Source organism: Sminthopsis crassicaudata, chromosome 3 (genome assembly GCF_048593235.1).
Source record: "Sminthopsis crassicaudata isolate SCR6 chromosome 3, ASM4859323v1, whole genome shotgun sequence".
Lineage (NCBI taxonomy): Eukaryota > Metazoa > Chordata > Mammalia > Dasyuromorphia > Dasyuridae > Sminthopsis > Sminthopsis crassicaudata.
Genome location: NC_133619.1, coordinates 108,681,128 through 108,753,216, shown reverse-complemented (window position 1 = coordinate 108,753,216; position 72,089 = coordinate 108,681,128).

The following is a 72,089-nucleotide window of genomic DNA, read 5'->3' as shown; positions in this document are numbered from 1 at the left end:
TGGAAGAATTGATGAAGATGATCTATAGATTCTTTCAATGAGTATTTACCCCTCTGTTTCTAGAGTATCGGATTAGTTTGAAGTAGTTTGAGTAGTTTGAAAATCTCTTGAAGAATACTATGCAAATAGACCAAAAATTTTTAAATTGTCTCTTCTGAATCTATTTTTCAGGTCTGCTATTTTTCTAATGAATTATTTCTCATTTTCTTCCATTTTTTTCACTCTTTTTACTTTTCTGACCCTTAATGCATTTTTTTTTTTGCATTTGATCAATTGTTTTATTTTTTTTTTAAGAATTTTCCTTCCTTTTCTAAGCTGTTGACTCTTTCATACCTCTCATTTATTTTATCATTTTTTTCTTCTACCACTTTTATTTGTCCTTTAAAGTAGCACTTCCAAAAAGCCTCTTTGGGCTTGAGATCAATTCATATCATTTTTTGTGATTTCCTCTGGGGATTTTTTTTGTTGACTGAATTGGTATTTTGGTCTTCCCTGTCACCATAGTAGCTTTCTATGTTCAAGATACATTTTTTGTCTTGCTAATATTCTTTCCTCTTCTTTTGGTATTTCTTTTTCTTTCTTTCTTCTTTTTTTTTTTTTTTTTTTTTTTTTTTTTAATGTTCAAGCTCTGCCCCTGGGATAAATGGAGCTCTTTTCCACACTTCTTGTGCAACCCTGGACCTTGGCTTTGAGCACAGAGGCCCCTTGTGTTTGCAGGAGTAGCTTTGCCTGCTCTTTTTAGGAAACAGCCTGTTTTCCCCGAGTTTTCCTTCTGAGCTGAGACTGGAGACTGCCCCATTGATCTGCTCCTCTACTGAGTCAGGGCTAAGTTTCTCAGTTACTGATTTGCTGCTATTAAAACCCTTTCACTGGCTTTCTTAGAGTCTGTCTGAGCTGGATGACACCTTTTTACCCAAATGAGAATTACCTTTCTTGAAGTTTTTCCAATCCATCTTGACCTGGAGAATTGTTTCTTTCTGTCAGACTCTATTCAGAAGCTTGGTTTCAAGTACTATTTAATGGAAACAGCTTGAAAACCTTCCTGGCTTTACTCTGCCATCTTAGTTCATCCCTGGAACCCTGGAATTCATTCTTTTATCAAGAAAAGACATCACAAAAACCATATATATTTCATTCATTCAGAGTTATGTTACCCTGAATAAATGGATTTTCTGAGATAACTGAAATCTCAACTCTTTTAAACACCTAAACTTCATTTTCAAAGTATGTTGTGTGGAATTTATTCAAAAATGCCTAAAATAATTCATACTTTCTTAAACAGGATAAATAATTTAAACTTTTTTATTGTGATTCAGGATCCTCCAGATCACAGTTTATGACTGACAGTATTAAATTATTTCTAATGTGTTTAACATTAAAACTTTTTTTTTTTTTTACCTGACATTATTTTCAAGTTTCGGACAAAAATAGGATCCCATCATATATACATAGACAATTTTCTTCAAAAGACAGAGATATGCAATGTCAACCTGAATTTCTAAGGAATTTCTAGCATAGCACAAACATTTTGGTGGATTTGTAAGATAAGAAATAAAATCTTTTTTTTTTTTTTTTTTTTTTTTTTTTTTATTATATATATATATATATATTTTATAATATTATCCCTTGTATTCATTTTTCCAATTTACCCCCCCTCCCTCTATTCCCTCCCCCCGACGACAGGCAATACCATACATTTTACATGTGTTACAATATAGTCTAGGTACAATACATGTGTGCGAATATCACTTTCTTGTTGCACAATAAACATTAGAATCCGAAGGTACATGCAACCTGGGCAGACAGATATTAGTGCTAACAATTTTCATTCCCCTCCCAGTGTTTCTTCTCTGGGTGCAGCTACCTCTGTCCATCATTGATCAACTGGAAGTGAGTTGGATCTTCTTTATGTTGAAGATTTCCACTTCCATCAGAATACATCCTCATACAGCATTGTTGTTGAAGTGTACAGTGATCTTCTGGTTCTGCTCATTTCACTCAGCATCAGTTGATTTAAGTCTCTCCAGGCCTCTCTATATTCCTCCTGCTGGTCATTTCTTACCGAGCAATAATATTCCATAACCTTCATGTACCACAATTTACCCAACCATTCTCCAACTGATGGACATCCATTCATCCTCCAGTTTCTAGCTACAACAAAAAGAGCTGCCACAAACATTTTGGCACATATATGTCTCTTTCCGCTCTTTAGTATTTCTTTGGGATATAATCCCAGTAGTAGCGCTGCTGGGTCAAAGGGTATGCACAGTTTGATAACTTTTTGGGCATAATTCCAGATTGCTCTCCAGAATGGCTGGATTCTTTCACAACTCCACCAGCAATGTATTAGTGTCCCAGTTTCCCCACATCCCCTCCAACATTCATCATTATTTGTTCCTGTCATCTTAGCCAATCTGACAGGTGTGTAGTGGTATCTCAGAGTGGTCTTAATTTGCATTTCTCTGATCAGTAGTGATTTGGAACACTCTTTCATGTGAGTGGATATAGTTTCAATTTCTTCCTCTGAGAATTGTCTGTTCATATCCTTTGACCATTTATCAATTGGAGAATGGTTCGGTTTCTTATAAATTTGGGTCAGTTCTCTATATATTTTGGAAATGAGACCTTTGTCAGAACCTTTGTTTTTAAAAATATTTTCCCAATTTGTTATTTCCCTTCTAATCTTGTTTGCATTAGTATTATTTGTACAGAAACTTTTTAGTTTGATGTAATCAAAATCTTCTATTTTGTGATCAATAATGATCTCTAGTTCTCCTCTGGTCATAAATTCCTTCCTCCTCCACAAGTCTGAGAGGTAGATTATCCTCTGTTCCTCTAATCTATTTATTATCTCCCTCTTTATGCCTAAATCATGGACCCATTTTGATCTTATCTTGGTATATGGTGTTAAGTGTGGATCCATATCTAATTTCTGCCATACTAATTTCCAGTTTTCCCAACAGTTTTTTCCGAATAATGAATTTTTATCCCTAATGTTGGAATCTTTGGGTTTGTCAAAGATTAGATTGCTATAGATGTACCCTTTTTTGTCCTTTGTATCTAATCTGTTCCACTGATCTACTGGTCTATTTTGTAGCCAATACCAAATGGTTTTGGTGACTGCTGCTATATAATATAGCTTTAGATCAGGTACACTTAGACCACCTTCCTCTGAGTTTTTTTTCATTAGTTCCCTTGCAATTCTTGACCTTTTATTCTTCCATATGAATTTTGTTGTTATTTTTTCTAGGTCATTAAAATAGTTTCTTGGGAGTCTGATTGGTATAGCACTAAATAAATAGATTAGTTTGGGGAGTATTGTCATCTTTATTATATTCGCTCGGCCTATCCAAGAGCACTGAATGTCTTTCCAATTATTTAAATCTGATTTTATTTTTGTGGCAAGTGTTTTGTAATTTTTCTCATATAATTCCTGACTTTTCTTTGGTAGATGGATTCCCAAATATTTTATACTCTCAACATTTGTTTGGAATGGAATTTCTCTTTGTATCTCTTGCTGTTGCATTTTGTTAGTGATATATAAAAATGCCGAGGATTTATGTGGATTTATTTTGTATCCTGCCACTTTGCTGAAATTTTGAATTATTTCTAGTAGCTTTTTAGCAGAGTCTTTGGGGTTCTCTAAGTATACCATCATGTCATCTGCAAAAAGTGATAGTTTGATTTCCTCATTTCCTACTCTAATTCCTTGAATCTCTTTCTCGGCTCTTATTGCCAAGGCTAGCGTTTCTAGTACTATATTGAATAGTAATGGTGATAGTGGGCAACCTTGTTTCACTCCTGATCTTACTGGGAAAGGTTGCAGTTTATTTCTATTGCATATTATGCTTACTGACGGTCTTAAATATATACTCCTGATTATTCTAAGGAATAATCCATTTATTCCTATACTCTCAAGAGTTTTTAGTAGGAATGGATGTTGGATTTTGTCAAATGCTTTTTCTGCATCTATTGAGATGATCATATGGTTCTTATTAATTTGATTATTAATATGGTCAATTATATTAATAGTTTTCCTAATATTAAACCAGCCCTGCATTCCTGGAATAAATCCTACTTGATCATAGTGTATTATCTTGGAGATGATTTTCTGAAGTCTTTTTGCTAATATCTTATTTAAGATTTTAGCATCAATATTCATTAAGGAGATTGGTCTATAATTTTCTTTCTCAGTTTTCGATCTACCAGGTTTAGGTATCAGTACCATGTCTGTGTCATAAAAGGAGTTTGGTAGGACTCCTTCATCCCCTATTTTTTCAAATAATTTATATAACATTGGGGCTAATTGTTCTTTAAATGTTTGGTAGAATTCACATGTGAATCCATCTGGCCCTGGGGATTTTTTCCTGGGGAGTTGATTAATAGCTTGTTCTATTTCTTTTTCTGAAATGGGACTATTTAAGCAATTTATCTCCTCCTCTGTTAATCTAGGGAGCCTATATTTTTGGAGAAAGTCATCCATTTCACTTAAGTTATCAAATTTATTGGCATAAAGTTGGGCAAAGTAACTCCTTATTATTTCTCTAATTTCCTCTTCATTGGTGGAAAGATCCCCCTTTTCATTTGTAAGACTATCAATTTGATTTTCCTCTTTCTTTTTTTTGATCAAATTTACCAAAGGTTTATCTATTTTATTGGCTTTTTCATAAAACCAACTCTTGGTTTTATTTATTAATTCAATAGTTTTTTTACTTTCAATTTTATTGATTTCTCCTTTTAATTTTTGTATTTCGAGTTTAATTTTTGGTTGGGGGTTTATAATTTGGTCTTTTTCTAGCCTTTTAAGTTGTAAGCCCAATTCGTTAATCTTCTCTTTCTCAATTTTCTTCAAATAAGCCTCTAAAGATATAAAATTTCCCCTTATTACTGCTTTAGCTGCATCCCAAAGATTTTGATATGATGTCTCATCATTATCATTATCTTGGGTGAAATTGTTAATTGTTTCTATAATTTGCTCTTTCACCCAGTCATTCTTTAAGATGAGATTATTCAATTTCCAATTACTTTTTGGTCTATTTACCCCTAACTTTTTACTGAATGTAGCTTTTATTGCATTGTGATCTGAGAAGAAGGCATTTATTATTTCTGCCTTCCTACATTTAATTTTGAGATCTTTATGTCCTAATATATGGTCAATTTTTGTATAGGATCCATGAACTGCTGAGAAGAAAGTATATTCCTTCCTATTGCCATTCAGTTTTCTCCAAAGGTCTATCATACCTAGTTTTTCTAATGTTCTATTTACTTTTTTAATTTCTTTCTTGTTTGTTTTGTGGTTTGATTTGTCTAAATCTGAGAGTGCAAGGTTGAGATCTCCCACTATTATAGTTTTACTGTCTATTTCTTCTTGCAGTTCTCTTAACTTTTCCTTTAGAAAGTTAGATGCTATACCACTTGGTGCATATATGTTTAGTATTGATATGGCTTCATTATTTATGCTACCTTTCAGCAGGATATAGTTTCCTTCCTTATCTTTTTTAACGAGATCTACTTCTGCTTTTGCTTGATCTGAGATAAGGATAGCTACCCCTGCTTTTTTGGCTTTACCTGAAGCATAATAAGCTCTGTTCCAACCTTTTACCTTTACTCTGTATGTATCTCCCTGCTTTAAGTGTGTTTCCTGTAGACAACATATTGTAGGGTTCTGCTTTTTGATCCAATCTGCTATCCGTCTCCGTTTGATGGGATCGTTCATCCCATTTACATTTACAGTTAAAATTACTAATTCTGTATTTCCTGCCATCGTATTATCCCCAGATTATACTTTTTTCCCTTGACCCCCCTGATCCCCCTCCCCGATATTTAATTTACAGACCCCCCTTGTGACGCGCAACCCTCCCTCTTTTTTTTTTTTTTTTTTTAGGTTCCCTCCCCCCTCCCTCCAAGTCCCTTCACTTATTCTCCTTTTCCTTTCCCCTTTTCCTCTCCCCCCTTTTAATGAGGTGAGAGAAAATTCTCTGAAAAACAAATATGTTAATTATTTACTCTTTGAGCCTCTTCTGATGAGAGTAAGATTCACACAATGATTCTCCCCCTCACTAAGTTCCCTCAGATATGGTGTATTTTCTATGTCTCTTCCTGGGATGTAGTTTCCCTCTTTTTATCACTCCTTCCCCTTTTTCTGAACCGACCTCCTTCCCTTTACCACACCCCCCTTTTTTTCTTTTATATCAGTAAAATCAAATTATCCTTGAGTATTTTTTATATACCCACAACAAAGTTACAGTTCTCAAGGGTTCTGTGTACCTTTTTCTGTTTCTCTTCAGTCTTGTGGATGTAGATCAAATTTTTTGTTTAAGTCTGGTTTTTTTCTTAGAAACATATAGAATTCCTCTGTTTCATTGAATGACCATCTTCTTCCATGGAAAAAGATGCTAAACTTAGCTGGGTAGTTCATTCTTGGTTGCAGTCCTTGATCTTTTGCCTTTCGGAATATCAGGTTCCAGGCCCTTCTATCTTTTAATGTGGAGGCAGCCAGATCTTGGGTGACCCTTATTGTGGCACCTTGGTATTTAAATTGTTTTTTTCTAGCTGCTTGCAGGATTTTCTCCTTTGTGTGGTAATTCTGCAGCTTAGCCACAATATTCCGTGGTGTTCTTTTTTTAGGGTCTATTTCAGAAGGAGTTCGATGAATTCTTTCCACATCTACTTTCCCTTCTGTTTCTATTATCTCTGGACAGTTTTCTTTGATAATTTCCTGTAAAATAGAATCTAGGCTCTTTTTTTGGTCATAGTTTTCTGGAAGTCCAATAATCCGCAGATTATCTCTCCTAGATCTATTTTCCAGGTCTATAGATTTTCCCAGTAAGTATTTGACGTTGTTCTCCAGCTTCTCATTTTTTTTGTTTTGTTTGACTGATTCTTGGGTTCTCTGTGAATCATTCATTTCTATTTGTTCCATCCTGACTTTTAAGGAGTTATTTTCTTCTTTCACAGTTTTTAGTTCTTTTTGTAAATGCCCAATTTCGTTTTTAAATGAATTATTTTGCTCTATTGAGTTTTTTTCCATTTCCCTAATTTTTTTTTTTTGAGAATTATTTTCTTTTTCCAATTCAGAAATTCTATTTTCTTGAGACTTTTTTATCTTTTCCAATTCAGAAATCCTACTTTCCTGTGTTTTTTTAACCTTTTCTAATTCACTAATTTTGTTTCCCTGCATCTCCTGTGAATTCTTTATTTTTTCCAACTCCAATTTCAGGACATTGTTGTTCTCTATCATAACTTCCCTTTCTTTTCCCCATTTTTCTTCGATCTCCCTCAATTTCTTAAGAGCTTCTTCTAGGAGAGAGTTATGTGATGGGGGGCAGGAATCGTTCCCCTTTAGGTTGTTATCTACTGATTCTCTGCTGTCAACTTCCTCGGGGTTGGACACCCGCTCTTTCTCTGTATAGAAGGAATCTATGGTTTTTCTAGCTTTTTTGCTCATACTTAAAAAAAATCTTTTGGGGTCTGTCTCTGGGGTAGGAAATTATTTACTTCTTTACCAGCTTCCTCCCAGACGGGATGGATGCAGCGGCTCCTGAGCCTGAGCTAAGAGAGAGCTCTGGGAGAGAGTTCCCCACCCTCTCCCTGGGAGTGTCTCAGAGGTGATTAGCACTGCTGTGCTTCGAGGGCGTAGAATAGTGAAGACTGCAGGAAGCTCAGCCTATGTGTCCGGGTGGGGAGTGGGTGTCTGCAGCAGGTGACGTAAGAAGCCCCTGCGCTCAAACTGGAAGTGTCTGCCAGAAACCGCGGTCCCTAGTTCAAAGGTTCCGCTTCTCTGGGACTTCCTGGAGCTGAGTTCCACTCCCTCCAGCTAAGCTAGGCAGTGTGTGTTGCCTTGGGCCGTATCCACCCACTTGTCAGTCTCTTAACTATTCTCAGGAGGTAGCCGAGGCCACACCCCCTGGTGCCGAGTCACCCCCAGGGTCCGGGGAAAATCTAATCTGAGCTCCAAAATACTTTGGCTTTCTCTTCTGAACTGCCAAATAATCAGCAGAGAAGAGCTAACAGCCTGTGCCAGATTCCTTTACCTCAGTGGCTTCTCTGATCCCAGAGCCCCTCCCAGCGCAATGGGCGCAGTGTGCCCCTACCCCACCGTCTGTGCTGGTCTTTCTTATTCCTCCCCTGAGAACTGACCTTTCCTGTTGAAACTCCATATTCTCTTCAGCTGGTAAGTCGTGCTTCCAGTCCTTGTGGTATCTATCAGTCCTGAGCTAATTTTGAGACTTAATTTATCTAATTGGTTGTGAGGGAGTGAGGACGTTCACTGAGTCGTGTGTTTCCTCTCCGCCATCTTGGCTCCGCCCCCAGAAATAAAATCTTTAATAGTAACCCTAAAGATATGACAGAAACATTCCTGAAATGGATATGATAATAGGTAAAAAGATCAATGCTTGCACTGTTGCATAATGTTTATACTAGGCATGTAACCATCACAGCAAAGAGTTAATTGTACATTTGTAAGGAGTAGGGAGAGGGAAAAAATAAAACAAAAAATCATAAGAATAATAGTCATCTCACAGAGTTCTTTCCCTGGGTGTAGCTGGTTCAATTCATTACTGTTCTATTGGAACTGATTTGGTTCATCTTATTGTTGAAGAGGGCCACGTCCATCAGAATTGATCATCATATAGTATTGTTGTCGAAGTATATAATGATCTCCTGGTCCTGCTCATTTCACTTAGCATCAGTTCATATAAGTCTCTGCAGGCCTTTTTAAAATCATCCTGATGGTCATTTCTTACAGAACAATAATATTCCATAACATTCATATACCACAATTTATTCATCCATCCTCCAATTGATGGGCATCTACTCTGTTTCCAGTTTCTGGCCACTAGAAAGAGGGCTGCCACAAACATTCTTGCACATATAGGTCCCTTTCCCTTCTTTAAAATTTCTTTGGGATATAAGCCCAGTAGTAACACTGCTGGATCAAAGGGTATATACAGTTTGATAACTTTTTGAGCATAGTTCCAAATTGCTCTCCACAATGCCTTGATGTATTCACAATTCCACCATCAATGTATCAGTGTCCCTGTTTTTCACATCCCCTCCAACATTGTGCATTATCTTTCCCTGTCATTCTAGCCAATCTGACAGGTGTGTAATGGTATCTGAAAGTTGTCTTAATTTGCATTTCTCTAATTAATAATGACTTGGAGTATCTTTTCATACAGCTAGAAATAATTTTAATTTCTTTGTCTAAGAATTGTCTGTTTATATCCTTTGACCATTTATCAACTGGAGAATGGCTTGTCTTCTTATAAATTAGAGTCACTTTTCTATATATTTTGAAAATAAGACCTTTTTCAGAACCTTTGATTGTAAAAATGTTTTTCCAATTTATTGCTTCCCTGAAAGAAGGTATTCTTAATCAAACAGGGAAGAGATGATTTCTGAAACTAATCAGAAAATTTAGATTATATAAAATTGAAAAAGCTTTGTTTGTATATATTTTTTTCAGATAAAGTCAATGGGACTAAGAAATATTTGAAGTAGGAAAAATGATTGCATAAAATCACTAAAATTGTTACAAAAGATATGAAGAAAACTAATGCAAATATCACTGAGTCATTCTTCAGCTGTTGGAGAGATTATGACTTAGTCCCAATATTATGAAAAATAATTTGGAATTATATTTTTAAATGACAAAAGTACCCACATTTAACCACTTTTAGGCATTTACCAAAAAATGTCAAAGATAGAAGAAAAGACAGTATACAGGTGAAAATATCTGCATGGTATGTTTTGTAGTAGCTAATAACTGAAAACAAAGCAATTGCCCATTAACTAGAGAATAGCTAAATAAATTTTATTTACACACAATATTGTTGTAATATAAAGAATTATGAATATAGAAAATGCAGAAAAGCATAGGAATACTTATATCATGAATACTAAATTGTCTGTGTAGAATCTGGACGCTAAAAGATTGACTAAGCCATATAAGTGATTGAGGGAATTATATAGTCATGGAGAGACACAAATGCTGGCATTCCATATAAAGGCATTATTCATTAGCTATCTCTCTAATTGTACTAAAGCTATTTGGTGATATGGTGAATTTTATATAGGTCAGGGCATACAGGGCCTACATTATTGAATATAATAGTCTTCTCACTCGATGGTGGCCATCAACCCAATTCTATCCAGTCAAATGAAGGGAGGTAGAGCATAGCTTTGTTAGGAATAGTGAGGAAATGGCTGGTTTAGAGCAATTTTTATGGATTGGTTAATAAAACAAATACAGAAAAATATAGGATGAGATATTAACTAATTCAAACTAAAACAAGCAGAATCAAGAACACAGTAAATATAATGATTACCATAATGTACATGGAAATTACTGTTTTCAGTTGTTTCATTTATTTCTGAGTCTTTGCAACCCCATTTGAGGTTTCTTTTGGCAGAAATACTGAAGTAGTTTGCCATTTCCTTCTCCAGATTTTACAGATGAAAAACTAAGGCAAACAGGATTAAATGACTTGCTCAGGATCATAGAGCTAGTGCTATGAGGCTAGATTTGAACCCAGGAAGATAGATTTTCCTGACACCATGTCCAGTGTGAGCCATCATGATTCCCTTTATATAAAAATATAACAAACTGCAGACAAGTCTCTGGACACTGTTATCATAATGATGACAGGACTTTAAGAAAGAAGTGAAATAATAAACCTTCTTCTTTGCTTTGCAGAGGTCAGTTTAATCCAGGTGAGAATTACTTTTTCTGAACTGTTCATTTTTTCCTCTTAAAAAAAAAAAAAAAAAAAAAAAAAAAAAAACTCTTTGTTACAAAGGATGACTTGCTGGGTAAGGAAAGATAAATATATTGGGGAATGGATGTAATAAAAAATGAAAAAAAAATCAATAATTCAAATGTGCTCTGGTTCAGGGCAACAAATAAACAAACTCATTACACTTTTATGCAAAATAGAATTCAATAGGGCTATTAAGGCACTTTCAAAAGTAAAGAATATAAACTTAGGGACTCTGATTTTTCTACTTCAAGGTGTTTTTGCTCATTTGGGAATTTGAAGCTATACTCTGAATAGCTCTGGCTCCCAGATAAGTGAGCTTTGAAACAATTTGGTTATTCTATAAATATGCATTAATACATAATATAAGATATTTATATGCGCATGCAGTGCCTTGAGATATATATCTAGCTATGTATATGAACACAGGTTCACTATGAAATGACTAATTTACAGTGTGAAGTAGAACATAGCTATACTTCCTTGAATATCAGAAAAAAAACAGGACTCCTAAAATATTTTCCTAACATAGAATTCTTTTTGATAGTGTTTTTTTCTAATCTTATGTAAAGACAATTTTAACATTCATTTTACAAAATTTTGAGTTCCTAATTTTTCTCTCTCCTTCCTTTCCCCATTCTTAAAACGGTAAACAATTTGATATATGTTGTGTATATATATATATATATATGTGTGTGTGTGTGTGTGTGTATATGTATATATATACGTACATATATATAATCATTTACATATATTTCCATATTAATGAAAATTGTGAAAGAAAAAAGAAAAAAATAAAGTGAAAAAAAAAAAAAAAAGCATGCTTCAATCTGCATTCAGAGTCCATCATTTCTTCCTATGGATGGGGATAGCATTTTTCAAGGAGAGTTTTCTAGACATTGTGGATAGACAGTAAAAATCATAGGAATCATGAGATCAAATATCTCTCTGTGAAATATGAAGAAAACTGGTGTCACTTGATTGTAGAAAAATATGGGGCTTTGAGGAGAGTGACTAAAGTCAAAGAATCCTAATAAGGTGGGAAGGGTAGGGTATGAAGGATCTTGAATGAGACAGAGGATTTTTGTATCTACCATTAACCTCCTATGTAACCTTTCACAAGTGATTTTACTTTTTTATTCCTTGATTTTTTTAATCTTTGAAATGAAATGTAGCACAATACCTTACATAATTTTTAAAGGCTCTTTTAGCTATAAAGATTATGGTCTGTTAAAAAAGGGAAAAGTTTCTGCATATGCAAAAAAAGTGTTTATAGAAGTCTTTTTTGTAGTGGCAAGGAACTGGAATCTGAGTGGATGCTCATCAATTGAAGAATGTTTAAATAAATCATGGTATATGAATGTTATAGAATATTATTTTTCTATAAAAATGATCACCAGGATGATTTCATAAAGGCGTGGAGAGACTTGCATGAACTTATTCTAAGTGAAATGAGCAGAACCAGATCATTGCACACAGCAACAACACATTTATACAATGATCAATTTGATGGACATGGTTCTTTTTAACACCGAGATGATTCAGGCCGGTTCCAATGGTCTTGTAATGGAGAGAACCATCTATGCCCATAGAGAGGACTGTGGAAACTGAGTGTGGATCACAACATAGTATTTTCAATTTTTGTTGTTGTTGTTTGCTTGCATTTTGTTTTTTCTCATTTTTTTTCCTTTTTGATCTGATTTTTCTTGTGCAGCATAATAATTATAGAAATATGTATAGAAGAATTGCACATGTTCAACCTATATTGGATTACTTGTCATCCAGGGAAAGGAGAAAAGAAAAAAAAATTGGAACACAAGGTTTTGCAAGGATGAATGTGGAAAACTATCTATGTGTATGTTTTGAAAAGAAAAGACTGTATATTAAAAAATAGTATTCCATATTATTGCTCTGTAAGAAATGACCAGCAGGATGAATACAGAGAGGTTTGGAGAGACTTACATGAACTGATGTTGAGTGAAATAAGCAGAACCAGGAGATCATTAAAACTTCAACAACAATACTGTATGAGGATGTATTCTGATGGAAATGGATATTTTCAACAAAGAGAAGATCTAACTCAGTTCCATTTGATCAATGATGGACAGAATCAGCTACACCCAGAAAAGGAACACTGGGAAATGAGTGCAAACTGTTTGCATTTTTGTTTTCCTTCCCAGGTTATATTTACCTTCTGAATCCAATTTTTCCTATGCAACAAGAGAACTGTTTGGTTCTGCACAAATTGTATCTAGGTTATACTATAACATATTTAACATGTATGAGACTGCCTGCCATCTAGGAGAGGGAGTGGAGGGAGGAAGGGAAAAGTTGGAACAGAAGTGAGTGCAAGGGATAATGTTGTAAAAAATTACCCATGCATATGTAATGTCAATAAAAAGTTATAATAATAAAAATTGTATTCCATTTCATTCATACACGATAACTTGTTCAGCCATTCCTCAATTAATGAGAATCCTCTCAGTTTTTTTTTTTTTAGTATTTTGTCACCAAAGAGCTACAATAAATGTTTTTGCACAGAGCTAGTAGTGGTATTCTTGAATCATAAGATATATATGCGCAGTTTGTTTGTCTTTTGAGCATAGTTCCAAAACAATTCTTCAGAATCAGTTCACAGTTCCAACTAGAATGCATTGATGTCCCAATTTTCAACCTCTCAAACACTTTTTATTTCCTCTTCTGTCATATTAGTCAATCTGATGGTGCAAGATGGTATTTCAGAGTTGTCTTTATTTAGATTTTGCTAATAAAAATTGTTTCAAAGCATTCTTCAGATGACTATAAATAGCTTCACTTGAAAACTGCTTGTTCATATTCTTGACCAACAAGAATTGGGTTATTCTTTTAAATTTCACTCAGTTCTGAACATATTTGAGGGAGAAAAAAAAAACCTTTACCAATTATTTACTGTACAGTTTCCCAGTTTTCTGGTTTCCTTCCAATTTTGGTTGCATTGATTTTGTTTGCTGTAAAATAGATTTCAAGACAGCATTTATGTATGCATAAATATGTATCATTTGATCATAGATTTAGAGGTGAAAGAGACCTTGGAGAACACCTTCATTTTACAGGGGATAAAACTGAAACACCGACAAATTGTGACTTGCCTAAGCCATGGAGTTAGTATGTGACACATTTAGAATTTAAATCCAGGTCCTCAGACTCCCAATCAAATAGGAATCATTTCCTATTGTACCATTTTTATACAAATATTTAGCCAGGATTTGTGCATGTGTACACATGATACTGACCAGACTAGACAGCAATGAATGTTCCACATCTTATTAAATATCGTCCCATGCCACTCTGGAGAACAAAACTACCATGATCGAGGTTTCCAGTTAATTGTGTAGAAAGCTAACCACAAAAAGAGGCAGTTATAAATCCTATACAACATGCTATTCTGTTTAGTGATATCTAATCCCATAATCTTACTTCAAGTTAAGTTCTTGAAATGACATTTCAAAAACCCATTTTTAGTCCTTCTGTATATTTGTTACCATCAAAATATTCCTTTTTTTTTTCTTCAGCTGTTTAGAGCTTTTAGATTATGGATGCAGAAAGGGGTTCTCTTTGCTCAGCTTTACAGACACATTATTTATGGGCAAATAAAAACTACCGTGTGGATCTGAAATTATTAGCAAGCTTTTTCCTAAAGTATGCAACAAAGCAAAAATATTTTTTTTTTCTTCAGCAGCAACCAAAAATGTTTTTTTAAAAATTGTCTAGTTGGTTTTTCATGATGTAACTAAAGGAATTTTAAAAGAAATTTACAATATGTACCACACAGTTGACCTTCAACACTATCTATGTGTTTTGGAGCATAGATCTTCAGTGCATACTGATTATTTCTTAGCTTATGGGCATATCAATGTCAGTTTTTTCCATGCATCTACACAAGTGATAGTAATGGAACATCACTTAAGAATTTTTATAGGGACTATATCCTGGGTCAAGAAAACAAAAAGGTGCTTAGAGTGAGCAGAAGAGAAAACACACTAGATCATCCTCTAATTTCCCTTAGTATTCAGGGAACAAGAGTACAAATGTATGTGAGATGGGCAATGTATAATTAATCTGACACTTTAATAATGGAGACAATTTGTGCTAATGGATTTTGAGAACTTTTTTTATTCTAATGACATGCTTCCCAAGACTCCATTTACATACAAACCTAAAAGTAAAATTAACTTCTGTTTATCTTTTGTAAATTTAAGTTTTGTTCTTTGTAGAATTGAAAGTGAGCATATCGCACTCTCATTTTCTGATGAAGATTGACCTAAAATAGTAATCTCCTCCAAAGAAAATATGATTATTTCTATATATAATGGTTGCTGCTTTGTAGGGCAATTACAGTCTTGGGTTAGAGTTTGCTATGCCAATTTGTAGAATTTTCTGCAGACCCTCTGTTTGCAAAAATTACTGTGACTTTTAACTATTTTTAAAGGTTTGCTTAAGCAACAGCCACATATATATTCTGGACATTCCCTGGGAGGTATCATAGACAGGTATTTAGAGCCCCATTTTTTAAAAATTAAAGCTGTTTATTTTCAAAACATGTGCACAGATAATTTTTAACACTCACCTTTGCAAAACCCATGTTGTAATTTCTTTTTTTTTCCTTCCCCTAGATGGCAAGTAATCCAATATATTAAACAAGTGCTATTCTTCTAATGTATATTTTCACAATTATCATGATGCACAAGAAAAATCTTATCAAAAAAGGAAAAAATGAGAAAGAAAGCAAAATGCAAGCAAATAATTAAAAAATGTGAAAATATTATGTTGTGAACCACATTCAGTTTCCACAATCTTCTCTCTGGGTACAGATGGCTCTCTTTATCACAAGACCATTGGAACTGGCCTGAATGATCTCATTGTTGAAAGGAGCCACATCCATCAGAATTGATCCTCATATAATCTTACTGCTGCTGTGTACAATGATCTCCTGGTTGAATTCAGTTAGCATCAGTTTATGTAAAGTCTCTAGGCCTCTCTGAAATCATCCCATTGGTCATTTCTTACAGAACAATAATATTCCCTAGCATTTATCTGCCATAGCTTATTCAGCCATTCTCCAACTGATAGGCAGCCACTCAGTTTCCAGTTTCTTGACACTACAAAGAGAGCTGCCATAAACATTTTTGCACATATGGGTGCTTTTCTCTTTTTTATGATCTCATTGGGATACAGGCCCAGTACAGACACTGCTAGATCAAAGGATATGCACAATTTGATAGCCCTTTGGGCATAGTTCTAAATTACTCTCCAGAATGGTTAAATCAGTTTACAGATCCATGAACAATGTTTATATCCCAGTTTTCCCAAATTCCTTCCAACATTCGTCATTGTTTCTTCCTGTCATTTTAGCCAATCTGAAATGTGTGTAGTGGTACCTCAGAGTTGTCTTAATTTGCATTTCTCTGATCAATAGTGTGATTTAGAGCACCTTTTCATGTGACTAGAAATGGTTTTAGTTTCTTCATCTGAAAATTTTCTCTTCATATGCTTTGACTATTTATCAATTGGAGAATAACTTGAATTCTTATAAATTTCAGTCAATTCTCTATGTATTTTTAGAAATGAGGTTAAGTATATAATTCTTACCTTGGTCAAGTTGGTCTTAAATGCAGATCTCATTCTCCAGTTTTAAATACACCATCACCTCTTTGACAAGAAGTGGATAGTATGATTCATCTTCACTCCTCTGTCCTCGTGTTATATCGTTGCATTAAGGTGTATCAATTTTCTATTTATCTGTAAGAAAGAGCCAAAAAAAAAAAAAAAAAAAGGTAAAGCTGACAGCTGATCACTGGATATAGGTCAGTAGTTTTCCCCTAGAGACAAACATAGATTTGGCTCTGGGACTGAAATTGAGACAAGACTCTAGGAAATAATTCTCTCCTTCATCCTTGGGGTATAATTATTAATATTAATTGATAAATTCATCAGGTCGTATAAATATTTCAATCTTGCAAAATACAGAGTAAATTAAGAGAACTCAATCTGCAACAAAATTAATTAAAAGAAATGTTAATTCACTAAGAAAATATTATACACTGAAAGTGTAAAAGAGGGGACATAAAAATCTTTAAAGTATACATACACACACATATACACACACATATATAAACTAGTAGATATACCACCAGCAGCAAAGATTTATTAAGAACTATGCTAACATTAAAGGAAATACAAAGTTTAGATAAAATTCCTTGGACTCTGCCCCTCTGGAGCTTACAGTGTTTTCAGAGATATGACACCAGCACAGATAGCCATAATGCACAAATATTACATGATAAGTGCATTAGAGAGTTACAAAACAAAGTGCTTTATCTAATGCACATATAAACCAGTGCATTATGATCGCACAGATGAAGCTGAATCTGGAAGGATTATCTTCATATCTAAAATATCAACAGAGGAAACTATTTTATATGATCCCTTTTCCAATACATTTATTCTTTCTTGTGGAGCCAAGCATGCCAGGAGATATCTTCTCATTGAATTTTGATACTTTCATTTTTGATCCTGGCTAAAATCAGAGATTGCTGAGGTGTATAAAAATGAAAATAAACAAAACAATGCCTTTTTTGCAGTATTATATAAGATGAATCTTATTTTAACTGTGCTACTTAGGATGCACCCTGAATATCATCCTGTCACTTAAATCTTCATACAGTAAGAGAATTTTAGCATCTGTTTCTTTTTATTTCTATTAAATAACACAAGGGTGTATATCCCTTCCCCTTCAATATTAAGAAAGATCCTGGCAAATGCTCCATAGATTTAAAGCTGAAAGAAATCTAAGAGGTCTGCTACTCCAACTTATTTTACACATCAGTATATTTTGACCTATATAAAACTTAAAAGACCTCTCTAGGGTCACCAGGTATTAAGTATCAAAGGTGATATTTGAACTTAAAGTCTCTTGATGTGGGTGATGTAAACACCAAATGATAGTAGGCACCAAATGTTAGAGTCCCAGAATGTAAAGAATTCACAATGGCCATTCTCTTTGGTAACAGGGTTACAGATAAAATGAAGGGATACAATAGATACCAGAAATGGTAAATATGAGATAGAGTGGGGGAGCATATGAAAGACAATTTCCTTAAAGGAACTCAGTAGAAAGGGAGCATCCCATGAGGGGGGGCATGTCATTAACTGGAAGGCTAAACCCTGAAAAGGACTTAGCACCCTAAAGAAAATTGGTTAGCTATAAGAAGAAATGAGGTTTAGAAGCAAAATGGAGTTAGGGGTGATATATGGCATGTGGGAGAGGTAAAGAGAAAGATACCATTAGACAGAGTGCCATTGGGAGGATTAACCCAAAGGAGGCTGCAATGAAAACATGGTCCATAAGCTATTTTATAGGGAAAATTTAGCAGGGATTTGATATAACTTGGATTTCTGACTGGATTGGCTACAGAGGATGGGAGCATAGAATTAAATTGATCTCTGTTATCAGAGCCTTCTTCTCACTTGCCCCAGGGAATAATTTGTTTTTATCAATTCTTCAGTTTCTCTCCACAAACCACACCCAAAATTTAAGATGTCATCATCTCTGACTCCTGCTCTTTTTCAGCATGTTCTAAACAGAGCTTATCTTCATAATGAATGACTTAATTCTCTCAGAATGCTTTTTCATGCCTAGGATTGTGTTATTTATTTAATGATTCACTACTGGTGTTCATTCATCTTCCTTCAAGGAAAGCAATTAATTCATAGAGAATATTTCCACACAAGATTATGAAATAACTTCCAAAGGAATTTATTGGTACTCCCTGCATTTATAATCTTCCCATCTAGAATGGAAATTTTAGATTTTTGATGCTTTAACATTTTTCATACTTCTTTATTCCTAGAAGCATTGTCTGGTTTATATCACTACAGTCTAAGCTTCAAGTATTGCTGAGAGAAATGCCCCAACTGTATTCCAAGTTTCTCTTCCCAATGAGATAATGTTCATTTAATCTTTGCTCTCTCTATTAAAGATGAGATCACTAATTGAGTCATGTTTTGTAGATGTGTGCCTGTGTGTGTTTGAGGATTGAACTGGGACTATCAATTCATTTCACTTAGTCCATTGGAAAAGCTATTGGATGTTAATGATGTTCAGTCACCAGTGGCTTGGTTTGAATTTAATGCAGCAGTGAGCTACAAGTTAACATCTTTTGTATCCTATTGCTAATCTCCTGAGAAAGTCAGTCCAATTCATTTTCTAGTTTTAGATTGAAAAGGGGTCATTTGTTCCTGATTAAAGACAAACATTGATCTTAAAAGTTTTTAAATGTTTGGAACCATTTTACCTTCTGTGACTTTTTAAGCATGAAAATACAATTTAACCAAATAAGAAGCTTTATCCAAGTCCACCCTCCTGCCCTGGGCTTCAACCTCCAATTCAATTCACTACAGTCTAAGAACTATTTATTATATTATTGTGTTTTTGATAAAGAGTACTTTGCTAGGTGACAGTGATGTGGAATAAAATGAAGGTGGAGGAAATAAGTACTATTTCATTCTATAAGGAATTTATGTTATACTGAGAGAGAGGAAGAAATTGTGTGTGTGCATATGTGCGCATGCACACATGTGCACGTATGCACCCCCATGTACACATTTCTATATGTAGTTGTACACATATAGAGAGATATTTATATGTGACTATATAATATATATATATGGAGAGATATTTGTTTTTGTGTGAATATTTAATATGTATATATGTGTGGAGAGAGAGAGAGTGAGAAAGAGACAGAGAGAGACAGAGACAGAGAACAAGAAAGAGAGAATACTCAGAGACTACTCTTAAAGTCAGGCTATATCTCTTCAGGATTCTAGGATATCTTGAATGATCTATTGGATGTTCCTCTTCTTTGGTACAACCTTAAGTTCCCACCAGCTATGTTTGTCTTTGTCTCTCTCTCTCTCCCCCTTCCTCCCTCCCTCATATTCTCTCTCTCTCTCTCTCTCTCTCTCTCTCTCTCTCTCTCTCTCTCTCTCTCTCTCTCTGTCTGTCTCTCTTTGTATTTCTCTCTCTCTCTTCCCTTTCCTCCCTCTATATCTCTCAGTTTCTGTCTCTATCTCTCTGTCTCTTTATCTCTGTCTCTGTGTTTTTTTCTATCTCTCTGTCTCTGTCTATCTGTCTCTCTCTGCATCTCTCTTTTGTCTCTGTCTCTCTCTGTCTTTCTCTTTCTCCTCCCTTTCCTCCCTCTATCTCTCTCTGTTTCTGTCTCTATCTCTCTGTCCCTGTATGTCTTTATCTCTGTCTCTGTGTTTTTTTCTGTCTCTCTGTCTCTGTCTGTCTCTCTCTCTCTCTCTGCATCTCTCTTTTTGTCTTTGTCTCTGTCTTCTCTCTCTGTATTTCTCTCTCTCCTCCCTTTTCTCCCTCTATCTCTCTCTGTTTCTGTCTCTATATCTCTGTTTCTGTATCTCTTTATCTCTGTCTTTTTTTTCTATCTCTCTGTCTCTGTCTCTGACTCTCTCTCTCTCTCTCTCTCTCTCTCTCTCTCTCTCTCTCTCTCTCTCTCTCTCTCTCTGACACAACAACACACAAACACACATGCAAACACACACATCTTCAACTCCAAACTTGGCTCAGTTCCTATGTAACAATGATCCCATCAAATTAACATACAAAGGTGGGTTCATTATCTGATGAATCATTGGCCTACATGCCCTGAGTCCAGAAATCTTTTCCAGATCATGCCTTGCTTCTTAGAGCATTGATGCTAGCCTGATTGCAAGAGATGGCCTGGGAAAGCCCATCCATTCTGGAATACCATAATGCTGGAGCACCCTTCTGACAATCTTTCCAACACTTTAAATCTTGAGGTTTCATTCCCCTTATTTAAAATAGGGGAAAAAACAAAAAACAAAACAAAACAAAAAAAAAAAAAAAAAAGCCAAGGATCAAGGTCTGTTTCTTGGGAGAATGGGGGGAGAAGGTCCTAAATCTTCTTCTCTTATATTATCATCTGTCACCAGCTGCCATAAGTAATAGTCACCAAAGTTTCTCACTTAGAAATGGAAAAAAAAGGCATATCTGAGTGTAACTTAGGAGTTTCAGTTTTAGATATAATGGTGGTCTCTCTGGAACATGATTAGCAGACTCGCCAAAGCATTTCCTTTATATATAATTATGATTCTCCAGGAAGAAATTCAATGTCCTCCATATATAGGGGCTACATAAGCCAAACAAGCTAATGAGGCCTGCATAAGTGCCAGACCCTGTCTACATGCCCAAGTATAAAATAAGCCAAGTATAGGGAGGATAAAGAACAACAAGGGACATCAATAAGGCTTTGCAGAGGATATGGGTTGTTCATTGAGCTTTGGAAAAAACACAAAGACTCCTAAATGGAGATTTAAGGGAGGCCATTGCAGACACAGTATATAGCTCGTGCAACAATGTGGAAGCTGGAGATAACAGATAGTGCAGAAAACATAAGTCAAATAAAATTGGAATCTATAGAGAGTAAAATTCTGGGGAATCAATAAATAGAAATTCCAATAGTATGAAAAAGAGGCTCTATCTGGAGAATCAAATGTGGTTGCACAGGGAACTCCTCTACCAAGCTAGATTTTTTTTTTTAAGTCATATTCAGTTATGTCAACTTTAAAAAGATGAATACAACTGACTAATTTTCTAGGATAATAATAGAGGCAGTGAAATGAAAAATGAAATGAAATTAACAATTAGTACTAAGGACAAGAAAAATATTTGGTCAGGATATCTTGTGAAAAAGAGAAAGATAAAAGAAGGGATAGAACTGCAACTCAGGGTGAATAGGACAATGATAACAAATTATGTAGGAAAAAAATGGAACTAATCCAACTCTTATTTTGTTTCTGTTCTCTCTGGCAAAGATAATAATCACTGACTGGGAAGCACAGAATAAAATGGCTAATACAAAGTTGATAAACAAAGATAAACCGAGGGATAGCAAAAGCTACTGTCACTGATCTTTGAAAGACTGTGGTAAATGAGAGAGGTAACTTGGGAGTAAAGAAGGGCAAATGTCCTAATTTTTTAAAAAAATGAAATAAAAATTAAAAAAGAAAGTGATGGAAGTATGCAAAATAAAGGCCATTAAACTTTTATTTGATTCTTAGTAATGTTCTAGTTCCACCCTTCATCACTAAAATTACTTAGGCTTATACTGACACTGAGATTTTTATTCCTTCTCATTTTTGATTCTTTGAAGAGGAGTTCAAAAATTGTTGACTTTTTCTTTTTTTTTTTTTTTCCTGCAGTCTTTGAAATGCTTAATCACCAATGTTATTTCCTTTTACACATTAAGAATGGATTTCTGCTGATGTCAGTAATCACAGCATTTGAAAAATACTTTAAAGACTGTTGCTATTCTGTACCATGTCACCAGTCACTGTTCTAGGAGCAGTAGGCTATTGCAAACCCCTAGGTCTTATTAAAGAAAATGTGTGGGGAAGCAGTGTTAACCCTGCTGTGTGTACTTTCCCCCACTCTTTTTTATCATAAGGATTTACATTACTGCAGAACATGGTAGCAGTGTTATAAATAAACCAGCAATGTGTGACTCATGCTGAAGGACAATAAAGCATCCACATCAGACTCCAAAAGTCACCTTCTGGTTGGATTAAGTTATCATTTGGTTTCTCAGCTTAGTTTTCTACAATATAATTTTTAGCTAGGTTTCCCTTATTCTTCCCTCCCTTCCAGTTCCCCAAATCCCACCATACCCTCTGGATTTTTATTAGGATTTTTGTAGAGTAGAAAAGAACTGCATTAACATCCAACATTCTTTAAATTTAATACAGCCCTCAGTGGCTGTCATCATTGCTCTGTATTTTCTGCCAAATTTATAGATAATGATGTCTTCTGAAAAGGATTCTTCCCATGATCTGACAACCAAAAGTTTTCACATACAAAATAACTCAGAGACACCATTGATCAAAACATATCATCTATTTTATAATATATAAAGTTTGTTCATCTATTCACTCAACAAATATCTCTTGAATATTCAGTGTGAAAGTCATAGTATTAAGGACTTTAATTGATCTAAAATTTAGCAATTACTTATTAAATAAATAAAATTGCAATGTCTCCCAACAATGAGCTTATAATCTAATGGATGCAACATTTTCATTATGATCTCAGGATAATAACCAGCATACTCAAGAGTAAACATGGTATGGTAAGTAAAGAATCAACCTGAGACAAGAACTGGGTTCAGTTCTCACCTCTGACATATGTTGGTTGTAATGCAACTAGCAAGTCATGTAAAGAATCTCGGTGTCATAGGCAATTTTACCATGAACTTTCAAAGACGTTGCTCATCTGCCTTGATGATAGGAGTTACCAAAAACATCATGTAAACAATAACAAAATAGGCAAACTGAACTCTAGGGAAAAAAAAATACAATCAATAAGATGTTGGGGACTTTCTGGGAAACTATTGCAAAGGTCTTTTTTTTTTTTTTCTTAATTTGCATCAGATATTTCAATGCTTCTTTGAGACACTGGAAGTGTCTCCCTCTGGAGCAATGTATCAGCTCCTCAACTATAAGTGATCCCTGATAATAGAATGATCAAGATCAAGGTCATATTTACAGTTCTAAATGAAAGGGAATCCTAAGAAAAATTTCCCAGTTTCAAAAAAATTGGAGACCACTAGCAAAACTAGACCTATTTTTTTTTTTTAGAAAGTCAGTCCTATTCATTTTCTAGTTTTAGATTCTAAAACTATAATTTGTGCATTGAAAAATCAATGGGGTATCAGCAGCAATCAAGAGCAAGACTATTTTGGGGATCTCAACATACAGAATAAATAGTTTAACTGAACAAATGTTTTATCAATCCTATCAGGAGATAATGGAAGAGATTTCCTGGTTCTTTACCTCTAGCCAAACATAAACCAAGAGGGAAACAGATAAAGCCTAACTCTCCTAAAATAGGATAAGGAACCATTGCCATGGGTTAAAGTCTATTTATTCAGGATGTAGTGTCATGTGTTTAATGACTTGTCCCAAGTAGAAGAATCAAAATTTGAATCTAGATCTCCTAATTCCAAATGCAGTATTCTTTCCATTAGACCATGATGTCTAGGTCCCACAATTACTTCTGTTGTTTCTCTGAGTTAGGTCTGTGCAAGTGCTACTGGTGGCCATCTTTTACAGAGACTTTTCTTCATCAGAAGCTATCTGGAAAAGAGTTGCCCAATTCTAGCAAACCTGTGAAACTGCCTGGAAGAATTTCCTCATGTTTCAAAACTATTTACTACCTGGGCCTTTAAATACTCCTCTTTTAAGAGGACACTTTTAATCTGGTTCTATTGTAACAACTGTTACAATTAGTTAACAACTAACTGTAACACTGTTGCACAGTGGATCAAATCTAGATTTAGAATAAGAAAGAGGTAGATTTGGATTTTTCCTCTGAAGCTTAATAGGCATGTAATTCTGAGCAAATGACTTCATTTTTTCTAAACTCGGTTTACTCATCTATTTAAAAAAAATAGAATAAGGGGCCTAGAGAGAGAAAGATTCATCTCCTTGAGTTCAAACCTGGCTATTTACTAGCTGTGTGTCTCTAGGCAAGTCACTTAAGATTCTTTGCCTTAGTTTTTTCATCTGCAAAATGAATTGGAAAATGAAATGACAACTTAATTTTCTTTGCCAAGAAAGCCCCAAATGGGATGATGAAAATAGGACATAACTGATCAACAACAACAAAAATGGGGATCATGATAGCACTTCATTTGCAGGGATGTTAAGATGATGGAATGAAATACTGGTTTTAAAAAGTGCTTTGTCAACCCTGAAGAATGATATGAATATTTGCCATTACCAGCTATGATTGTCTTCATTATCACAATAACATATCTCAAGTTCACTTCTGTCTTAACATGGGAAATAACTGACACTGAAATAATCCACACTGAGCTATGCTATTCTCAATTACAGCACACCATTCTATACGATCAAAACAACATTTCCAACAACCTCTTTTACCAGAGGAGATCTGTGAATGTTTTCCCAGACTACCACTCCATATTTGTCTAATGATAATTGAATTATCTCACTTGAAAGGCAGTTTAGCCTTTTGAAAGTTAGTCAAAGGTTAGCAATATATATATTTTTAAAAGATAATTTCATTAATTTTCTTGAGTTTTTTTAGCATTACAATTAAAAGTTATAACATTTTTCAGATTATGCTTTATTTCTGAATATATAGCATATAACAAATATATATATATATATATATATATATATATATATATATATATTTGAGAAACACAGTGGATAGAGCCTAGGATTAAGAACATTTGCTGTAACTAGAATCCAGGAGTTAAACTTTGAAATTTTGCTGATCATATTCAAGAAGTGAAGATAAGAAAGAAGAGGAGTTTTGGAAAATAATTGCCTAAGCCTTATAGGTCTAGATATAGGTAAAGGACCTATTCTTAAATAAGCAATTTGTTTTTGCAGATATAATTGACCTTTCACTAGTTGTCTTGATATTTGTGTTCCTACTAGACTCTAATGTCTTATAAAAAAATTGAAGCAGAATATTTTTGTGCAGCATTGTCTCACTTAAATCCATCACTTGCAAGGCAATACCACTGTAATAATACTACTGGTCCTCTACAAGACTTAAGGCCTGAAAAATAATAGCAGACACAGTATCATATGTATGGGTAATTTGTAACAACTCAGACTAAAGATCTATGGGACAGAGTCATTGAATCCATATCCACCATTACTAATACCCTCTGTGTAACAGGGGTACTTGTTGCTATCCAAAAATAAAGATGTAATCAAGGACACATAAAGGAAGAGCAGTGTTTCACTACTAGACAGATTTCAAAAGTAGCAGGAACTGAATAGCCCCCAAACCTCATGAAAACTTATTGTTCTATCTGTTGCTCAGGTGCTATATATTATTGAGGGATCATATTTCCATGTATGGAAATATCTCTAGCAATACATACACACATGCATATATATATATATATATATATATATGGAGGCCTGTGGCAATATATGTGTATGTATGTGTGTGTCTGTATATGCACACACATGCATATATGGAAATATCCCTATCAATACATACACACATGCACATATATACATATATATATATGTGTGTGTGTATATATATATATATATGTGTGTATGTATATGTATATACACATACCTATCTATTTATAAATGCACTTACTCACACACACATATTTTCTTAATGATGAAATACCTAGCACATAAGCACTTGCTTTTGGTGCCCCAAGAAATGCAAAAAAATTTAAATGGCTCATTCACTTGCTGAAATAATTAAGGGAAGCAAATGATGTATTAAAGGCAAGACCAATTCTTAAACCTTTCAACCTATTTAAAGTTAAATATTACCATTTCTCTGTAAACATTTCACTAGAAAATTAACTTCACTTTTATTTAAAACTTACACTGTGATTCACTTTCTGAACATTTTCACTAGTCCTAAATTTCATGATTTAAAAAAATCTTTAAAAGATATAATAAGGAGTATATGTTTTCCCAGGTGTTTTTTGACAAGCATATAAAAAGTATGAAAACTCAGCTGAATTTCAAAGTATATGGAGTAAAAAACCATAAATAATTTCATCCAGTTGGAATTTGTTACTAATATATGATGGGGGTAGGGACAGGGAAGCTCTTTGGCCACAATACCTAAGCAGATTTTTTTTTGGATAATTTGAGAATTCTAAAGAAAAAGTAAGCATACTAAACTTTGAGAGCACATACTTACATTTTGAAAATTGAATTCTTATTTGGAAATCACCCTTTTGTGAGCCACATTTCAAATCAAAGGATTACGGCAGAAGAGAATGAATTATTGTCAGTTCTGGGCCCAACTCAAGGAATTACTTTATTGTATCACCTCAATAAACCCCCTAACTTTTCTGATACTCAATCTACACTTCACATGTAAAATGAGGGAGAACAAGGTGGAATGATGTCTCTTCCAGTTAAAGGAAGAGACATGTGTAATATGATGTATAATCCTATGATAGTACTTTGTTTCAATTTATCTCTTATCATAACCCCTCCTCAAAAAGCCATTATGAATATATTTGGTACATATGAGACTTTGTTATACTCAAACTTCCTTGGGGATATATGTCTAGTAATAGAAATCTAGGCAGAGGACATAGTCCTCATTTTAGTCACTTCCTTAGCATAATTCAAAACTTATTTCCTGACTAGTTGCTCTAATTCAGGCCTTGGCAATTTCTCAGGAAATTTCAGTTCTAAAATTCTCTTATGCCATGATTATAACACTATATTAGCTTCCTGACTGAAATTTGAACCCACTTTGTCAACATTCAAAGTGAATAGAAATACGATAATTTTAAGAAATGTGTTTCAAAATATTTTACTAAATTCAGTTTTAATTCTATCCAGTCACTTAGTTAAACCATATTTAGAAGCATATTGAATATCATTTTACATTTTTATTAAGCCTGACTTGAAAAACCATGTTAGAGGAATATAATAGGATGATTTTGCCACATACATATATACCATAGCATCTGCTGATACTGTGGGTTTTGGTCATGTTGATACCACCAGTGCCATAGGCTTTCCATAAAGTAATGAGAGAAATGGTACATCAAGATTCACTGTTTGCCTAAGGAACATGAGCTGGTCACACATAACAATAACATTTGTGGCATTAATGAGGAGATTTATATAAAGATTTTATCTTATTTCATTTCTAGCTCAAAGATTATACTGCCTAGGATACAATCAGAAATTATGCTTCCAACTTTTTAGAAGTATAAAATTGTAAGCCTTTTTGGATAACTTTGTGACTTCACAGAATGCCAAGTAAGATACTGGGCATTTAGCTTGGTCCCAATTAGGATGAACAATATATTTCCTGAAGTGATGGGATATATTCAAATTCACACTGTTAGAGATGATAACTATGTAAAATATGATAAATGGCTTCAGCTCAATAGAAATATGCAATGTGAAAAAAATGACTTCTGACCTTATTTCACTGAAACTGCTCTCTCCAAGTCATTAATGATCTCTTAATTGCCCAACACAACTTTCCTCCAACCTCATTCTCTTCAATCCCTCTACAAACTTTGAAACTATTGATCTCTCCTCCTTAATACTTTCTTTTCTCTAGGTTTTCAGGACAGCAGTCTCTCCTGGTTATATTCCTATAGGACCACTCCCATCTCCCTGTGTCTTCTCAAGGAATTTCCTTCCAGTTCACACTCTCTAACCATAAATGTCCCTTTAGGATATTGTCCTAAGCCCTCTTCTTTTTCTAAGCTATTTCATTTGGTGATCTCAGGAGCTTGCATGGATTTCATTACTGTCTCTATGCTGACAGTTTTCCAATCTATTCTAACCTTCTCTAACCTCACTACTGTCCTATAGTTTCACATGTCCAGCTGCCTTTCTGATATTTCAAATTGTACAAATTAGTGTAATTGCAAAAGGTATAGTCTGTCCTAGAGCAAGAGGGCAAAAATAGTCATGGCAATAGGGAGTGCATGCAACTAGGAATGGAAATCAAAGACATAGGCTGAAAGTTAAAGAGAGTTTCAGGGACTATAGTTCAGATGTAAAGCAATGTAGGGTGGAAAAAGTAGGGGAGGAGGACATCAGTAATAGCTGCTGAACTATCAGAGGAATGAGTTGTAGCTAGAAGCAGTAATTATGCAAATAGCCAGAAGATTCAGAGAGACCATTAAGGTAGAGGAGTAACCCAGAGATGACTTCTGCTGGAGCCCTACCCAGAATAATACTGGAAATATTTGAATTACAGAGGCCAGAAAGGAAGTCAATTATTAAACACATACTGTGTTCTAAGCAGTATGTTAATTGCTAAAGATACCCCCCCCCAAAAAAAAGCAAAAAATAAACAAGATCTATACCAGATAAATTAGGGATAATCTTAGAGAGAAGGCATTATCATTAAAGATCAGGGAGCAAGAAGCCTTCTTGCAGAAAGTTAGCTGAAACTTGAGAGGAGCTAGAGAAGCTAGAAGACAGTAATAAACAGTGAGAGAATTAATTCAAGGCATAGGAGACTACCAGTCAAATTGCAGAGAGTCAGTAGATTGAGTGTCAGATGTGAGAAATTACAGATAATCATTACCATTGAATTATAGAACATGCTGAGGGGACCAAGATGTAAAAAGATTAGAAAGGTAAAAAGGGGGCAGGTTATGAAAAGCTTTAAAAAGACAAACAGAATTTTATATTTGATGTTAGAGGAAACAGAGCTACTGAGATTTATTGAATGAGAGACGGTATGGTCAGATCATGAAGATTAATTTGACATCCCTGTGAAGGATGGACTGAAGTGGAGAGAATCTTGAGGGAGGAAGGGAGACCAATCAGAAGGCTATTTTAATAGTACAGTCATGAAGTGAAAAGAACATGTACTAGGGTGCTAACAGTGTCAGAAGAGAGAAGGGTGTCTATATAAAGGATATTGCAACATGTACTTGATTGGTTGGCTATTTATGGTGGGGTAGAGCTAGCAAGGATGACACTTAATTTATGATCAGAGATGATGGGGAAGATAATAGTGCCTTTGACATTAGAAGAAAAGTTAGGAGGAGAAGAGTATTTGGGGAGAAATTTTATTTTTGAACTAACCCAGGTGGGGACTAGGTGTCACTATAAATTTCACAACTATCTGAATGGAAACAAATTAAAAGTCAGTCATTTAAATAAGGAGGATCCTATGCTACAAGGATTACAATTATCTTTAAATTATAATATGTATGTATATAACTTATATATATATATAAAACTATATACTATATATGATATATAATATATATGTATATTAGTAATATAACTATAATATTGAAGTCCTTATAAGAGTCTCTGATATGCTACATGATGTATAAATGGAACCATAGAAGATAAAATTGGGAAGAAGAGCCAAATCAGACTAAGGATACATCGAGTAATATTCTAATGTCAGAAGTTTGAAGGCAATAAGGAATTGATTCTCAAAACCACTAAAAATGTACCAAATATTAGGGAGGAGGAGTATTGGTTCATCTAAACATAAAAAAAATCTAATTCCAATAATGTATAAAGTACTTGGGAAAATAAGCCAAGAAGGAGTCCTACTAAATTCTTTTTTATGGCACAAATATGGTGCTGGAAGAGCAAAAACAGTGAAATAATACTATAAATCAATTTATCTAATGAATATTAATGTGAACATTTTAAATAACATAATAGTAGGGAGATTACAGCAATATATCACAAAGAATATATATATTATAACCTGGCAGGGGGAGAAGGGTGGTATTTGTACCAGGAATGCAGGGATGGTTCAGCAATAGGAAAACTAGCAACATAATTGATCATTCAATAATAAAATTAACAGAAGTCTCAATAGATGCAGGAAAAACTTTTGACAAAATACAAATAGTCTTGAAAGTATACAAATAAATAGAGCTTTCCTTAAAATGATAAGTAACACTTTTCTAAAAACCAACAACAGGGATTATCTGTGAAGTAGATAAATTCAAAACCTCTCAAATCTTGATCTTGATCTTGATATTTTATCAAGGGTGAAACAAAGATGTCCATTATTATTACTATAAAATATTGTGCTAGAAATATCAGATGGCAATAAGAGAAGAATAAGAAATTAAAGAATTATAATAGCTAGTAAGGAAACAAAGGTATTACTCTTTGCAAATGATATGATGAGATGACATTCTTGAAGAATCCCAAAGAATCAACTAAACCTCTAATTGAAACATTCAACATTTTTACAAACATTTAAGTTTTAACAATGTTGCAGCATATAAAATAAAACCACATAAATTATCTAAATTTCTATATATGACTAACAAAGTCCAGTAACAAAAGTCAGAAAAAAATTCATTTAAAATAATCATAGACAGACAGGGGGCGGAGCCAAGATGGCGGAGAAGAAACACACGACTCAGTGAACGTCCTCACTCCCTCACAACCAATTAGATAAATTAAGTCTCAAAATTAGCTCAGGACTGATAGATACCACAAGGACTGGAAGCACGACTTACCAGCTGAAGAGAATCTGGAGTTTCAACAGGAAAGGTCAGTTCTCAGGGGAGGAATAAGAAAGACCAGCACAGACGGTGGGGTAGGGGCACACTGCGCCCATTGCGCTGGGAAGGGCTCTGGGATCAGAGAAGCCACTGAGGTAAAGGAATCTGGCACAGGCTGTTAGCTCTTCTCTGCTAATTATTTAGCAGTTCAGAAGAGAAAGCCAAAATATTTTAAAACTCAGATTAGATTCCCCCCCACACACACCCTGGGGGTGACTCAGGCACAGATCTCGGCACCAAGGGGTGTGGCCTCAGCTACCTCCTGAGAATAGTTAAGAGACTGACAAGTGGGTGGATACGGCCCAAGGCAACACACACTGCCTAGCTTAGCTGGAGGGAGTGGAACTCAGCTCCAGGAAGTCCCAGAGAAGCGGAACCTTTGAACTAGGGACCGTGGTTTCTGGCAGACACTTCCAGTTTGAGCACAGGGGCTTCTTACGTCACCTGCTGCAGACACCCACTCCCCACCCGGACACATAGGCTGAGCTTCTTGCTGTCTTCACTATTCTACGCCCTCAAAGCACAGCAGTGCTAATCACCTCTGAGGCGCTTCCAGGGAGGGGGTGGGGAACTCTCTCCCAGAGCTCTCTCTTAGCGTGGGCGCAGGGGCCACTGCATCCATCCGGTCTGGGAGGAAGCTGGTAAAGAAGTAAATAATTTCCTACCCCAGGGACAGACCCCAAAACATTTTTTAAGTATGAACAAAAAATCTAGAAAAACTATAGATTCCTTCTATACAGAGAAAGAGCGGGTATCCAACCCCGAGGAAGTTAACAGCAAAGATTCAGAAGATAACAACCTAAAGGGGAACGATTCCTGCCCCCCATCACATAACTCTCTCCTAGAAGAAGCTCTTAAGAAATTGAAGGAGATCGAAGAAAAATGGGGCAAGGAAAGGGAAGTTATGATAGAGAATAATAATGTCCTGAAATTGGAGTTGGAAAAAATAAAGAATTCACAGGAGATGCAGGGAAACAAAATTAGTGAATTAGAAAAGGTTAAAAAAACACAGGAAAGTAGGATTTCTGAATTGGAAAAGATAAAAAAGTCTCAAGAAAATAGAATTTCTGAATTGGAAAAAGAAAATAATTCTCAAAAAAAAAAAATTAGGGAAATGGAAAAAAATTCAATAGAGCAAAACAATTCATTTAAAAACGAAATTGGGCATTTACAAAAAGAACTAAAAACTGTGAAAGAAGAAAATAACTCCTTAAAAGTCAGGATGGAACAAATAGAAATGAATGATTCACAGAGAACCCAAGAATCAGTCAAACAAAACAAAAAAAATGAGAAGCTGGAGAACAACGTCAAATACTTACTGGGAAAATCTATAGACCTGGAAAATAGATCTAGGAGAGATAATCTGCGGATTATTGGACTTCCAGAAAACTATGACCAAAAAAAGAGCCTAGATTCTATTTTACAGGAAATTATCAAAGAGAACTGTCCAGAGATAATAGAAACAGAAGGGAAAGTAGATGTGGAAAGAATTCATCGAACTCCTTCTGAAATAGACCCTAAAAAAAGAACACCACGGAATATTGTGGCTAAGCTGCAGAATTACCACACAAAGGAGAAAATCCTGCAAGCAGCTAGAAAAAAACAATTTAAATACCAAGGTGCCACAATAAGGGTCACCCAAGATCTGGCTGCCTCCACATTAAAAGATAGAAGGGCCTGGAACCTGATATTCCGTAAGGCAAAAGATCAAGGACTGCAACCAAGAATGAACTACCCAGCTAAGTTTAGCATCTTTTTCCATGGAAGAAGATGGTCATTCAATGAAACAGAGGAATTCTATATGTTTCTAAGAAAAAAACCAGACTTAAACAAAAAATTTGATCTACATCCACAAGACTGAAGAGAAACAGAAAAAGGTACACAGAACCCTTGAGAACTGTAACTTTGTTGTGGGTATATAAAAAATACTCAAGGATAATTTGATTTCACTGATATAAAAGAAAAAAAGGGGGGTGTGGTAAAGGGAAGGAGGTCGGTTCAGAAAAAGGGGAAGGAGTGATAAAAAGAGGGAAACTACATCCCAGGAAGAGACATAGAAAATACACCATATCTGAGGGAACTTAGTGAGGGGGAGAATCATTGTGTGAATCTTACTCTCATCAGAAGAGGCTCAAAGAGTAAATAATTAACATATTTGTTTTTCAGAGAATTTTCTCTCACCTCATTAAAAGGGGGGAGAGGAAAAGGGAAAAGGAAAAGGGGAATAAGTGAAGGGACTTGGAGGGAGGGGGGAGGGATCCTAAAAAAAAAAAAAAAAAAAGAGGGAGGGTTGCGCGTCACAAGGGGGGTCTGTAAATTAAATATCGGGGAGGGGGATCAGGGGGGTCAAGGGAAAAAAGCATAATCTGGGGATAATACGATGGCAGGAAATACAGAATTAGTAATTTTAACTGTAAATGTAAATGGGATGAACGATCCCATCAAACGGAGACGGATAGTAGATTGGATCAAAAAGCAGAACCCTACAATATGTTGCCTACAGGAAACACACTTAAAGCAGGGAGATACATACAGAGTAAAGGTAAAAGGTTGGAACAGAGCCTATTATGCTTCAGGTAAAGCCAAAAAAGCAGGGGTAGCTATCCTTATCTCAGATCAAGCAAAAGCAGAAGTAGATCTCGTTAAAAAAGATAAGGAAGGAAACTATATCCTGCTGAAAGGTAGCATAAATAATGAAGCCATATCAATACTAAACATATATGCACCAAGTGGTATAGCATCTAACTTTCTAAAGGAAAAGTTAAGAGAACTGCAAGAAGAAATAGACAGTAAAACTATAATAGTGGGAGATCTCAACCTTGCACTCTCAGATTTAGACAAATCAAACCACAAAACAAACAAGAAAGAAATTAAAAAAGTAAATAGAACATTAGAAAAACTAGGTATGATAGACCTTTGGAGAAAACTGAATGGCAATAGGAAGGAATATACTTTCTTCTCAGCAGTTCATGGATCCTATACAAAAATTGACCATATACTAGGACATAAAGATCTCAAAATTAAATGTAGGAAGGCAGAAATAATAAATGCCTTCTTCTCAGATCACAATGCAATAAAAGCTACATTCAGTAAAAAGTTAGGGGTAAATAGACCAAAAAGTAATTGGAAACTGAATAATCTCATCTTAAAGAATGACTGGGTGAAAGAGCAAATTATAGAAACAATTAACAATTTCACCCAAGATAATGATAATGATGAGACATCATATCAAAATCTTTGGGATGCAGCTAAAGCGGTAATAAGGGGAAATTTTATATCTTTAGAGGCTTATTTGAAGAAAATTGAGAAAGAGAAGATTAACGAATTGGGCTTACAACTTAAAAGGCTAGAAAAAGACCAAATTATAAACCCCCAACCAAAAATTAAACTCGAAATACAAAAATTAAAAGGAGAAATCAATAAAATTGAAAGTAAAAAAACTATTGAATTAATAAATAAAACCAAGAGTTGGTTTTATGAAAAAGCCAATAAAATAGATAAACCTTTGGTAAATTTGATCAAAAAAAAGAAAGAGGAAAATCAAATTGATAGTCTTACAAATGAAAAGGGGGATCTTTCCACCAATGAAGAGGAAATTAGAGAAATAATAAGGAGTTACTTTGCCCAACTTTATGCCAATAAATTTGATAACTTAAGTGAAATGGATGACTTCCTCCAAAAATATAGGCTCCCTAGATTAACAGAGGAGGAGACAAATTGCTTAAATAGTCCCATTTCAGAAAAAGAAATAGAACAAGCTATTAATCAACTCCCCAGGAAAAAATCCCCAGGGCCAGATGGATTCACATGTGAATTCTACCAAACATTTAAAGAACAATTAGCCCCAATGTTATATAAATTATTTGAAAAAATAGGGGATGAAGGAGTCCTACCAAATTCCTTTTATGACACAGACATGGTACTGATACCTAAACCTGGTAGATCGAAAACTGAGAAAGAAAATTATAGACCAATCTCCTTAATGAATATTGATGCTAAAATCTTAAATAAGATATTAGCAAAAAGACTTCAGAAAATCATCTCCAAGATAATACACTATGATCAAGTAGGATTTATTCCAGGAATGCAGGGCTGGTTTAATATTAGGAAAACTATTAATATAATTGACCATATTAATAATCAAATTAATAAGAACCATATGATCATCTCAATAGATGCAGAAAAAGCATTTGACAAAATCCAACATCCATTCCTACTAAAAACTCTTGAGAGTATAGGAATAAATGGATTATTCCTTAGAATAATCAGGAGTATATATTTAAGACCGTCAGTAAGCATAATATGCAATAGAAATAAACTGCAACCTTTCCCAGTAAGATCAGGAGTGAAACAAGGTTGCCCACTATCACCATTACTATTCAATATAGTACTAGAAACGCTAGCCTTGGCAATAAGAGCCGAGAAAGAGATTCAAGGAATTAGAGTAGGAAATGAGGAAATTAAACTATCACTTTTTGCAGATGACATGATGGTATACTTAGAGAACCCCAAAGACTCTGCTAAAAAGCTACTAGAAATAATTCAAAATTTCAGCAAAGTGGCAGGATACAAAATAAATCCACATAAATCCTCGGCATTTTTATATATCACTAACAAAATGCAACAGCAAGAGATACAAAGAGAAATTCCATTCCAAACAAATGTTGAGAGTATAAAATATTTGGGAATCCATCTACCAAAGAAAAGTCAGGAATTATATGAGAAAAATTACAAAACACTTGCCACAAAAATAAAATCAGATTTAAATAATTGGAAAGACATTCAGTGCTCTTGGATAGGCCGAGCGAATATAATAAAGATGACAATACTCCCCAAACTAATCTATTTATTTAGTGCTATACCAATCAGACTCCCAAGAAACTATTTTAATGACCTAGAAAAAATAACAACAAAATTCATATGGAAGAATAAAAGGTCAAGAATTGCAAGGGAACTAATGAAAAAAAACTCAGAGGAAGGTGGTCTAAGTGTACCTGATCTAAAGCTATATTATATAGCAGCAGTCACCAAAACCATTTGGTATTGGCTAAGAAATAGACCGGTAGATCAGTGGAACAGATTAGATACAAAGGACAAAAAAGGGTACATCTATAGCAATCTAATCTTTGACAAACCCAAAGATTCCAACATTAGGGATAAAAATTCATTATTCGGAAAAAACTGTTGGGAAAACTGGAAATTAGTATGGCAGAAATTAGATATGGATCCACACTTAACACCATACACCAAGATAAGATCAAAATGGGTCCATGATTTAGGCATAAAGAGGGAGATAATAAATAGATTAGAGGAACAGAGGATAATCTACCTCTCAGACTTGTGGAGGAGGAAAGAATTTATGACCAGAGGAGAACTAGAGATCATTATTGATCACAAAATAGAAGATTTTGATTACATCAAACTAAAAAGTTTCTGTACAAATAATACTAATGCAAACAAGATTAGAAGGGAAGTAACAAATTGGGAAAATATTTTTAAAAACAAAGGTTCTGACAAAGGTCTCATTTCCAAAATATATAGAGAACTGACCATAATTTATAAGAAACCAAACCATTCTCCAATTGATAAATGGTCAAAGGATATGAACAGACAATTCTCAGAGGAAGAAATTGAAACTATATCCACTCACATGAAAGAGTGTTCCAAATCACTACTGATCAGAGAAATGCAAATTAAGACCACTCTGAGATACCACTACACACCTGTCAGATTGGCTAAGATGACAGGAACAAATAATGACAAATGTTGGAGGGGATGTGGGGAAATTGGGACACTAATGCATTGCTGGTGGAGTTGTGAAAGGATCCAGCCATTCTGGAGAGCAATCTGGAATTATGCCCAAAAAGTTATCAAACTGTGCATACCCTTTGACCCAGCAGCGCTACTACTGGGATTATATCCCAAAGAAATACTAAAGAGGGGAAAGAGACATATATGTGCCAAAATGTTTGTGGCAGCTCTTTTTGTTGTAGCTAGAAACTGGAAGATGAACGGATGTCCATCAGTTGGAGAATGGTTGGGTAAATTGTGGTATATGAAAGTTATGGAATATTATTGCTCAGTAAGAAATGACCAGCAGGAGGAATACAGAGAGGGTTGGAGAGACTTAAATCAACTGATGCTGAGTGAAATGAGCAGAACCAGAAGATCACTGTATACTTCAACAACGATACTGTATGAGGATGTATTCTGATGGAAGTGGAAATCTTCAACATAAAGAAGATCCAACTCACTTCCAGTTGATCAATGATGGACAGAGGTAGATACACCCAGAGAAGAAACACTGGGAGGGGAATGTAAATTGTTAGCACTAATATCTGTCTGCCCAGGTTGCATGTACCTTTGGATTCTAATGTTTATTGTGCAACAAGAAAATGATATTCACACACATGTATTGTACTTAGACTATATTGTAACACATGTAAAATGTATGGTATTGCCTGTCGTCGGGGGGAGGGAATAAGGGAGGGGGGGTAATTTGGAAAAATGAATACAAGGGATAATATTATAAAATATATATATATATAATAAAAAAAAATTAAAAAAAAAAAAAAAAAAAATAATCATAGACAATATGAAATACTTGTGAAGACAAACTTTGCCAAGACAAACACTTCATACAAATAAAGCCAGATCTAAACAAATGGACAAAAATCCATTGCTCCTCAAGAGGCCAAACTGATAAAATGAAAATGATAATTCTAGCTAAATTAATTTACTTATTTAGTACATAAAAATTAAACTGCCAAAACATAATCTTATAGACCTAAAAATAATAACAGAATTTATTTGGAAGATAAAGGAAATTAAAGAAGAGAAAAAAGAAAGAGGAAAGAAGGAGGAGAAGGAAGAGGAGGAGGAGAAGGAAGAGGAGGAGAAGGAAAAGGGGGAAAGAAGGAAAGAAGGAAGGAAGGAAGGAAGGAAGGAAGGAAGGAAGGAAGGAAGGAAGGAAGGAAGGAAGGAAGGAAGGAAGGAAGGAAGGAAGGAACATTAATGTTAAGAAACCACCTAGTTGGGTTACTGAAAGCACCATAAACATTCCCACATACAAACTGGCCTGGTTTATTTCTACTTAATTTGGGCTGAGGTTCACAATCCATCTGCAGTAACTGTCCACAGCTTTTACAGTACATCAGCTAAATGACTTTCTATAAGCTTCTTATTATTGAACATTCAGTGAGAATTCTTCTTTCAGTTTTGCATATATGGAAGATTTGATCACAAGTTTTCTTTGGAGAGGTAAATAAAAGAGTTTAATATGTCAATTAAAAAATAAATGCAATGGCTCAACATGTTTAATTAAATCCTACTTTCTGAAAATTAATAACAAAGTTCTAAATCACTGTTGATATTCATTCACTTCTCTTTAGAGATGACAGCTGCCTCCAATAGAGTAAATTATACTCATGTGATTGCTGAATCTCTCCTTTAGGATCTTGTTTTTCCATTGCTTCATTATCTTCCCTCAAGCATCTTCATTCTCTCCCTCTCCAATGAGTCATTCTCTTTTGCTTTCAAACATATAGATTTCTTTCCATTCTGAAATTTTTTTCCTTTGACCTTGCTGTGCCCCCTTTTTTTTTTCCTTTTCATGGGTAAACTTATTTAACAAATGAACTACAACCCAGAAATAAGCATTTATTAAGCACCTACTAAGTGCCACGTGTGAGGCTAAAAATTAGAGATATGAAGTGAAGCAAAAATCTTCTCCCTGCCCTCAAAAATTCATATTCTAATATGGGGTAAAGGGAAAAAATAACATGTAGATAAGTACATATATACAAGAATTTAACTTTACAGAGGAAAGTCCCTTGTAGTAGGGGAAATAGGAAATACCTAAAGTAGGATTTGAACTTAATTATGTGGGAAGCCAAGAAAATAATTATGCAAAAGTAAGGAGAGAGAGAATTTTACCCATGGGAGATAGCTAATATAAAAGGCACACTTAGGAGATAGAGTGCCAGATGTGGGAAATATAGACTTATGTAGACCAATCTTGTTAAAGTATGAAGTCTAGAGGGATGTTTCCTCAGTAATCACCCTTTCCTCAAGTCACAGTAATCCAGCTTCCATTTCCTCTACTTCACCAAATCTGTATTCACTACAATTTCTTTTTAATTTTCAATAAAAATAATATATTAAAACCAATCTAATCTCTCTCATTTTTTAACCTTTCAAAATTTTTGAACCCTCTCTAGGATTATACTTTCTGCAAGGGGAAAGAATCAGAGGCTGTCAATAGTGCTAATAACACTTATAATGGAAAATATGGAGTCCTTTCTAATGGAAAGATGGGTTGGAGACATAAGCAGTTACAGCATAACTTCTGTAGATCACTTTGTAGTAGAAAGAAGGACTTGGCAGCAGTTGATTGACAGCAAGAATTGACAACTCTTAATTCATCAGTCTAAGTATTTTCTAAGCTCTATGGAGACTTGTAGCATGGCCCTCAAAGAATGGTAAGGCTCCAAGGAGCTATCTATGACTTGTTTGTGTGCTTCAAATACTAAGAAGGAAGAATAAGTAATTTTCTAACCCTTTTATTTTTCCACAGGATTTCCTAAAGATGAAATGTTAATGCTGTAATGTTCAGTAGTTTCCCTCCCAATTTCAGTGTGTACTTTGTCACAATACATAAATATTATGTACAACTATTTTAAGCTTTCTGTCTCTGCCTCGATGTCTCCCAGCCTTAGGGTTAAAACAGTTAAAACAGAAGCCAAAATTCTAGAAATTTCACATAAATGTTCTTTTCTGAAAATGCTTCCAAAGACATTTTTCTTTCTCTCTACCTTACCTCTGAAGAAGTAGCTGCAGGACAGGATAGATTAAGCTCTGATGGTAAAGTCAGGGAGACCTAAATTCAAATTTGAACTCAGACTCTTATTGGCTGTGTGATCCTAAGTTAATCATTTTTCTCATCTGTCAAATAGGGATAATAAGAATACTTGAATCCCAGCTGAGTTATCTTGTGAAGCAAATAATCTAAGTAAAGAAATTCTGCTAACATTATTATTTTTAAAAATTATTTATTTTTGATACATTGCTTTATGAATCATGTTGAGAGAAAATATCAGAGCAAATGGAAAAAAAAATCATGGAAGAGATTAAAAAAACAGAATAAAGAAGTGATAATAGCATGTATTGATTTACAGTCAGTCTCCATATTTTTTTTTCTGGATACAAATGGCATTTTCTGTCCAAAATCTATTGGGATTGCTTTGAATTACTGAACCATTAAAAAGAACCAAGTCTTTCCTAGTTAATTATTGCACATTCTTACTGTTATTGTATATAATGTATTCCTAATTATGATTCTAATATTATCATTAAACTATAATCAAAATTCTCTCTTTTTTAATTGATTAAATTTTTAAAATTTTCAAAACATATGCTTAGATAATTTTCAACATTCACCTTTGCAAGACCTTGCATTCCATTTTTTCCTTGCCTTCTCTCCATCCCTAGATGACAAGTAATAGAATTTGTTAAAAAATGTACAGTTCTTCTATACATATTTCCCCAAATATCACGCTGCACAAGAAAACTCAGATCTGAAAGTAAAAGAATAAGAAAGAAAAGAAAATGCAAGCAAACAACAATAAAATAGTGAAAATATTATGTGAAGATCCCCACTTACTCCCCACAGTTCTCTCTCTGGGTACAGATGGCTCTCTTTTTCACCAATCACTAGAAGTGGCCTGGTTCACCTTGCTGTTGAAAAGAGCCATGTCCATCAGAATTGATCATTGTTTAATCTTTCTATTGCTGTGTACAATGTTTTCTGGTTCTATTAATTTCACTTAGCATCAGTTCATGTAAGTCTTTCCAGGCTTCAACTGATACTGTCTTCAATAGCTACAGATATTGTTTTCCCATCTAGGGATGTAAATAGTTTAATCTTTAAATAATATATATTTTCCCCTATTTATCTTTCTCTGCTTGTCTTGAATTCTGTGTTTGTAGATGAAATTTTCTACTTAGTCCTGTTTTTTTTTTTTCAATAGAAATGATTAATTTTTTTAACTTCATTGAAGATCCATCATCTCACCTCAAAGATGATGCTGTGTCTTTCTGGGTAATTAATTCTTGATTGTAACCCTAAATCCTTTGCCTTACAGAATATGGTGTTCCAGGCCCTCCAATCCTTTAGAGTTAAAGCTGTCAGTAATCCTGACTCTTCTTTGATGTTTGAATTGTTTTTGTTGTTGTTGTTGTTTTCTTTTGTTTTTGTTTCTGTTTTTGTTTGTTTGTTTGTTTGTTTGTTTGTTTTTCTGGCAGTTTGTTGTATGTTTCCTTGAACTTGTAGTTTTGGAGTTTTGCACCAATGTTCTTTGGGATTTTCTTTGTATGATCTCTTTCCAAAGGTGATAGATGGATTTTTTCAATGAGTATTTCCCTCTTTGTTTCTAGAATATTGGGGTAGTTTTCCTTGATGATCTCTTGAAGATCTACCTAGGTCCTCCTGTTTAGTCAAAGCTGTAAGGCAGACCAATATTTTTTAAATTCTCTCTTCTGAATCTATTTCTAGGTTGGCTATTTTTCTTTTTTTTTTTTTTTTTTAATTAAAGCTTTTTATTTTCAATAACTAATTTTTCAACATTGACCCTTGCAAAACCTTCTGTTCCAAATTTTCTCTTATTTCCCCCACCCTCTGCCCTAGATGGCAGTTAGTCCAATACATATTAAATATGGTAAAATATATTTTAAATCCAATATATGTATACATATTTATATAGTTATCTTGCTGCACAAGAAAAATCAGATCAAGAAGGAAAAAAAAAACCTGAGAAATAAAACAAAATGCAAGCAAACAACAAAAAGAGTGAAAATGTTATGTTGTGAACCACATTCAGTTCCCGTGGTCTTCTCTCAGGGTGTAGATGGCTCTCTTCATCACTGAACCATTGGAACTGGCTTGAATCATCTCAATATTGAAGAGATTGGCTGTTTTTCTAATGAAATGTTTCACATTTCTTCCTTTTATTTATTTATTTATTTTTTTTTTTTCCTGAGGCAGTTGGGGTTAAGTGACTTGCCCAGGGTCAAATATCCAGGAACTCAGATCCTCCTGACTTCAGGGCTGATGCTATATAAGCTACACCAATTAGCTATTCCGTTTTTTTCCCCATTTTTTCATTCTTTTTAGTTTGTTTGACTTACACTTCATGTCTCATAGGTAGTCATTAATTTCCATTTTCCCTGTTCAAGTTTTTAATGTGTGATTTTCTTCAGTTAACTTTTGTATCTTTTTTTTCCATTTGGTTAATTCTACTCTTGAAGGAGTTGTTTTCTTGAAGGAGGTTTTTTTTAAAAATACCCATTTCTTACTCTTCTTTTCTCATCTCTATTATTAATAGTTTAAATGTTACTAGGTTTTTTGAATATTATTAAACTTATTAAAATATTATTAGATTGTAGATGGTTAAATATTATTAACCTTGACAGGAAGGAGAATATGGAAATCCTGTTCCCACCTGAACCACACTAATTATTATGAGGAAAGTCTTTTTGCTAGTGTTGAAATAGAAAATTAGTCATCAAACTTCTGAAGAGTATTGCTCCTTAGCCTTGATGAGTCATTCATTATGAAATTTACAATTACATTATGAAAACAACCTGCCCAATATATACTTTAACACAATATAGAAATATGCTCTTTCTAGATTAAAAGATTTCATTTTTTTAATCTCGTTCCCTTACTGTTCTTGAAAAATTTCCTTTCCCTTTTAAATGTTTTATCTTTCATAAAGACTGAGCAATTTGAGGGACTTTCTGTACTATGGGTATCTAGTCTCAGTGAGCAAACTATTCAAAATATTAAATATTGAAGTTTTGTCTCTTTTTTTGGAAAGAATATAGCCCTACCGGAATTGGGTTAAGAACAGCAAATATTGATTTGGAATAGAAAAGATGGGCATGGACAAAAGACAATAAGAAGATGGTTAAATAAGGGGCTCTGTACAACAAAGGGTTAAACAGAAGACACTGCACTCCTATTTATGTATGTCACCTTTGCTGAAAATGCTAACTCCTGCTCTAGCAGATTGTGCCTATTGGGAGTTCTTGAGGAGGCCTGAAAATAATTGATCTGATCTTCATGTCATTACACTTCTTCAAACAATGCTTAGTACTCTGTTCCCCAAAAGTACTTAGCAAACAACCAAAATCAACAAATAAATCAAGTGGCTCCCCAAGTGGCCTTGTTCCTCTATGTTTAGTCAGTATATCTAATCTCCCTAGTATTTTGCTTAGAAGTAGTACTCCCATTCACAAATCCCTTATTGTCTCCCCACTGCTTCTATAATCAAGTTCATGGCCATTACTTTGTTTTCTTCTTATCTCTAGCTGGATTGTTGGTTTTTGAAATACAATCATTTTTTTCCCTCCACAACCTTCTTCCTTTCATCTTCCTTTCTGTACTTTAGTTTCATAATTTTAAATCAATCAATAAACATATATTAAGCTTTTATGTGCTACACATTGTGCTAATTGCTTGGATATACAAAATAAAATAAAAAGTAAGCTAATTTGTTCATTTCCAAAACTTATATAATATTGATTTATTTAGGTCTAAAAGATTTTAAAGACTCTCCAATCCAAAGTCCTTATTTTATCAATTAAAAAAAAAAAAAAAAAAACTAAAGGCATAGGCAAGTAGGCAAATTAAGAGGTTTTCCCAAAGTCAGAGAAGTTCCACAAACATTTAAATGATTGCTTCATGCAAGGCACTAGATGGAGGGGTCAGTGTAGGAGCGAAAAGAGGACTTTTCTCCTAGTATTAGAGAAGACAATTTCACCCTTGCACTCACATCACTTGAAATTTCATTTCAATTTTGATTTGGAGTTGAATGACAAGTATATCCTTGGCTTAGAAGAAACTTTAGGAAAACTATTCACTCAACAAAGGATCAGAAATCACACCAACGAGGATTTAAATTGGGTATAATATAAGGGCTTGAAAGGTGGTACAAGCATTAACAATTAAAAGGCAAATATGAGTTTGAAAGTCATTTCATAAGAAATGGAAACCTTGGTAATAGAGTATGAGTGTAAATGAACAAGGTTATCTGTAACTATATGATCTAACACATGTGCACATGTACATGTATATGTATGAACATATAGCATGTGTTTTGCATAAATGCATATGTACAAATATAGGTTGGGTATATATATGTATTTATATTTGTGAAGAGTCAAACATTCTAGCTTAGAGACTGATGGAAGAAGAATGGCACCTCAATAATCACATTGCCTATTACAAATAGATCTCCTTATCAATCAACATATGTCATACAAACCATCAAATTTGCCCCAAGCCATGATATAACTTATCAATGGATGAAGATGGCTTATTGTCTTATGCTGTTGGAGATATATGCCATATTTAAAATGGGACTCTAGGATATCAAAATTTTGCTACAAAGAAATAATTTTCCAATGGAATGCTTTCAAGTTACAGGTAAAATCAGTATGGATGAGATTTTTAGATAAAAATGTCCTTTCAACAGGACTCTAATTAGTTCACATAGATAGATTCTCTCTTTCTCTCCTCCCTCTTCCTCTTCTTCTCCCTCTCCTCTTTCTTCCTGCCCCCCCCCTGTGTGTATGTGTGTATAGAGACCCATATGGCTGTATGCACATACATATATTATATTTTACACATATTATTCTATTTTAAGCAGAATATTATACCATATAATGTGATTCTACTTTTTTGGCAAGCCTTGCTTTTACCATTTTGTTGAAATGTCCAATATTTTCTTGAAACTCAATTCTTTTTACTCTTCTTTTTATTAATTAACCTATGCTAGCTCTCCTCCAGAAAACAACTGTTAAATATGCAAATACTATAGTTATTTTATGCTTCTATATACTGAACCTACATCAACATATCAAAAAAGTGTATGTCAGAATCTTAATAAATATTTGTATCAGCAATCTAAAATACAACTTTAAAGAGCATTCCTTATTCAATTGTCAGGAAAGTCTGCAAGTTACTTGCAGAAGATATATCTCCACTAGAAAGAATGAGCATCTGTGTTTCGATAGGACTAATTCTGGTATAAAAGAAACTCTTTATTTTAATTATCTTAGTGTAGCAGGATGTAGAATAAATGCAACATTTGCAATTAGAGACATTTTTAAATAATGTGGACTTTGGCCACATATTGCCATGAGACTAAAAAGTGAAGGTGAGATGAGAAGAGTATTTCCTGTCTTCCATCAATGGCCAAAATAATTTTCTCAGTGCCTTTGTACCCATACTGGTAAAGACAGAATTATCAGTGAGTTTAATTTCAGGGAGAGAACTGAGATGTAAATATTAACCACACTTATCTGTATGCCCTTGCCCCAGAATTTTAAGAAGTCAGAAAGTATTTTCCAATGGTCTGATCTAAATTCCCAGAGAGATGCTCAGAAATACAACTATATAAGAGTCAGTTCTAGTTCTATTGCTTGGTGACCTTGAGTAAATTATTTAACTTCCAGCACAGTCATTTTCTTCATTTGTGAAGTAGTCAAAAGGGATGGTTCTTGCACAATAAAGCCCAAATAAGATAATGACAATCCAGTAAGAAAATATGTGGCAAAGTACTATTAAAAAAAACAAGGTATTCTCATCATCAGGACTCCTAAAGTCATTGATTTTGTCTCCAATTCAGAACACAGATCAGTCTCTCAGGGGATATCAGATACTCTCTAGTCAATAAATTGATTTCTTATCATTTCAAGCCCTTATAAATCACCAAAGGAAACATGGTCATAGTTCTAAAATAGGCCTCCTATTCTCCAAACTCAGTTTTCATAGTAGCTTACAAGGAACCTTCATAAAACTTTCCTGATCCTCATGTATTCGTGTTGGTATCTACCTTTTTATGCATTTATTAAAAAGGAAAAGGGAGTATTAAAAGCTGTTCACTTGAAAACTGTCCAGTATATGCTCACCATGTCAACAAAAACTCCATTTTCTCTAATCTCATTTTTTTTAATAGAAAGTCAAACACAATGTTTCTTCACAAAAACATAAAAGCTGCAAATGTTTGGGGCATTAAAATGTGATTTTATGATGGATTATAGGCCAATGTTCAAATTAACTGTCTGTGACTTTGATCCACAAAGCCCAGAGTCATGCTGAGTGCAAGTACCCTGATACCCAAATATGATTGGATGTGTATTATTTTGGAGCACTGACTACAGTCAGTAGTGTTTAAATTAGCTAAGAATGAAATGAATATGAATATCAGAAAGTTGAAACATGCCACCCACTCACAAAACAATCTATGAAAAATATTTTTTTTTCAAAATCCTCTTGAAAAAGAGTTATTATTTTTGTCCCTACCTTTCTATGCCTATGTTGCCTCTATTTTTCAATCTCAAACTTTAAGTAATTTGCTGACTTTAAAAATAATCTTTTAATACTTGTAAAGGATTTACTTTCCCCACCCCATTCAACTTAGTTAAAATTATAATTCCGACTACTACTGTAAAGAAAGAATGAAACATTTTGCCCATTTTAAACATGTACAATCACCAATAAGATTATGAATAAAAAGCAAATTAAAAGGCAAACTAAAACTGCTTGTGTGGTCATGTGGATCTGCTTGATTATTTGACTGCCTTTTCAAAAAACAAAAACAAACAAAAAAAAAAGGAAGTATTTTATGTTTTTTTTTTTTTTCCTTTTTTCACCAAGAGAAAATTGCCATGTCAGAGATTTCTACAAGCTTCTCATTGTGAACAGCCTCAAGAACTCCTAATAATAAAGTGGGTGATTGCGAATCCGGCAGCCAGACATTAACAATAATACCAGGGAAGCTTCTGAAGCACTTGTATTCCCACCTAGTGTCAGTAAAGTATTGTGCTCTGTCTGATGACCTTTCTACTGTCATTAAAGTATTGTAAATCTGTCTTGCCTCCAGTTCTCCTTCACCCACACCATACTTAGAATCATATATCCCCAGGACTGCTGAGCTCTTTTGAAATATTCTGATAATACTTCATAAGGATGGGGTCACATTGATGATATGTTACACTAACGATGGATAATCCCAAATTTAATTTGACAGAATATAAATATGCTCTTCTTTCTTGAACTTTTGCCTTCTAGTATCTTGAGACTACATGAGATTTCTCCATCTTAATGATTCTATCTACCCTGGAATTGTATCCCCCTCCCACATACATATAAATGTATTTATGCATATATATATATATATATGTATATATATATATATATATATATATGTATGTATATATAAATACATATAAATACACAACATATACATATGTTTATATATGTACATAGCTATATAAATATATACATACATACACAAAAACACACTCATATGCTTGAGGATTGCTAGAAATTACAGGTGCCTTGGCTGAGGGCTGGCCATTCCCTCACACCATACTGTTTCTACATAGATTTTAATTGTACTAGTCCTATGGAGATTAAAATCCCACTTATAATAAAAGACTGAGGGAGAATTTTGAGCCAATGACATTTTATTAAAGGGTCTATGATTCCCTATAATAAAATATTCCTCACAATTGGAGATGCTTCCTCTTTTCAGGTTTTTATTTTTATATGGCTAGATAGCCAGTCACTCTGGAAAGCTATAGCAAATACAGAATTATTCCATTGATTGACGCGTGACACATAAGCTAAAATAAGATGACCAGAGGGGTCACAAACTGGGTGAAGTATAAAAAATATTTCCATACAAGATAGACAGGATTCCTCTTAGGTTTAGGCAGAGTCTACTGACATATATATTTATATATAAAACAAAAAATTAGTTCTGGAGGTAAAAAAAATACTTTGTGGACTTTCCATGTAGTTGTGATCTCTGCCACTCAAGACTTGGTCACCCTTGACAAGGAAAAACAAGCATGGGGGACCTTTAGATAAATGTATTTAGAATCTGCAGGTCACAGTTCTCGGCCCTTATATACTGAGAGTTGATATGATTCTATCAAATTGATTTATACTGATTGCCGATAGAGTTGGTGTCCAAATTGATCATCTCTCATGGTTTCTATTTTTTTTTTTCCATTTTGGAACTAATTGCTTTAAGCATCATCCAGGATTACCCCATATAACCTTAAACTTCATACAATGTCAGAACAGCTAATATGCTAACTATTCACTCACTATAAGAAGCACAAGCATAAATCTAGTTTGTGTGTTGCTAACAAAACTCTCTTTTTAATCCTAGGCTACAAGTCTATATAAACCAAGAGCTCCATTTTCTATGTTAATACTTTCTAGTTCAAAGTACTGAATCATGATAATTTATGAAAAGCCTAAAGATAAAAGGGCCAGTAGTCTGAGCATATCCTACTACATAAGTAGTAAAATAATTTAAAAATCAATTAATTTATTGATTTAATTATTCAACTTACTACAATTAGGCAACTAGTCAAGTCTGCAGTGTTCTATTCAATATACCCTATAGAACTTGTATCCCAAGTATTTATTTAACCAGTAAGAAAATATGTTAAGAGTTTTCTTTATTATTTCTGAGTTTTCTCTTATTTCTGATTATTTGTAGGAGAAGAAATGGGGGGGGGGGGAGATCCTTCTGTGAAGTTCTTATTAATACAATTAGGTAGAATATTACTTCTGGACACCATTCATTAATTTTAGTCTACTTTTATTGCTACTTATAATCTAAAGCTCAGAAGGAGATTTTTTAAACCAAAACAATTAATTACCTATTTTAGCCTATACAAATATTAAACTCAAGACAGAAAAATTATCAAGCAGTTCAGTTTAGGTATGTCTCTTTTGTGAATCTAAGAGGTGATGTTAAGAGATCAGACAGAGCCTTTTATCTCTACCTCTCATATGACATCCGCTACCAAATCAGAAAAAACTTTCAGTAGGAATCATGTTGAAGTATCCATAGCAAAGTGCCTGTCCATCATTATTTCAAATAATTAAGTTCAAATACTCAAAAATGAGTATTAAAACATTATTATCATTATTATTATTATTATTTATCCAATAATGTTATGACGTGTTTTGTATTGTTTTTGAAATTTTCATCATCTGGTTAGAAAACAGAACAAAAAATAAGTTTCTCTTTATTCTTCCTCACTATGGTAATCCCACATATTGTTAGGTAGTTGCAGTGAAATCAAAGTAGATTTACTCTGACAAATTATAATCTTGGTTTTCCTTTATTCTTTGTTTCCTATTGTCACAAATTCAGTTGGTCATAGCAGATGCTTTAACAAGAAATGTATTGTTTTCCATGTAATCTCCATTGATTTCAATAAAATTTATCTAATTTTATTGAGTTCAACTTAAGAATCATGAAATATCAATACAGCCTCCATTTATTTTCACTTAATAAATGCCTCTGATGATTTCATTTTCAGGCTTCTTTAAATGGATACTAAATCATATCATCATTCCCTTTCTCTGCTTCCTGTAGCATAAACTCTGATAATCTATAACCATGACAGTAAAGTCCAGGGATGATGATACTGTAGCTACCTAGAGTGGGTTAATATAACCTTGAAGTTACTCTCTCAAGTTGAACATGCGCTCCTATTCAGCAGTTTGAGTTATGTCTCTATTCTTTTCCCTCCCCAGTCTCCTAATCCTTTTCTACAGCCAACAGCAAAGGAATGTAGGAAATTAAATTCTATTCTAGAGTTCCAAAAAAAGTGTCATCAATAGCAGGATGCAGCTAAATAATGACTATATGAGCCTTCAAGCAACATTTGCCATTAGACTTCCCTGAAAAAGGCAGAATGTAGCCTTGCCCAATTCTTCAGTCACACACACAGCCATCTCACTTTAAAAAAAGAAAAAAAATAAATCTTTGGAGAAGGGAAAAACATATACTTATTAATATGCTAAAATCAAATCAATAAAAGCTTTTTTTCTCTCTTCTGAGAATTTCTTAATGCCCTCAAGAGTTTCCTCTTGCTCTCTGAGTTGCAGCTAACCAGCAATCTCAGCTTTACTTTAGATCCTTCTTAGAGAATTAATAGTAATCTAAAACTTTCATTAGTTTGGGGAGGATGTCAGGGAAGTAGGCAGAACAAGGGCAAGAATGGGCTGAAAAATATTTTGCATCCTTCATGTGCAGTGCCCCTATTACCAAATTAGAGGGCAGCAGTCACCTCAAACCCTCCTCTTTATAGCATCTGGCAAAATAACTCCATATAATCTGGACAGAAGGCTTCCAATTGACAGCCAATTTCTCTCTTTCCCTAGTTGCCTCCAGCTGCTCATTCAGCTGTTTTGACTTACTGATGTGCAAATAAAATGTTTACAATGAAAATTCATTTGTCTCACTATTCTCACATTCTCAAAAATGTTTGAAAATTATTCCATTTGGAATACAGGGCAAATTTCCATTTAAAGCTATTGAAATTCATCACTTCATTAATAACACTTATAACATGTATAATGGTTTTAAATTTTCAGAGTGTTCTGATGTCTATTATTCTATGTGATCAACACATCATATGAAGTAGATAGAACAGATATTACTCTACTAAACCTCTAATCCTATAATCCTCTTTTATATATGCAACTCAAATATGCAACTATTACATGGCAGACACAGACTTAGGCACTGTGGATAAAAGAGAAAAAATAAGAGAAATTCTGGCTGCAAGGATGTGGGAAATCCTATATGTGGGTAAATATATATTAAGCATAAAAAGTACTCTTGGGGAAGACAGAACAAGAATTAGTAAAAATCAGAGGAGGTTTTAAGTCAAGGTTAGCCCTTGAGTATAATCTTGAAGGGACCTAAGGATTCAGATAAAGAGATGTAAGAGATAAGAGAAAACATTCCAGATGTGGGAGATAGTCCATGAATAAGTGCAAAATGTTAAGATAGAATTCAATATTTGATAAGAACATAAAATGAGTAAAGAATAATAAGGAAGCAATCTAGAAAATTAGATTGAAGTAGACTACAATGGATGTTAAATGACAAACAGTTCTCACTTTAGCTGAGAGGCAATAGGGAGGTCACTCTGAAACTTTTTGAGTGAGGTAGTGAAAACAAAAGTCTTATTTTCCAGATGTTGCATTATGTAGTAAAGAGGGGATAATAAATAAATCCTAAATAAAGGGAGATCAGTAGGAAAGATACTGAAATATTCCAAGTGTGAATCAGAAAGAGATTAGAATAAAGTGATCGCCATAAGAATAGAAAAAAAAAAAAAAAAGATTCAAAAGAGAGATGTGGTGATGGTAGAACTGACAAAATTAAGCAACTTGATTAAATACATGGAAGAATTAAAAATTGAAGTTGATACCAAGGTTATAGACAATTAGGATGCTGCTATACTTAAAAAAAAAAAGAAGAAAGTTAGAAGTTATGGTTTTACAAGTAAAGTTAATGAGTTATGTTTTGTGCTTGGGACAAGACAGATAATATTTGAGTGAAATTCAGAAAGAGTAAGAACAGATTTTTGAATATATACACAATTTAGTGATGTGTTAAGAATGATATTCCTAATTTATTTATTTTTATTTTCATTTATTTATTTATTTATTATGGGTTTTTGTTTTTGTTGTTGTTCATTTGATGGGGTAGGGAAAAGGAGAGAATAAATGGTTGTAAAATATATTAACTTGGAAATATAGAAAAGTTGCTTAATAAGAGACTATGGTCAAATTAAAAGTTTGTATGTGTTTTAAGAGTGATCTAGCACAGGCGGAAGGTATGGAATCAAAAAGATAAATGTAGAAGCAAAAGTTTACCGATCTGTGCATAATGTAGCTAAACCTATGCACCTTAAGAGACTTTTTTTCCAAAGAGAAGAAGTATCAGTATGTGCAAAAACATTTCTAATTGATTTTTTGCTGTAGCTAAAACCTGAAAACTAAGAGGCTGTCGACTTAATGAAGAAAAGTTCAATAGATTATCATGTAGGTATGATGGAATGTTATAGTATTATAAGAAATGAGGAAAAAAACAGTCAAAGGAAACTGAGAAGACCTCTACCAACTGATATGGAGTGAATTCATCAGAAGGAGAATAATTTATACAATGACAACCGTAGTATAAATTAAAAAAACTTAGAAAGTCTTTGAAACTTTAAGCATTGCAATCATGAAACACAAATACAGAAAGCTGAAAATGAAACACTTTCCCAGCTACAGAGGTGATAGACCTAAAATGCAGAATAAGACACATATTTCTGAATATGATAAATGTGAATATTTGTTTTGCATATTCATGCTGAAAGTTTTAATGTTTATTTGTTTATTCATTTGTGTATTATATAATTACTATTCAATTGGGAGGGGCCAGTAGAAAGGAGAGAATAAATGTTTGTTAAAAAAATGTTCTCCTAGCTAAGGAGAAACTCTTTCTTTCAAACCTGGAATACAAGATGAAAGGATAAGTCATGATGCTGAAATTATTAGAAATGTGCAAGGGAAAAGAGGAAGTTTGTGAGAGATCAACTTTTTTTTTTTTTTTTTTTTTTTTATAAAATTTGGGTAGATGCTCTCTGCTGAGAGAGAAAGTAAAGGCAGATGGAGGAAATAAAGTCAATTAGCAAAAAGTAAAAGGATTATTGTATAACCAGTAGGGCCAAATGTAAATGAAATAATATATTTGAAGTGGACTCAGTATGAATCTTCAACTCTTTTTAGTGACAGATCCACAGCACCTGAGTAAAAGAGAAGGTAAAGAAAGCCATCCAGGTTTGAGCTTTAAAACAGGATGAGTGGGAATGAAGGGTAGAGAACCAAGAGTTTCAAGGATAGAGGACAGTGTAAAATATAAATAGTTACATATAGAATCAATTTTGGGGAGAAAATGAAGCCAAAGTGGGGGTGATAATCTAGGAAAGGATGAACCGTCTAGAGGTTTCAAAGAACTAAGCACAGGTTCAGGAGGCACAGATAGGTGATTGTTGTCAGAGAAGAATCGGACACTTTTGTATTGTGTAGATTAAAAAATGTAGAGTAAAATATCCTGATTATTACTAAAGTGAAAGTGAAGTTCATGAAAGTTGGATACTGATGAACTGGGAAAAGAGAGTACATTAAAGGACATTATTACGGATTTCCAAAAGTAAGAATATGCTGGAAAGAAATATGATGAGCCAAATATATAACTATTTGTATATATAGATGGGGCTGGAGTGAACCTCAAAGAAAAAGTGCTAAGGTGAGTGTCTGCAAGTATCAGTTATGAATAAGGATGGTCTTACTCTTCCACCTGACCCAGTATGTTAGAAGTGGAAGGTGGGCATATTTTTTTAAAATAAATAAAGTGCACTCAGTATTAGAATGACAAGGGATATATCATCTTTCAGAAGAAACAAAGTCCTCAGGACCACAAAAAATGGGGAAAAATGAAAAGGAGTGTTCTAAGATCATGGACAGTGTGTTAAAAAGTAGTTCTCCACCCATTCCCATTTCCTCATCTCTTGAAATTTTTAATCTTTTCGTGTAATGTAAGGTTTATCTAACTTTCACACCACACTTTGAATACTATCTGTTCTGTGGATGCTATCATTCTTGTAATTGTACATACAATTTTTAAAATTACAAATATAATCCTTCTTCTGAACATGAAAATGAACTGACACTTCTTACCAGAGAATGTATTTATATATACTTACATTAATGTGTAGTTATCTTAATATGTAAGGTCTTCCAACATGTTGAGATCCTTGTGTATTGGACGTTTATTCTCCCCTAAACTTCTAGAATCTATATTGAAATTTATGTGTAGAATACCCAAGGGAAAAGCCTTAAGGATTTCTTTCAAAGGGTCTTTGATTTCTCACTTGAGAGAAGAACCTAAGGCCATCCCCCTGGCAACAACCAGAAAATTTAGAAACAGAACTACTTGGGAATACTTATAGCCATACTAATTGATTGTTATCCTGTATACCTATCTGTATAGTTTTGATTACATCTCCATCTTGTTCACTTTCATCCCTAAAATGAACCCCCCCCCAAAATGCATTCCTAATTACAACTTTGCAGGTAAATGTCTATCTGTACCCAAACATACTTAAAGAACATGAAATTGTAGACAAGATCTTTCAAATTGTTATATTAGCAAAATTCATGCAGATGGGAGAGGAGGATGGGAATTATTTCCAATCTTAGACCTTTCATTGACCTCAAACAATTACAATGCTGAAAGATTTGGAAGTGAAGGAAAATGATTAATAATTTATTTCACCAATAATCACCATTCTTGAGCCCTCCAAAAGCAAGGGATTATCCTTGACACATCAAAAATAGCATTTCCTATACAAAATGAAAACACTGGTGAGCCATCTTAGTAACTACCAAACCATTATTCTAAAAATGAATAACTTAAAGCATCCTTATTATCCCTAACATTCCTAAGGTTTATGGTATAAAATGCCCATTAACAAATTTTATTTGGATGCAAGTTTTGTATGTCAATTTTTGTGACATGTTTTTCTTTTCTTAAATATAGAGTATGATTTACTATAAAGTAAGTCTTTTGGAGAGGCCTTACTTCCAAATATAGAGATTAAAAATGTGCAAAAGAAAGTAGAAAAATCTTATTTTAAAACTACTGAAACTCACAAATTAGCCATCATTCAAATGTCTTCAGTGAGTGGTCCTAATTCACCACTCTGTAAGTACTTCAAAGAGCAATGTTACTAGATCTTTTCACATTTTAATAGTAGCTGTGCTTTCTTTGTTCTTTTATTTCTCTTTCCATATCACCAAATGACATTCAGTCAAAAATAAGAAAGTCTGGTTTGGTAGAAAGGAGGAGGAGAAGGAACTTAAGCCAGGCTCTAGAGAACCTAAATGCTATCTATTTCCCCATCATTCTCTTTCAACTCTTTACCCCAGAATCTGTTCATTGTCTCACTCCAACCTCATCATTCCTGCTCTAAACCATGGACCAACATAATTGTTTTAGAGCACTAATCTCACTTACTGACAGGGGAGAGAACAGTACAGCTATGAGTGAAGAATAAATAAACTTTACAATCAATGCAGGGTAAAGAAAACACACATCCTTGGTATCTCAACTTGCAACTTTAAATATATTTTACCATACAAAATGTTTATAAACTATATTAAAGTATTAGTTAAATAATTCAGGTATATTATGATTTGGTGGGCTAGCCTGAAATGTAACAACATTTTTACCACTGGTCTTCAATGGGATAATCTAAATTCCCAATATCTAATTATAATAAGGAACTTTAAATTTGCATAATATGTTGCAAATTTCTTCAGATAGTTGTTCTTTCAATAATTGCAGGGCTAAGGAGTAATTAATCATGGAAAACTTCCCTGATAATATTGTCCCTATCTATACTCCAGTAGTTGCATGGAATTTACAGACTATTCCTTGAGGTAGACACACTGCAGGACTATATAGCAAGCAAACTTCCAAAAAGCCATAAAAGAACATTGTAGAATAAAGGCCCTGAAGAGAATTTATAATATCACTGTGATTTTTGTTGACAAAGATGGTTTCCAGCATTTGAAAGTGGTATAGTCTCTTTTGTAGCGTCTCAGTGGCAGTTGTCATCAGCAGTGGTATCATAGTGCTAGAAACTGTGTTATTCTCATTACATGTAAATTATTAATCTTCCAATATGAGATAAATTTGAAAGGGAAAAAGGTACGCTATATATAGTTATACTGGAAATATGCAATTGTAGGTATGACTGTCATTTTCTATTAAACCAGATTGGGAAGGAAGGAGAAAGTATAAGGGCTGGAATGCAGCCAATGGCTCCTGGCACTGATTAAATGATGTCCATAGTTAAAGATATAGAGAAAATGAAAGACAGACACAAAAACAGACAGATAGAAGGAGACAGAGAGAGACAGAGATAAAGAGATAGCAAGAAGAAAATTTTTGTTTAAATTGCTTTAGAGGGCTACACCCAGAAAAGGAACACTGGGAAATGAGTGTGAACTGTTTACATTTTTGTTTTTCTTCCCAGGTTATTTTTACCTACTGAATCCAATTTTTCCTGTGCAACAAGAGAACTGTTCACACTACATAGAATTCCCAATCCCTCTATTTTTATCCACCTGCATTTTGGATTTCCTTTACAGGCTAATTGTACACTGTTTCAAAGTCTGATTCTTTTTGTACAGCAAAACAACTGGACATATATACATATAATTGTATTTAATTTATACTTTAACAGGTTTAACATGTATTGATCAACCTGCCATGGGAGGAAGGGAAAATTAGAACAAAAGGTTTGGCAATTGTCAATGCTGTAAAATTACCCATGCAAATATCTGGTAAATAAAAACTATTAAAATAAATAAAAAATTAAAAAAAAGAGAGAAAGAGAACCTGTTCAGTTCTGTACACATATATTGTATCTAGGATATACTATAACATAATTAACATGTATAAGACTGCCTGCCATCTAGTGGAGGGGGTGGAGGGAGGGAAGGGAAAAGTCGGAACAAAAGTGAGTGCAAGCAATAATGTAGTAAAAAATTACCCAGGAATATATACTGTCAATAAAAAGTTATAATAATAAATACATAAATTGCTTTAGAGGTCATATTCAATTCAATGGTATATTTTACTAAGGTGAATTTTCCTTTATTTTTCTTAACTAAATATATTTCAAACTATTCATCCAAATGAAGTTTGAAATTATTTCTAACTCTGAATATGGATTCTTTAACAAGAGTAGCTTATGCATTGATGATAGAATAGACTATCTGAAGAAACATAAAAAATTAAGAGGAATTAAAGTGAGTTAAAAGTTCTAAAGTAGAAATTCTTAAACTGAGGTTTGTAAGCTTGATTTTTTTTTTTTTTTTTTTTTTTTGAAAATTGTATTTCACAAGGATTTCCAGCCAAGATGGTAGCGAGCTTGAGCTCCACCTTTTCTCTCAGGACTTACTTCATGACAAGCATCAGAGTTAATGCTTGACCAGAAAAGAAACCCACAAATAATCACCCAGAGAAGACATCCTTGAAATTTGCCAGAGAAGATCTGTGTTTGCTCAGGGGAGGGGACGAACAGACTGGGCACAGGCTGAGGGCAGGCAGTGAAAGCGAGGCAGGCAGCTCACACTGCTCAGACCAGAGGGGGGAGGGGTACGATCTCTTCTGTTTCTGCAGGAACGACCTTTACCCTAATGTGGTCTCTAGGACTGGCCACCCCCACCCCCATCTGGAGTGACTCAGTGCATTCTCAGAGCCTCAGAGTGCAAACTCAGCACTATTATATATTTTTAAAATATATAAGAAATCTTATGCCTAACTATATTTTGATAAAAGCAAAAATGTAATGAATATTCACAAAAGTAGAAAATATGAAAATAACCAAAAAAGGAATTTCTTTGTGTTAAAAACATGATCTAAGAAAAATAATGCAAGTAAAAAAAAAAAAAAAAAAAAAAGGAAGAAAAAGAAAAAGAAATATATTTTTAAAGAGGAAACTATATTTTTATTTTTAGAAATTCCTTCTATGAGATAAATATCATTCTGGTCCTTGAACCCCAAAAAATAAACAAAGAGAACGTGAGGAAAGCTATAACACAATAAAAAGAAAACAATAAATGAAAGATTGTTGATACAAAAATGTGGCTTTTTAAAATTTAGCAAAGAGGTTACAGATATTTGTGTTCCCTGTTGTTTTTTGTCCCTTTTGTTGAAAATGACATTGACATCAGCAATTAAATTGGATTGAAGGAAGGGAGGGTTGTGCAAAGTTAACAGCTTGACCTTCTCCTCCAGAGACATCTGGGTTCACCAGCAAAATATAGATTAAATGACTTGAGATGACCTCAGATGTATTGGAAGAACTTGGCCTTTTGAAGCCAAGGTCTTTAATAGGTCTCAATTTGACTGACCCCTGTTCAGTGATTAAGGATAGAAGAAGAGAATGGCCCTTTTACCTAGTCAAAAAATAAAGAAAAATCAATCTGGGAGGGGAAGACCTTAAGAGTATCTGGCAAAAAAAGAAACAATTGCTATTTACATTCACTCTGAGACAATCAAACCCAAAGAATGACAGTGGGGCCTGGCCTGGGATCTATTGTTAGCCATCCAATGAGAGCCTAAGTGATTTGGATTTAAGTCATGGTCTTTACCACAGAAATCCTGCCCATAAACCTCAAGATATCTTGGGAGATTTTAGCAATCAAAACTTTCATTCCTTAAAGGCAGTCTACGCACAGATAAGGATATAATACCCTATGTGGGTGGAGCAAAGGTAAGGGAAAGAAGAGATGGAGAAAGAGGGAAAAAGTAAGGCCATAAGGGAAGGAGGAATATATACAGAAATAAAAGATTTAAATTGTAAGAAACATTATTTGTAGCTAGGCTATAACAGTATAGTAAAAATTAATCTTGCTATCACAATTATTTTTATAAATAGAGTAAAATAACAAATTTGCAAGGGAATATTTCATAAGATTGGACAAACTGTTAAGATAATTTATTTGAAACCATTAAAATAGCATGATTATTAAAGGATGTAATGATAAAGATATGAAGGAGATAGATTCATCAAAATATACTACAAATTTGTAATAAAAATTTATAAAAGATTTGTTTTCAAAATGTAGAGCGCTGATTGGAAAGATGCAAATTTCAGTATAGCATTTGATAAACGTTAGAATATCATTTTTGGAAGAATATGTTGTGCCACAGTTCCCTTTTGATGCACTTAACCCAGTTTCCCTAATTGTCCTATTCAGTTGCTCTGCCTCAGGTTATAACCAATCCCTCTTAAAGTTAGGATAAAGGCCTTATATCTTAGACCTTAGGCTATAGCCATTCCCTCTTAATGTTTGATGGGATAAAGGCCTTTATCCAGTTTAGACATCATTAGAATATCCCAATCCTCTCCAGTATCTCCCTCCACTATGCCTGCCTCCATTAGGTCATCCCCATCCAGGTATCTCCCCAGTTATGTCATTGTTCTTGTAACCCTATAAAAAAATCTTGTATCTGACATTCACAGCTGGATTCTTGGAGAAGATAATCTCATTCAGCCCCGGGACCAACTATGGATCCATTTGGTCCCAGTAAATCTCTCCATTTAATAAATTATTAAATACTCTCTAAAAATCTCTATCTTGCTCCAGTTTCTTTGGAGACCCCAGCGAGAGGCTAGAAAATGAGCAGGATTACAGATAAGAGAGTTTCCATCCTCTGCCTTGGGCCTCAGTGGCTGCAGATCTGAATTCTTGCCCTGGAGAGGCTGGGCCCCCCTGGATTTTTTTTCCAGATCCTCCAAGAAAGAGACCAGTTTCCAGCCACAACAGCCTGATGGTAGACATCCCCATTTTGTCCACAGAAGAGTGTAAGTCTGTCTGGCTATTTTTGGGGTACCACCTGTTCTGTTTGTATAAGACTTGTATAAGGTCTTATACCTGTTCTGTTCTGTATGTTAGCATCTGGATTCCCAGAATCACAAAATGCTGATGGGCATAAATTCTCGGAATAGTTTTATATTATTGGGAATTTAAAGCTGTGTTTTGGTTCAGAGTTTGCTACTTATATTATAACATTGTAAGTTATGCTTTAAATCCAGCTCTGCTGGACATGTGGGTTTTATGGATCTTTACCCTTTCTTTAATCCTCTCCCCACCCCCCCTCCCACTGATTTATGCTACTTTAAAGTTTAGGTGGGATAGGGATCATTTGTTTTCAAAGGTGAAGATTAAACTCACCTCTCTGCTCTCTGCTACTTCAAATGGACCATCAAGTTAGCCTGGAGTGCAGTTTAATTCACCTTCCTTCTGCCCCCTGCCTTTTTGGAAGTGGAATGGGGGCAGGGTGGCCATGTGCAATCCTCTCTTCCCCCCCCCTCTCTAAACTATGTTCCAGCTATTTTATATCAAGTTGTAGCCACCTGGTTCTTGGCTAAAAGGAGAAAAATGATTTGTATAAATATGAGGTTATGGTAAATATCTGATTAGGATTTATCCAAAACTTTGGTTAATGGGCTCTGTTATTTGAGGTAAAATTTCTTGGGTTTGTAGTTAATATAAAACTAAAAAGAATGACAAAAATAAAGAAAATGTAAAATATTTTATTAGAAAAATAATTGACCTGAAAGTAAATTTCTAGCTTTGTTGGTTGCATGCTCAATTCATTGATCTTCTTTTTCCATATTCTATGCAAGTAAGCATCTAGAGATATAAAATTTTACCTAAGGACTGCATTGATTACATCCCATTAATTTCGGTGCATTCTCTCATTATTGTCATTCCCTTAACTGAAATTATCTATTGTTTCTATGATGTGTTGTTTGATTCATTTGTACTTTAGGATTAGATTATTTAGTTTCCAATTACCTTTTGGTCTATTTTTCACCTGCCCTTTATTATATAATTTTTATTGCATGATGATCTAAAAAAGATACATTTACTATTTCTACCTTTCTGCATTTGATTTTGAGGTTTTTATGCCCTAATACATAATCAGTTTTTGAGTGATTTCCATATACTGCCAAGAAAAAGTATATTTCTTTCTGACCTATTCAATTTTCTCCAAAGGTTTATCATAGCTAACCTCTACAACATTTTATTTATCTCTCATCTCCTTTTAGTTATTTTGTGGTTTGATCTATTTAGTTCTGATACAGCAAGGTTGATATCCCACATTAATATATTTTTGCTATTTATTTCTTCTTGCAGTTCTTTTAACTTATCCTCTATGAATTGGGATGCTATATCTCTTGCTATAAACATGTTTAGCATTGATATTAGTTCCTTATCTGCCACACCCTTTAGCAAGCTATAGTTCCCTTCTTTGTCCCTTTTAATTAGATCTATTTTTGCTTTTGCTTGATCTGAGATCAAGATAACTACCCATATATACATATATATTTCCCATCATCTTATTTTCCCCAAGTTATACTTTTCTCTTTCCTACTTTCCCTCCTCACCAGGGTTTTAGCTTCTGATCACACCTTCCTTGATCAGCCCTCTTCTTTTGCAGCCCCTCCCCTCTTTCTTATCTTTCCCCGCCTTCTTCTATTTTCCCCTCTATTAGTCTCCCGATCTCTTTTCTCTTTTCCCCTTTTCCCCTTCTACTTCTGAAGAGTTAAACATGTCATTTTCCTATATAGGAATGTAAACATTTTAACTTTTAAAAAAATAGTTTTGTTTTTTTTTTTTTGGTGTTTTTTTTTTTTTTTTTTTTTTTTCCCTTCCCTTTTTACCTTTTTATGTTTCTCGAGTTCTGAATTTGAGGATTAAATTTTTTGTTCAGTTCTGGTCTTTGTATCAAACAATAAATGAAAATCCCCTATTTCATTGAATGTTTATAAAAATATAAATTGCTCAGATTAGCAGAAATGGAAATGTTACTAGTCTCATTTTAGAAAAAGAAATTGAATAGACTATCAATGAGCTTCCTAAGAAAAAATATCTCCTGGGCCAGATGGATTTACAAGTGGATTCTACTAAATATTTAAAGATCAATTAATCCCAATACAATGTAAACTATTTGGAAAAATAGGTAAAGGAGTCCTCCCAAATTGCTTCTATGACATAAATATGGTGCTGATTCCTAAACCGGAAAGAGCCAAAAGAAAGAAAATTACAGTCCAATTTTCCTAATTAATATTGGTGCAAAAATCTTAAATTAAATATTAGCAAAGAGCTTACAACAACTTATCAGAAAGATAATATCCTTAATATCAGGAAATATACTTCCATAATTGATCATATCAAAAACAAAACTAAAAGAAATTATATAGTAATCCCAATAGATGCAAAAAAAAATGCATTTAAAAAAATACAGCATCGATTCTTATTAAAAATATTAGAGAGTGTAGGAATAAAGGGTGCTTTCCTTAAAATTATAAGCAGCATTTATCTAAAATAATTTGCAATTTGTGAAGGGGAGAAGTTAAATGCATTCCCAATAATTTTGAAGTGAAACAAAGATATCCATTATCACGACTATTATTCAACATTGCACTAGAAATATTGGCTTTAGTAATAAGAAAAGAAAAACAAATTAAAATAATTAAAATAGGCAATGAAGAGATAAAATTATCATTCTTTGCAAAGAATATGATGGTATACTTAGAGAATCCTAGGGAATCATTCAAAATAAATAAATAAATAAATAAAGCTTTAGCAAAATTCCAGGATATAAAATAAACCCATACAAACAATCAGCATGTCCATATATTACTAATAAGGCCCAGTTGCAGGAGATAGAAACAAATTCCATTTAAAACAACTGTAGAAAAAATAAAATATTTGGGTGTCCGCCTGCCAAGACAAACCTAGGACCTATATGAACACAATTACAAAACACTTTCACACAAATAAAGTCAGATCTAAACAAATGGAACAAAAATATCAATTATTCATAGGTAGACCAACCTAATACAATACAAATTACAATTCTACCTAAATTGCTCAACTCTTTCAGTGCCATACTAATCAAAAACCTAAACAATTATTTTATAGAACTAGAAAAATAACAATTCATCTGGAAGAGCAAAAACTCAAGAATATCAAGAAAATTAATGAAAAATAATATGAAGGACAAGTAGCCTAGCAGTACCAGACATAAAACCATTATAGCAGTAATAATCAAAAACATATTGTACTGACTGAAAAATAGGGAGGTACATGAGTGGAATAGGAATAATCAATGACTATAGTAATGCAGTATTTAATAAACCCTCAGACTATAGCTTCTGGGTTAATAACTCAGTATTTCACAAAAAAATTTGGGGAAAAACTGGAAAACACTATGTCAGATATTTGACATAGACCTATATTTCACAACTTTCAAGTAAGTTGAAAACAGGTACATGATTTAGGCATACAGCATGATACTATAAGTAAATTAGAGATCAAGGGATAGATTATTTATCAGATCTTTAGAAAGGAGAGGAACTTAAGTCTAAAGAAGAACTAGAGCACATTATGAAATTCAAATTGGATAGCTTTTATTACATTTAATTAAAAATTTTTGCATAAACATAATCAATACAGCCAGGATAAAAAGGAAAGCACTGGGGGTGAAGGTGGGGGTGGGGAATAGTCACTTCCCAATTGATAAATGGTCAAAGGAGATGAACAATTTTCAGATAAATAAATTAATCCCATTTATACTCACATGAAAAATGCTCTAAATCACTATTGATTAGAGAAATACATATTAAAACAACTCTGAAGTACCACTTCATACCTCTCAGATTGGCTTAGATAACAGGAAAAGAGAATGATTAAGTGTTGGAGGAGATGGGGGGAAAACTGGGTCACTAATGCTTTGTGGTGCAGTTATATAATTATCTAACCATTCTGAAGAGCAATTTGGAACTATACTTAAACCGCTATAAAATTGTGCATACTCTTTTATCCAGCAGTTCCACTCCTGGCTCTGTCTTCCAAAGAAATTATAAAAGAGGAAAAAGGCCCCACATGTACAAAAATGTTTGTAGCAGCTCTTTTTGTGGTACCAAAGAATTGGAAAATGAATCAATGCTCATCAAAAGGGGAATGCCTGAATATGCAATGGTATATGAAAGTAATGGATTATTATTATTCAGTAAAAAATGATAAACAAGCTGATTTTAGGAAATTCTAGAAAAATTTATATGAACTGATACTGAGCAAAACAAACTGAACCAGGAATACATTGTACACAGTAACAGAAAAATTGTATGATAATCTACTATGACAGACTTGGTTCATTCAGTAGTTCACTGATCAAAGTAATTCCAATAAACTTTGGAAGAAAAATGCCATCTGAATCCATAAACAGAATTATGGAGAATGAATCTAAATCAATACATGCTATAGTCACGTTTTTTTTTTTTCTTTTTCTTTTTTTTTTTTCCTCTCATGATTTTTTTTTCCTTTTCTTCTTATTTTTCTCTCCCAAAATGATCCATAAGGCAATATGTACATGTATAAACAAATAAAAATGTTTTTACTTATAACAGGGGAAAATTTAAAAAAATATATTTTTAAAATTTAATGTTTTTCCAAAACAATATAGTGAACCATAGCAAGAAGAAACAATACATCAAAAACTTCATTTATGTCAAAAGGAAGTATAATTTCATTCCTAATTTGAATGAGATAAACCAATGTGGATAGTAATTATGTAAAAATGAGAAATATTATGCAAAATCTTATCAAGTAAGATGTAATTCTATAATTATATTGATTTGGGGGACAGTAGACAAATTTTTATCCTTCTTATGATATATTGATCTTTGATTACACGTTTGTTATTTTTGGGATATTTTATTAAATACCTTCTGTGTGCTTGTACATTTACCCAGCTCTCCTATGAATCAGGGTCTTTATGAAACTGGAAAACTACATAAACAGTCAAAATTCAAAATGAAAGAAATGTAATCTAAAGTGCTCTTCAGTTAGGAAAGACTGGCTATTCATATTATAATCATTTCTTTTTTCTTGTTGATATGCATAAGAAAGGAAATTTATGCTAAGTCCTTTATGCTAAGAGAATTGTTTGACTATGTGCACTGCAGATAGTTATTATTTAAGGATGTTAATGATGAGGGTGTGATCTAGGGCAGGGATGGATCTGTGGTCCTCTCTCTCCAAAGTTCTATGGGTGGGTCCATAGGGAAAGAAATTCGCCTACTCAAAGCTGTGATAAGGAATGCTTTATTGGTTAGGAAAAGATGCCAGGAAGTCTTGGCGGGCAATATCAGCTTCAAGAGAGAAGTAATATTGCAAAGAAATATAATCTGAAAACTATACTTTATACAGAAGCATAATAATAGAACAGGATAGGCAAGACTACTTAAGTTTATATCTGAAAAGGTCTTCCTGTTTCCATAGGATATGTAAGTCCTTTTAGGTTTGTATAACAAAGGAATTCTTCTCCAGAGACATTAATTCCATTTAAGTTTGTATAAGGTTTTGTTGGTGATTTTACTGGGCTGTCTGGTTTAGCTCTCATTAGCATCTTTGATAATATTTAGTTATTAGACATTAATATTATAACAATTTGTAAGGCATATTAATTCTGTGGTATGGGCATTACCCATTTATAATTTTTATTTACTATACCTATTTTATAATTATTATTAATTTGCTCGTTCCTTCTAGTTTTGTGTTATATTTTCCACAGGTTTCACTTGGAAAATCTAAACGCTTACCTTTTATCAAATCACTATTTACTTTTCATGAGTAGTGAAAAGAACTCTGGGCTTGTAGCCAGGAAGATTTGGGTTCGAATTCTGCTTTGCAGACAATTGCTATGCAATATTGGGGAAATCATTTGTGCATCAACATGAAAGTAAATTTTATTAAAGAGCTTTGTACTTTTCACAGTATTGATAAATTTGATAAAAATATCTGATATATCTTTTTATGACACCATATCTTTAATAGTCCTGACCCTGTAATCACAAATAGATTCATTACAAGGCCCAAATGGCCTCCTGATGCTGATGAATTCAGATTTCTAGAAGCTATTGGACAATCGAAGTCATGTTCTTCTCAAATTTGTACCTCATTATATTGGGTTGTTTTGTTGTTTTTATCTTGTTGTTTTTCCCCCCTGATACAGAGTAATATCAACATAATGTAATGTTAGATAAGCACATGGAAGTTTTTGTGCTTGAGTTAGCTCTCATTCACTGTATCTCTCTCAAAATTACATGCTCCCCCATCTAGACTGAGAAAAACCCTTCATTAAGGAAATCTCATTTTATAAATCCAATACGCAGAATTAATAAGTATTCTAATGACTAAAAGGTAATAAGACAGCCAATTGATGCATAATTATAAAGTAACCCATAGCTAATACATTAACTATTATTAAAACAAATTCTATAAATTTGTGATTCATATGTCATATTAACTTTTTGTCACCAATATAGGCACATATATTTGGTCTCACAGTTAAATTATTCCAAATGCCCATTAAATATAGATTTAGAACTAAAAAGGAAATTTAGGAGTCATCTAATTCACATAGATCTTTCAATGATTACACAAATGGACACGTTAGTTAACCCTAGGTCTTAGGTTCATCACCTATAAAATACATTTAGTTTAAATGGTTTTCAAGTTCCAATCTAGTTCTAAATTTATGTTTCTGTGATTATCAAGATTTACAAAATGAGGAAACATGAACTCAGAAAGGTAAAAAATGACTTCTCCAAGGACAAAATAACAAGTAGTAGTAATTAAACTAGTTGATTTGTTATTGTTTTTGTTGCTATTGTTATGAATGAATGAAAAAAGCTATGTGGAGGGAGATATGCAGTGATACTGAGTATACCCAGTGGGAAGATAGCAAGGATTAGGGGCCTTATACATTGGCAAGTAAAATGGCAACAGTTAAATTTCAGTGAATACAGATTTTGGACCTATGGCAAAGCCCAGTGGTCTTCTATCTTATAAAGATTAAAATTAATAGTCATCTGCTTATCCAAGTGATATAAGCAATCATATTTACCCAACAAGAGAATGGAGGATTGAAAGAATTTGCTCTACCAATGTTGGAAATGGAGGAGTGGGTTTAGGAGTTGAAACACAGTGAAGAGTCTGTCTTCCCTCCTAAAGGGCTAGGAACAGAAGAAGATACAATATCCAGCATTCAGGGGAAAAGAATAAAAGAACATTAGCAGACAGGTTGGAAAGAGAGCTTCCAGATAATACCTTTTTCTTGCTAAGCTACTGTTTAGGAGCTGAGCTGTTATAATCATTACACAGAATTCATGAATTCAAATGAGTTTCTCCTCTTAGTGATAGTCCTCCTTGGTTCCTTGCCTATGTCAATAATAATTCCATACTGATTTTCTTATTTTCTCCCTACAGAGAAATAACAACTATTTTTACTATGATTCTCATCTTATAGAGGAAAAATGTAGTATTTAGAGAGACTAGGTACATAAAACCAAAGAGCTGGAACTCACACATCCCACTCCCAATCCTATGCTCATTAAACTATGACAAGGATCCTCCCTGAATTATTTTTTTTTTCACTCTGTAAGACTTGAAGCAGCCACACTTCTTATGTCATTACTTCATCTCACAAGGTGAAGGCCCCAAGTAGTTTTAATTATTCCAAACAGAGCTTAAATGGTGTCAATTAGAGAATTTTCAATGAATATTCAAAGTATTCCCATAAGTTTAATTATGATAGCTTTGCTATTGATAAATATTTGATGGTTTATCTACAATCTAATTTCTAATCAAGGGAGTCTAATAACCTATTATCTCATGGGGAATGACCACTGAATGACTTGTTGCAATCACTTTTATTATATTCTTAGCAACTAATAGCACTTTTATGGACCATAAGAAAATGGTACCCATAGGTACCTGTACACATTTAAGGAAATCAGATTTCTAAATGTCTTCACTGCCATGCTTTGTTAAATTACTTAATCCCAATGTAGTGAGATAGAAAATTCAACAAGTATTTATTAAGTGGTTTTTATGTGAAAGACATGTAGATATGGGGGAAACAGGAAGGGTATATGGAAAAGATCAATGAGTTTATGAAACCTCTACTCTGAGGGCTCTAGATTTTGGGGATAGAGGACAAAGATTGGGGAGCTAGGAGATATGGAAGGAGGAAGAAATAGTAAAGACCTATACTAAGTATCAGAATGTTGATACCTATCACCCTATTTTAGTATATATAAAATATCTTAACATGAAAATTAATTCTGTTTCTTTCTCTCAAAATGTTTCTTCCTGCCATTCCAGATTTAAAAAAAAAAAAAAAAAAAAAAAAAAAAACCTGAATGCTGTGGTCAGGTTCTCCTTTGCTTTAATTTATTTAGCCCCTTCTACCTCTGTGTGTAAACACAGAGAAGGGGGAAATGTTTGTACTTAAATCATACCAGAATCATCTTTCTTTTTTTCTGCTAAGGGGGAAAAATGGATTTTCATTGAAGTACACTTAGATTCATCCTTCATATTGATCAAATTCACTAACTAATTCTCTAACTCTCTACTTCCCTAGGCTTATCCAGACACAGCCTTAGGGATAGGAGCAAAGAATAGACATCCTAGTAAAACTATGGAAATATTTTTTTTAAAAAAGCAAAATTTAATGATCTAAGTTGGAATGCAGCCAAGAAACTGAGGCATTCATATTTTATATGTCTTTCACTGTCAAGCAGCTTGATACATGTAAAAAATAGTAGGTAAATAGTCACAGATCTTATGCAACATTTTCAATGTACAAACAGGCCAAGTTAAAAAAAAATACAAAACTTTTGAGCTTATTAATAGGTGAAGATAATGCATTCTGACTTTCACAGAACACAATCCATTCTGCATCCTAAATGACTGGATTTTACACAACTCCCACAGGTGTGACATAGACATGGCACATAAACATGATATGGAGGCTTGAGACCATTCACAAAGAATGCAAGGTTGTGTAGAGATTCAAAAGATTTCACTGTTAGGATTACATGGGGGTGGGGAGGTGTCAAAGAAACGATCAAAAAAAAAAAAGGAGGAAAGAGGTAGGAGGTATAACAATCTCCCTTAGACAATCTCTTCAAGGTATAAAAAGTTGTTTTTCAGTTTCCAAAAAAAAAAAAGTAATTAAGTTTGATATATATTCCTTTAAGGAAAGAAACCAATATAGACACTTGTTTGCCATGCTAAGGTTGGCTGTAATAATAATAGCAATGTCAATAAAGCCCTTGCTGGGGAGCAGTTGTTAGGAGACTAAAACTTGCATTTGGATCTAGCTAGGCTGTTCTGCTGTAGGAGGCATTCTCATATCAATCAGAACCTTCAGCTAAAATTTAAATGCTTGTATACAAAGGACAGCAGTTAGGATCATTATCAGGAACAGTACATTTTCCCTAGTTAGGGATCAGAAAATCAAAATGTCATTCATATTTGAGAACATCAGATGAATCATTATGCATAACTCAAGACTTGTTTTTAAACATTTCAAAAAAAAAAAAAAAAAGATCTTTCCTTTTTATGATTAGTGTTTCATTCCTGACATTTTTGACTTCTTTCTTCCTGAAACTGTAAATGTCTCTTATTTGGATCAAGCCTAAATTTCTTATCCTGGATATATTTTGTCCAACATAGCAACACAAAAGCTTTGTCCTAATTACCTAAAATAGTTTAGATCATATTAACATAAGGATTTCAATTTTACACCTACTGGATTAGAAAACCAATGCAGCTGTCTGGGTGCATGTGATTATTCCTTGAACCTGAGTATTAAAACATTTTCAAGGAGGCTCATACGATTTTGTGAATTCTCATTTAAAATTCTTTATAATAATCGAAATGACAATTTCAATTGGTTTAAATTCTGCTTGAACTGTATAAGACTATATGCTAGCCCTAGAATGCATCTGATGCCAATGTAAAAATCCTTTATCTTGAATTCCTTTCTTAGGGTTTCTTTTGCTTCTTGTTTTTGTTTACCTAAGTTACTGTTTTCTTTTCTTTTTTCTCCTTTTCCTAAATCTTCTTTCCTGGCTATGAGAGAAAGAAAAAAATGGAAATATACACAAATACAAAGGCAGAGATAAACAGAGACAAAACTAAAGGAGAGATGGTTGAGAGACAAAAAGTCAGTAAAATCAGTGGGATTTAACACTGCCAAAGGAAATCAATAGAAAGAGACTTCAGGACAGTATTCACATTGAAAGATCCTTTTGACAGACCTTAGATGTTAAAGTAACATAATAATACATTGAAATTACTGAAGTGCATTTGTTGCCCTAGGCAAATTTGAGTTTGTTATTCCACTCAGTACATTTATATGCAAGTACAATTTCAAGTATGAGCAGGTTCTGAAGTCCTTGAAGTATGACCTCAAAATACAACTGCCAATGCCTATTGTATTATTTTTTAAAGTATCAGGAAACAGAGAACAAAAAAGGAGGTTACTAAGCTTTCTAAGTATTTCTTAGTGTTTTGACTTTTTTAAAAAGCAAAATTAAAGAAATAGTTGTTTTCCCTTCATATAATCAAGAACATATGCTGTATTCAATTTTCATCTTCCCTTTGTTCATATTAGAGGGTTTGGCCTTTATTTATGATGCTGACTCACAAAGATTTCCAATGAAAAATATTAAATGCCTTATGTTTCAGAGGGCTGATCATTGAGATACTGTTACATTGGCTTATTTGCAAGTACACATTTTCAAAGTTTTTTTTCTTTCTTTTTTTTTTCTTTCTGTTAAGATGATCTTGAGAGAATCTTAAAAATTTTTACAAGACAAAGTACCTTTCTTTAGAAAAGTCAAGGATGGTCCCAAGATCATCTGTTAATATTTGAATAGCTACCATCTTGTTTATTTTGTATGACTTGCTTTTTCATTGTGAATTTTTAAGCTCTCTTCTTGTAGATCCTGAAAATGAGCTGAAAGAGATGAGAGAAAAGGAAGAGTGAGAAGACTCAACATTAATACCAACAACAATTTTCCCCTCAGTGATTATTGTGTAACAAATTTTCAATTAATTGCAGCTCTTGTCATTTAAGATCAAATGTGTTCCCCGTTAAAGGAGATATAAGAGAAAATAGGAGAAAATAAAATAGAAGATATTAAGAAAGAACATGAAATCTAGCTTATTTATAAAGTTGAAAGTAAATCACTGGGCCTAACATTCAATATAAGCTAAACAAAGATTACTAGATTTTAGATTTAATAAGATCAAATTCAAAACAAAATTATATTAATTAAGCTCCCATCTGTAATAGATGCTATATGTAATTAAAAATTGAAGTTCAATTTATGATCATTAGATTTTTCTAAGTTAACATAAGCAAAAGATGACTTATTTTTAAAATATCAAAGCATTAGAGACAGGAGGTACACATATGTATATACTTTTGTATATTTTATATATTTACATCCATACATATACACAGATATATATGCATAGACACAAACCCATAACTCAAACAATATTAATATGGCTGACAATATAGATTTCTCTTTTAATTGAATTTTTTAACTTTGACTTTGATAAAAATGATTAATGCCCCTATTTTTTTCTAATAATTCTACTTATGATCATTTTTTTTTGTATATATCTTTGTATATCTCTCTTTTTTGAGTATATCTCTTGTTTTCCATTCCTTTACTTTACTTCTAATAGCTTTTGTTTCTATTACTTAACCTTCACCTCCCCCAATGATTGCTCCCTTATCTTCCTTCACCAATATTATCTCTTTCTTTATCCCTTTCCTATTAATCTAATACTTTATCCCTTTTCCATTAATCTATATCTTATCACACTACCATTAATCTATACACCCTTTTATATCTGCCTCATCCTATTCCTTCTCCTTATTTCTTTGTAGATTTTGGAGAGTGTTATATCTATCTAGATATGTATGTGTATTATACATATAAACATGCATATATATACAATAGATACATAGACACATATATGTGTGCGTATATATATATATGTGTGTGTGATGTGTGTGTTTATTTATTTATGATTTCATTTCACCATGTGAGTAGTGTTGGGGATGTGCAGGCTTTTGATGAGACAAGGCTCGGGTGAAGTAAAAGAATTTACTAAATTATAAGTAAAAGTAGAAGTTTAAGTTTATTATAAATCATCAAGAGATCTCAAATGGAGCAGAACTCTTTGATGGAATTAGAGTTCTGTCTGTTCTGCCCATCTGCCCATTCTTCCCACCCTCGTATATATGATTTGAGACAATACAGAGCTATTGGGTTTGAATAGGCTTCAGTAAGGCTATAGAAAGTTTGACTAGTGATAGTTCAAATTGTATAGAGCTTAACTTGAATTCAGTTCTACTGAAAGTTAAGTAGAGGTACTTAGCATTAGTTCAGCTCTATAGAAAACTTGGGTGATGTCTGCTGAACTCTATATATAGAAAGGTAAATTAGTGGTACTTAACAGAGGTGGGGTTGGGCTGGCTTCTTAGGTCATGATAACATGGGAAGTAATTTTTTGGGGGGTCTCCAGGCTCAGTTTCCTTGTCAGATTCCCATCAGTAGAATTTCAGAACTACCAGCCTTCCTGCCCCCCCTCCCCAATCTAATTTCTCTATTTAGGTTCTTGCTCTCACATTTAATTCATTTAGCTTTTTTTTTTTTTTTTTTTTTTTTAACCTTTTCCTGTACAATTTTGATTTTTTACAATTATACCATACTCATTTGTACCACAGTGTTTCTTTTGGATTACCCAATTACTAATGACAATTTTAAGCATATGGTTTACATTTTAACATGA